This window comes from Mobula birostris, chromosome 8 (genome assembly GCF_030028105.1).
Source record: "Mobula birostris isolate sMobBir1 chromosome 8, sMobBir1.hap1, whole genome shotgun sequence".
NCBI classification, from domain to species: Eukaryota; Metazoa; Chordata; class Chondrichthyes; order Myliobatiformes; family Myliobatidae; genus Mobula; species Mobula birostris.
The window spans coordinates 137880207-137933274 of NC_092377.1; the positions used below are offsets into that span (position 1 = coordinate 137880207).

General features: G+C 42.7%; 1 protein-coding gene across 3 annotated transcripts; it reads left to right on the forward strand.

Moving 5' to 3' along the window:
• The first annotated feature begins 17417 nt into the window (after positions 1-17417).
• On the forward strand, positions 17418-47074 carry polm (polymerase (DNA directed), mu). 3 transcript variants are annotated; one of them, XM_072266398.1, is made up of 12 exons: positions 17418-17634; positions 18090-18326; positions 27773-27953; positions 33821-33916; positions 34338-34508; positions 34726-34797; positions 36081-36201; positions 38257-38389; positions 39684-39786; positions 40907-41236; positions 43993-44076; positions 46508-47074. In XM_072266398.1, the coding sequence occupies exons 2-12, from the start codon at positions 18118-18120 to the stop codon at positions 46592-46594; spliced, it is 1587 nt and encodes a 528-aa protein (XP_072122499.1). In that variant the 5' UTR covers positions 17418-17634; positions 18090-18117; the 3' UTR covers positions 46595-47074. The 3 variants fall into 3 exon arrangements, with proteins under 3 accessions (XP_072122499.1, XP_072122501.1, XP_072122500.1); XM_072266400.1 differs by lacking the exon at positions 34338-34508; XM_072266399.1 differs by lacking the exon at positions 33821-33916.
• Positions 47075-53068: the final 5994 nt, after the last annotated feature.

Here is a 53068-nt window from a genome sequence, read left to right on the forward strand (position 1 = left end):
GGACTGTCAAGGGATCTTTGAGGCTTTTGAACTGCCATCATGTTGCAATATTAGTTCTTTCTCGAATCATCCAACTCAGTCTGCATGTGATTCAGGCCACTCATTATTCAGTAAGACTCAGGACCCTTGTACACACTCTGCTCTTCCTCATCACTCACATGGCATCATGTGTCCCAGATGACTTTTAGAGCATGCCTACACTGAGCCATTTGCTTCCACTTCGTCTGTGGGTCTTCTAAAAGCACAGTCTGAGGCAATAGTGAACTCACGGTTACAGTCAAGTCAAGTCAAGTTTATTGTCATTTAACTATATACATCTGTTTACCATCAATGGTTTCTGCGGACCAGGGCATAAAGCACAATATTACACATAACACACATGTAACACACAATAACTTAGGAAAGCTAGGATAACATCTACAGCTGAATGAGGCATAAATAAGCTAAGTAAAGTGCATAAATTAAATATTGCAAGGTACAGAACAGATTAACTTCTGATACAATGAGGCAGGGAGTTCAGACGCCTAATGGCCTGAAGGAAGAAACTGTTTCCCATGCTGACCGTTCTTGATTTTATGCATCAGAGTTTCCCAGCTGATGGTGGAAAGTCAAAGAGGATGGTGGTGGAGGGGGGGGGGGGGCGGCGGATGGAGCCTTGATAATACTAAGGGCCCTGCGTATGGAGAGCTCCTGATAAATACCCCCGCTGCATGGTAAGGAGACCCCAGTGATGCTGTCAGCCGTGCTCACAGCCCTTTGTAGGGACTTCTAGTCTCATGCTCGGCTGTTCCTACACCAGATGGAAATCCAACTTGATGAGGATCAAGGGGGGTGCTGTAGTAGTCTGGTGGACTGACCCCCTACCTTGCTGAGGCCAGGCAACAACTCTCAGACACCTCCTCTTACTTACCCCCGGAACAGGATCCCACTAGGGAGCACCAGGCCCTTTTCACCCACACCTTATTAACTCTGGGGATCTCCCATCCACTGCCACCAATCTCAGCGTTCCCTTACCTCGCACCTCCTGTTTCTACCGCCTACCCAAGATCCACGAATACAAAATACTCTGCAGATGCTGGGGTCAAAGCAACACTCACAACACGCTGGAGGAACTCAGCAGGTCAGACAGTTGTCAACTCATCATTTCCATGGATGACTGACGAAGGGTTCTGGCCCAAAATGTCAGCTCATCGTTTCCACTGATGCACCTGGAACCTACCAGCCTTCTCCTTCCCACCCTCCCCCCACCTTCTTTATAGGGCCTCTGCCCCTTCCCTCTTCAGTCCTGACGAAGGGTTCCAGCCCAAAACATCAACTCATCGTTTCCACAGACGCTGCCCGACCTGCTGAGTTCCTCCAGCATGTTGTGAGTGTTGCCAAGATCCACAAAACTGCCTGTCTAAGTAGACTCATTACTTCAGCTTGTTCCTGCCCCACTGAACTTATATCTGCATACCTCGACTCTGTTTTATCCCCGCAGATCAGTTCCTTCCTACCTACACCCGAGACACTTCACACACTCTGGATCTTTTCAATGATTTCAAGTTCCCTGGCCCCCTTCATCTTATTTTTACTATGGATGTCCAGTCCCTATACACCTCCATCCCCACCAGGAAGGCCTCAAAGCTCTCCATTTCTTTCTAGATAACATACCCAACTCACAAACATAGAATCATAGAAAACCCTCAGCACAATACAGGCCCTTCAGACCACAATGCTGTGCCGAACATGTACTTACTTTAGAAATTACCTCGGGTTACCCATAGTCCTCTATTTTACTAAGCTCCATGTATCTACCCAGGAGTCTCTTAAAAGGCCCTATTGTATCTGCCTCCACCACTGCTGCTGGCAGCCCATTCCATGCACTCACCACTCTCTGCGTAAAAAACTTACCCCTGACATCTCCTCTGTACCTACTTCTAAGCACCTTAAAACTGTGCCATCTCATGTTAGCCACTTCAGCACTGGGAAAAAGCCTCTGACTATCCACACGATCAATGCCTCTCATCATCTTATACACCTCTATCAGGTCACCTCTTATCCTCCATCACTCCAAGGAGAAAAGGCCAACTTCACTCAACCTATTCTCATAAGGCATGCTCCTCAATCCAGGCAACATCCTTGTAAATCTCCTCTGCACCCTTTCCACAGTTTCCACATCCTTCCTGTAGTGAGGTGACCAGAACTGAGCACAGTACTCCAAGTGGGGTCTGACCAGGGTCCTATATAGCTGTAACATTACCTCTCGGCTCTTGAACTCAATCCCATGATTGATGAAAGCCAATGCACCATATGCTTTCTTAACCACAGAGTCAACCTGCGCAGCAGCTTTGAGCGTCCTATGGACTTGGACCCAAGATCTTTCTGATCCTCCACACTGCCAAGAGTCTTACCATCCATACTATATTCTGCCATCATATTTGACCTACCAAAATTAACCACCTCACACTTATCTGGGTTGAACTCTATCTGTCACTTCACAGCCCAGTTTTGCATCTTATTGATGTCCCATGCAGAATATGACCCATCTACAACCACTCTTTGCCTTCTGTGGGCAAGCCAATTCTGGATCTACAAAGCAAGGTCCCCTTGGATCCCATGCCTCCTATGCCTCCTTACTTTCTCAATAAGCCTTGCATGGGGTACCTTGTCAAATGCCTTGCTGAAATCCATATACGCTACATCTACTACTCTACCGTCATCAATGTGTTTAGTCACATCCTCAAAAAATCCAACCAGGCTTGTAAGGCATGACCTAACTTTGACAAAGCCACGCTGACTATTCCTAATCATACTATGCCTCTCCAAATCTTCATAAATCCTACCTCTCAGGATCTTCTCCATCAACTTACCAACCACTAAAGTAAGACTCACTGGTCTATAATTTCCTGGGCTATCTCTACTCCCTTCTTGAATAAGGGAACAACATCTGTAACCCTCCAATCCTCTGGAACCTCTCCCGTTCCCATTGATAATGCAAAGATCTTTGCCAGAGGCTCAGCAATCTCCTCCCTTGCCTCCCACAGTAGCCCAGGGTACATCTCATCCGGTCCCGGCGATTTATCCAACTTGATGCTTTCCAAAAGCTCCGGCACATCCTTTTTCTTAATATCTACATGCTCAAGCTTTTCAGTCGCTGCAAGTCATCACTACAATCACCAAGGTCCTTTTCCGTAGTGAATACTGAAGCAAAGTATTCATTAAGTACCTCCACTACCTCCTCCTGTTCCATACACACTTTTCCACTGTCACATTTGATTGGTCCTATTCTCTCATGTCTTATCCTCTTGCTCTTCACATACTTATAGAATGCCTTGGGGTTTTCCTTAATCCTGCTCACCAAGGCCTTCTCACAGCCCCTTCTGGCTCTCCTAATTTCATTCTTAAACTCCTTCCTGCTGGCCTTATAATTTTCTAGATCTCAATCATTACCTAGTTTTTTGAACCTTTCATAAGCATTTCTTTTCTTGACTAGATTTTTTACAGCTTTCATACACCATGGTTCCTGTACCCTACCAACCTTCCCCTGTCTCAATGGAATGTACCTATGCAGAATGCCACGCAAATATCCCCTGAACATTTGCCACATTTCTGCCGTACATTTCCCTGAGAACATCTGCTCCCAATTTAAGCTTCCAGGTTCCTGCCTGATAGGGTCATATTTCCCCTTACTCCAATTAAACGTTTTCCTGACTTGTTTGTTCCTATCCCTCTCCAATGCTATGGTAAAGGAGATAGAATTGTGATCGCTATTTCCAAAATGCTCTCCCACTGAGAGACCTGACACCTGACCAGGTTCATTTCCCAATACCAGATCAAGTACAGCCTCTCTTCTTGTAGGCTTATCTACATATTGTGTCAGAAAACCTCCCTGAACACACTTAACAAACTCCACCCATCTAAACCCCTCACTCTAGCGAGATGCCAATAAATATTGGGGAAATTAAAATCTCCCATCACGACAACCCTATTATTATTGCACTGTCCCAGAATCTGCCTCCCTATCTGCTCCTCGATATCCCTGTTACTATTGGGTTATCTATAAAAAAATCTAGTAGAGTTATTCACCCCTTCCTCTTTCTAACTTCCAACCTCAGAGACTCAAGAGGCAATCCCTCCATGACTTCCTCCTTTTCTGCAGCCATGACACTATCTCTGATCAACAGTGCCACACCCCCACTTCTTTTGCCTCCCTCCCTGTCTTGACCCCTTTCTGAAACATCTAAAGCCTGGCACTCTAAGTAGCCATTCCTGCCCCTGAGCCATCCAAGTCTCTGTAATGGCCACAATGTCATAACTCCAAGTATTGATCCATGCTGTAAGCTCATCCGCTTTGTTCATGATACTCCCTGCATTAAAATAGACACATCTCAAACCATTAGTAGTCTCTATCACCTGCCTATCCTCCCTCTCACACTGCCTACAAGCTTTCTCTATTTGTGAGCCAACCGCCCCATCATCCTTCTCTTCAGTTCAGTTCCCACCTCCCAGCAATTCTAGTTTAAATTCTCCCCAATAGCCTTAGCAAACCTCCCTGCCAGAATATTGTCCCCCTCGGATTCAAGTGCAACACACCCTTATTGTACAGGTCACACCTACACCAAAAGAGGTCCCAATGATCCAGAATTCTGAATCCCTGCCCCCTGCTCCAATCCCTCAGTCACACATTTATCCTCCACCTCACTCTATTCCTATACTCACTGTCGCAGTAGTCCCAAGGTTACTACCCTTGTGGTGCTGCTTATCAGCTTCTTTCCTAACTCCCTGTAGTCTGTTTTCAAGACCTCCTGCCTTTTCCTGCCTATGTCATTGGTACCAATATGTACCACGATCTCTGGCTGTTCAACTTCCCACTTCAGGATATCGCGGACACGATCAGAAACATCCTGGACCCTGGCACCTGGGAGGCAAACCACCATCTGTGCTTCTTTCCTGCATCCACAGAATCGCCTGTCTGACCCCCTAACTATAGAGGGTCCTCTGTCACTGCTGCCATCTTCTTCCTTTCCCTACTCTTCTGAGCCACAGGGCCAGACTCTGTGCCAGAGACACGGCCACTGTCGTTTCCTTCCACCACTACTCTCCTCCATCTGGCGGAACCGGTCCTCAATCTCAATAATTTCTCTTTCGGCTCCTCCCATTTCCTCCAAACCAAAGGTGTAGCCATGGGTACTCACATGGGTCTCAGCTATGCCTGCCTTTTTGCCAGCTATGTCGAACAGTCTATGTTCCAAGCCTACACCGGTATATCTCCCCAACATTTCCTATGCTACATTGATGACTGAATTGGTGCTGCTTCCTGCACACACATGGAACTCGTCGACTTTATCCATTTTGCCTTTAACTTCCACCCTGCCCTCAAGTTTACCTGGTTCATTTCCGACAGCTCCCTCCTTTTCTCGGTCTCTCTGCTCTGTTTCTGGAGACAGCTTATCAACTGATATCTTTTATAAACCCACCAATTCTCACGGCTACCTGGACTAAATCTCTTCCCACCCTGTCACTTGTAAAAATGCCATTCTCTTCTCTCAGTTCCTCTGTCTTCATCACATCTGCTCTCAGAGTGAGGATTTTCATTCCAGAACTAATAAGATGTCCTCCTTCTTCAAAGAAAGAGGCTCCCTTCCTCCACCATCAACGCTGCCCTCATGTGCAACTCTTCCATTTTGCGCACACCAGCCCTCACAATATCCTCCCACTGTCACACCAGGGATAGGGTTCCTCTTGTCCTCACCTACCACACCACTAGCCTCTGCGTCCAGCACATAATTCTCGATACATTCCGCCATCTCCATAGGATCCCACCACCAAGCACTTCCCTTCCCCCCACTTTCTGTTTTCTACAGAGATCACTCCCTACGCAACTCCCTTGTCCATTCTCCCTCCTGGTACTTATCCTTGCAAGTGGAACAAGTGCCACACCTGTCCCTACACCTCCTCCCTCACTTCTATTCCCTCCAATCTTCCATCCGTGGACTCACTTTACACCGCACGCTGTCGGAGCAGTGCTGCCAGGATAATCAAGGACACGACCCACCCAGCCAACACACTTTTCGTCCCTCTTCCCTCCAGGAGAAGGTTCAGGAGCTTGAAGACTCAGATGGCCAGATTTGGGAACAGCTTCTTTCCAACTGTGATAAGACTGCTGAACAGATCCTGACCCGGATCTGGGCCATATCCTCCAAATATCCGGACCTGCCTCTCGGTTTTTTTTGCACTACTTTACTTCCCATTTTTCTATTTTCTATTTATGACTTATAATTTAAATGTTTAATATTTACTAATTTTAACTATTTTTAATATTTATTATTTGTAATCCAGGGAGTGTGAAGCACAGAATCAAATATCGCTGTGATGATTGTACATTCTAGTACCAATTGTTTAGCGACAATAAAGTATAAAGTATAAAGTATTCAAGGCCCTAACAGTTCTTCCAGATGAGGTGACACTTCACCTGTTTCCAGTGCTCTCAACGTGGCTCCTGTATATCAGTGAAATGCGATGTGGACTGGGAAACCACTTTGCTGAACTTCTACGCTCAGTCACCAGAAAAATGGGATCTCCCAGTGGCCACCTATTTTAATTCTATTCTGGCACGTCAGTCCATGGCCTCCTCTACTGCCATGATGTGGCCACACTCAGACTGGAAGAGCAAAACCTTATATTCTGTCTGGGTAGCCTCCAACCTGATGGCATGAACATCGATTTCTGAAACTTCCAGTAATTGCCTCCCCCATCCCATCCTTCACTATTCCCATTTCCATTTCTCTCTCACCTTATCTCCTTCCCTGCCCATCACCTCCCTCTGGTGCTCCTCCCCCTTCTCTTTCCTCTCCTATCAGATTCCTCCTTCTCCAAAGAACTTCCCAGCTCTTTATTTCATCCTGCCCCCTCTCCCAGCTTCATGTAGCACCTACTACCTTGTATTTCTTCTTCCAATCCCCCCACCTTCTTGCTCTAACTTCCCATCTTTTTTTTCCAGTCCTGATGAAGTGTCTCAGCCCGAAACGTTGACCGTTTACTCTTTTCCATAGATGCTGCCTGGCCTGCTGAGTTCCTCCAGCCTTTGGTGTGTGTTGCTTGGAGATGCAATTTGTCAGGATGCTCTCAATGGTGCTCCTAGAAAATTCAGTTAAGATGGGGAGAGGGGAAGACTTGCTTGCCTCAATCTCCTTAGGAAGTGGAGGTGCTGTTGTACCTTCTTGTTCAGGGAGGTGATATTAAGGGACTAGATGACATCATCCGTGATGTGAACACCCAGGAATTTGGTGCACGAAAGTCTCTCTGTGGAGAAGCCATGTATATGCAAAGAGGGATGGTTCTTCTGTATCTTCCCGAAGCTCACAATGGTTTCTTTGGTCTTCTCCAAGTTCAGGGTCAGGTTGTTCTTCTCACACCAATCCACCAGCCGCTCCTATTCCTCTCTGCACTTGGACTCGTCATTGTTGTTGATGAGGCCAACCACTGCTGTGTCATCTGCAAACTTGATGACACTGTTTGAGCTGAATCCTGTGACACAGTCATGTGTCGGCAGTGTGAGCACACAGCCCTGCAGAGCGCCAGTGCTTAGCATAATGAGTCTAGAGACATTGCTGCCCACACGGTCTGACTGCGGCCTTCTGTTAAAAAGTCCAGGATCTGATTCCAGAGACAAGTTACAGACTTTTCCTCTAAAATCTTTACTATCAAATTTGTGTACTTTCCCATTATTCTGACAATGTTACATCATGATTCAGATCACACTCTGGACTTGTTCTGTTTGTAACAATGCCCTTCAGTCTGAGACATTTCAACCATGTGTAATTCTCTGGCCAGCCTGTTACTTTGCTTCACAGGTCATTTTTCAACCTGGCAGAGGCACTGCAAAGCCAAGTAATGGTACGGTAGCATTCATTCTCTCAGCCTCCATGAACATTTAGGTGACAGAGCAAATTGTGCTTCTAAGCTGCCCTTCAAGCTTCCCTAACCAGTGGAAGGTTTGGGAGGCACAGTCTGAGTGGTTCTGGGAGCTCTTCACTAATCAGTTGTATGATCTTTCAAGCAGCTTTCAGCCAATCCAACAGTTCACTTCTCCTATAACTTGGAGACACAGGGTGGCAACACTCCTGCAATCCTGAATCAGAACCAGAATCGGGTTGACTGTCACTGGCATATGTTGTGAAATGTGCTGTTTTGTGAAAGCAGTACAGTGCAAGACTTAAACATTACCATAAGTTACAAAAATAAATAAGTAGATAGTGCAAAAGAGTAATCGTGAAGTAGTGTTCATGGGTTCAGGGACCGTTCAGAAATCTGATGGCAGAGGGGAAGAAGCTGTTACTGAAACGTTAAGTGTGGGTCTTCAGGATCGTGCATCTCCCTTGTGATAGTACTAATGAGATGAGGGCAGGTCACGGGTGGTGAATGTTACATTTTGTGACTCCAAGACATAAAACCAATTGAAAGAAAAACAAGAGAGGCTGAGAGATGTGCATAAACTTCATTTTTACTTTTAGCAAGGAACACACTAATGACGTGGTGGTGTGATGACGTATGCCATTCATGTACTTTTACATATGACCTTCAAAGCACATGTTAACAACAAAGAATGCTGACTCAAACAATATATTTACAATATTACTCAAATATAACTAAAATATTAAATACACAACAGTGAGGGTCCTTAATGCTGGGTGTTGCCTTTTGTTGGCGCGTGGCCAAGTGGTTACGGTATTCGTCTAGTGATTTGAAGGTCGCTAGTTCGAGCCTTGGCTGAGGCAGCATGTGTGTCCTTGAGCAAAGCACTTAACCACACATTGCTCGACGACGACACCGGTGCCAAGCTGTATGGGTCATAATGCCCTTCCCTTGGACAACATCGGTGGCCTGGAGAGGGGAGACTTGCAGCATGGGCAACTGCCGGTCTTCCATACAACCTTGCCCAGGCCTGCGGCCTGGAAACTTTCCAAGGCGCAAATCCATGGTCTCACGAGATTAACAGATGCCTATTAAAAAAAATGCCTTTTGAAGACGAGGAAGGATTGTGCCCGTGATAGAGCTGACTGAGTCTTCCACCCTCTTTCAATCCTGCAAACTGCAGCCTCCATACCAGGCTGTGATATAGCCAGAATGCCCTGCACCGTGCATCTGTCGAAATTTGTAAGAGTCTTTGCTGGCATAGAAAATCTCCTCTAACTTCTCAAACTGCTTCTTTGTTATTGTGTCAACGTGTTAGGTCCAGGATAGGCTTTCTGAGATATTATGCCTCAATGGAAAGTGGTTGAGTCCACTTGTTTGGGACTCCACCTATCACTCTAAAGATTCACTTCCACCACCAGCCGCAGAACACTGCCTGCAGTGTGTTCCTTCTAGGAAATGCTCTGCAGTCACTTACACAAGCAACATAGGAACACCATGCTCTCCAAGTTGCACACTACCCTCACTCACCGATGTATGACTATTTGTCTTTGTTGCTGGTTCCCAATACTGAAATTCCTTTGCCTACAGCACTGTGTGAATACCTCCATCAGGTTTACAGCAGTTCTAGAATGAGGCAACCCAATGTATTCAAGGCCAGTGGGACAGGTAGTGTCAAGGAAGCAGGGAGTCTACAGAAGGACTTTAATAGATTAGGAGAATGGGCAAAGAAGAGGCAGATGGAATACAGTGTATGGTCAGGCATTTTGGTCGAAGGACTAAAGGCATAGACTACTTTCTAAACAAGCAGCAATTCAGAAATTAGAAGTGCAAAAGGACTTGGGAGTCCTAGTAAAGGTTTCCCTAAAGATTAACTTACAGGTTGAGTCAGTGTGAGGAAGGCAAATGAAACAATAACATTCAGTTTGAGAGGACTAGAATATAAAAGCAACGATGTAATTCTCAGGCTTGCTTTCTAAATCATCAGTCAGACCATGTTTGGAGTATTGTGAGCAGATTGGGACCCCTTCTCTCAGGAAGAATGTGCCGGCTTTGGAGAGGGTCCAGAGGATGTCATGAGAATGATTCCGGGATTAGCGTGTGAAGAGTGTTTGATAGCTCTAGGTCTATACTCTCTGGAGTTTAGAAGAATGAGAGGCGATCTCATTGAAACCTATTGAATACTGAAAGGTCGAGACAGAATGGACATGCAGATGATGTTTTCAATAGTGGGAGAGTCTAGAACCAGAGAACACAGCCTCATAATACAAGGGCAGAACACAGATAAGGAAGAATTTCTCTAGCGAGAGGGTGGTGAATCTGTGAATTTCATTGTTACAGATAGCTATGAAATCTAAGACATTGGGTATATTTAAAATGATAGGTGTTTGATTAGTAAAGGTATCAAAGGTTACAGGAGGAGGCAGGAGAAAGAGATTGAGGGGGTAATAAATCAGCCACAATGGAATGGCGGAGCAGATTGATGGAATGAATGCCCCAATCCTGCTCTTATGTCTTATGGTCGATGGTAATCAGGGAATAGAAATAAATGCTGGCCCTTACTAAAATGCCAATACCCCAGAAAATTAATAAACAAAATATACACCGTTTGAGTAACTACTGGATCTTCACATCAGCCAAGACACACAGTCCTTCACTTGATTGTTGGTGCCTGATTTTAATACTCACTGTGGATCTTCAACTTGATAGGTCACTGGATCCATCCCAAAAACTCCACTCCTAACAAGAGCATCTTGGACCTCCGGATGGCCAACAGCAGGAGTGATTGATAAGTTTGTGGCCTTGGGTAGAAGGAGATGAGTTATACAGCTCTCATTACATGCACGTGCAGTTCAACTCTTTGAGTGAAAATGCAGAAAGTTTGAAGTTAATAACTCATCTCCTTCTACCTTAGGCCATGAACTTATCAATCACCCCTGCTGTGGACCACTTTCTGGAGGTCCAAGACACCAACTTCTACAAAGAAGGGATCCGTATGCTCCATGGCCACTGGACTAAGTGTGTAAATGTAGGAAAAATAAATGTGCTAGGTTTTCTGGAACTGACTCCTTCTACCGTTGGCCATGAACTTATCAATCACCCCTCGTACTGAGCAAAACCATTTCACATTCTTTAGCGCCTTTTCCATACCAGGGACAATTCTGCACCCTGCCTCACACATCGAATCAAGGACGCAGGAGAGATTTTTAAAAATTCTCAGACAGTGAATTATATTCAACAGAAAAGATGGTCCTTTCAACCAGTCTCTTTTACCTCACAATGTCCCAATGAGATCAGGTATTGGGACAGGCAAGAGAGGAGATTGCTGGTCCTTTACAAAGATCTTTGCATCCTCTCTAGCAACAGACAAGAACTGGAGACAATATTGTTCTTTTGCTGATGAAGGGCAATTGGGATAATTTTAGAAGTTATATGTGGGTGAAACTCATGTCACTGTTGAAGCTTCATTTGTTGAAGCTATTAGAGAGGATTCTCAGTTCTAGGAATTCCTCGCATTTGAAAAAATCATGAGCTTATTAGAAATAGTCAGCTTGGTTTTATGTGGGGCCAGTCACGATTTAGAAATGTGATTGAGTGTTTTGAGAAGGTGTTGAAGACGGTTGATGAGGATAAGGCAGTGGATATTGTCTATATCGACTTTTGTAACACATTTGACAATGTCCCCCACAGTGGGATGATCAACAACAAAGATTCCCAACATGGGATCCACCTATCGCCTGTCATTTCTCTCTACCCTCCCCCCACCTTTCAAATCTGCTGCTCAGCATTTTTTCTCCAGTCCTGCCGAAGGGTTTCGGCCCGAAACGTCGACTGTACTTTTTTTCCATAGGTGCTGCCTGGCCTGCTGAGTTCCTCCAGCATTTTGTGTGTGTTATTCTACCTGGAGATCTGTGACCAGTGGTGTTTCACAGAGAGCGGTGCCAGGAACTCTGTTGACAATATGATCAGTTGTGTGGCTCTACAAAAAGCAGGGTTAAACATAGAACATAGAATAGTACAGCACAGTACAGGCCCTTCGGCCCACAATGTTGTGCCGACCCTCAAACCCTGCCTCCCATATAAGCCCCCACCTTAAATTCCTCCATATACCTGTCTAGTAGTCTCTTAAACTTCACTAGTGTATCAGCCTCCACCACTGACTCAGGCAGTGCAATTCACGCACCAACCACTCTCTGAGTAAAAAACCTTCCTCTAATATCCCCCTTGAAATTCCCACCCCTTACCTTAAAGCCATGTCCTCTTGTATTGAGCAGAGGTGCCCTGGGGAAGAGGCGCTGGCTATCCACTCTATCTATTCCTCTTATTATCTTGTACACTTCTATCATGTCTCCTCTCATCCTCCCTCTCTCCAAAGAGTAAAGCCTTAGCTCCCTTAATCTCTGATCATAATGCATACTCTCTAAACCAGGCAGCATCCTGGTAAATCTCCTCTGTACCCTTTCCAATGCTTCCACATCCTTCCTATGGTGAGGTGACCAGAACTGGACACAGTACTCCAAGTGTGGCCTAACCAGAGTTTTATAGAGCTGCATCATTACATCACGACTCTTAAACTCTATCCCTCGACTTATGAAAGCTAACACCCCATAAGCTTTCTTAACTACCCTAGCCACCTGTGAGGCAACTTTCAGGGATCAGTGGACATGTACCCCGAGATCCCTCTGCTCCTCCACACTACCAAGTATCCTGCCATTTACTTTGTACTCTGCCTTGGAGTTTGTCCTTCCAAAGTGTACCACCTCACACTTCTCCGGGTTGAACTCCATCTGCCGCTTCTCAGCCCACTCCTGCATCCTATCAATGTCTCTCTGCAATCTCTGACAATCCTCTACACTATCTACACCACCACCAACTTTTGTGTCGTCTGCAAACTTGCCAACCCACCCTTCTACCCCCACATCCAGGTCGTTAATAAAAATCACGAAAAGTAGAGGTCCCAGAACAGATCCTTGTGGGACACCACTAGTCACAATCCTCCAATCTGAATGTATTCCCTCCACCACCACCCTCTGCCATCTGCAGGCAAGCCAATTCTGAATCCACCTGGCCAAACTTCCCTGGATCCCATGCCTTCTAACTTTCTGAATAAGCCTACTGTATGGAACCTTGTCAAATGCCTTACTAAAATCCATATAGATCACATCCACTGCACTACCCTCATCTATATGCCTGGTCACCTCCGCAAAGAACTCTATCAGGCTTGTTAGACACGATCTGCCCTTCACAAAGCCATGCTGACTGTCCCTGATCAGATCATGATTCTCTAAATGCCTATAGATCCTATCTCTAAGAATTTTTTCCAACAGCTTTCCCACCACAGACGTAAGGCTCACTGGTCTATAATTACCCGGCCTATCCCTACTACCTTTTTTGAACAAGGGGACAACATTCGCCTCCCTCCAATCCTCCAGTACCATTCCGGTGGACAACGAGGACATAAAGATCCTAGCCAGAGGCTCAGCAATCTCTTCTCTCACCTCGTGGAGCAGCCTGGGGAATATTCCATCAGGCCCCAGGGACTTATCTGTCCTAATGTATTTTAACAAATCCAACACCTCCTCTCCCTTAATATCAACATGCTCCAGAACATCAACCTCACTCATATTGTCCTCACCATCATCAAGTTCCCTCTCATTGGTGAATACCGAAGAGAAGTATTCATTGAGGACCTCGCTCACTTCCACAGCCTCCAGGCACATCTTCCCACCTTTATCTCTAATCCATCCCACCTTCACTCCTGTCATCCTTTTTTCTTCACATAATTGAAGAATGCCTTGGGGTTTTCCTTTACCCTACTCGCCAAGGCCTTCTCATGCCCCCTTCTTGCTCTTCTCAGCCCCTTCTTAAGCTCCTTCCTTGCTACCCTATATTCCTCAATAGACCCATCTGATCCTTGCTTCCTAAACCTCATGTATGCTGCCTTCTTCCACCTGACTAGATTTTCCACCTCACTTGTCATCCATGGTTCCTTCACCCTACCATTCTTTATCTTCCTCACCAGGACAAATTTATCCCTAACATCCCGCAAGAGATCTCTAAACATCAACCACATGTCCATAGTACATTTCCCTGCAAAAACATCATCCCAATTCACACCCGCAAGTTCTAGCCTTATAGCCTCATAATTTGCATTTCCCCAATTAAAAATTTTCCTGTCCTCTCTGATTCTGTCCTTTTCCATGATAATGCTAAAGGCCAGGGATCGGTGGTCACTGTCCCCCAGATGCTCACCCACTGACAGATCTGTGACCTGACCCGGTTCATTACCTAGTACTACGTAATGTTGTTTGAGATAAATATAAATGCTCGCTTGACATGTAGATGAGTGGATTAGTAAGTTTGCAGCCGACACAAAAAAACATAGAATTGCGGAGAGTGAACAAGGTGTTCAAAATATAGAGCAGAATATAGAAATGGGATGGGAAATGACAGAATCAGCTTAATCCAAGGATTTGATCATGTTGTGCTTTTGGAGATTTAATGGGGAAAATTATACCATTAATAGCACAACCTTTAAGAGCACCGATGTACTGAAGGATCATGGGGTCCAAGTGCATAACTCCCAGAAAGTAACAACACAAGTAGAAAGGATGGTTAAAAGGAAAACATACAACTTGCTTGCTTTCAGCAGTCAGAGCACGGAGGATATGAATAAAGAAATGAAGTTGCAGCTGTATACAACTGGTTCGGGTGCACGTGGAGTATTGGACACATTATAAGAAGGACGTGGAGGCTTTGGGGAGAGAGCAGAAGACACTTAACAGGGTACTGCGTGGATTGGAGGTTATTTGCTAGAAGAAAAGGTTGGACAAACTTGTGTTGTTTTCTCTGGAGTATCACAGGCTGAGGGGAGACCTAACTAGAGGTTTACAAAAATATGAAGGGCAAACAGTTAAAATCTGTTTCCCAGCAGAGAAATGTCGAATACTTAAGGACCTAGGGAGAGTTTAATGGAGATGTGCGTGTAAGTTATTTTACACAGACAGGTGCCTGCAGGACGTTGCCGGTGGGAGTTGGCAGAAGCTCAAGTCGAGTTGAATTGATTGTCATGTGGGACATGTGTGGTAAGGTGAAGTACAATGCCAAACTTGCTTGCAGGGCATCACAAACATGTAGGTACAGACAACAGACTGAACATTAACCATGCATAAAATTATACCATTCAGTGGAAAATGAAGACTGTGCAAAATTGCAATGAAAAACTAAGACACAATTGAAGTTGACGGCATGTTGACATGATAGAGACGGTTAAGGGGCATTTAGAAGGAGGGGTTATGGATCATGCAAAGGCAGATAGGTTCAGGTTAACTTGGGATCATGTGCTGAAGGGCTTGTTTCTGTGCTTACTGCTGCTTGATGTCCTGTCAGAGAGAATCTCTCTTGGGTCCTGCTGGCTGGTTTTGTGAAAATGTTCCACTAAAGCCATTATTTTAAGTCCTTATAGGAAATGGCCTGTGGCAGTAATAAATTCACTGGCTTTTCACCACTTCTTCTGTTCCCATTCCTTTTTTCTCTGTCCTCTAGGACCTTGGTGGTATCATTTGTTGAAATAAACAGTTCCCAGTGCAGAGAAAACACTGCCCCCTCTCAAACTTCAGCACGAGGAAATCTGTAGATGCTGGAATTTCAAGCAACACACATAAAAGTTGCTGGTGAACGCAGCAGGCCAGGCAGCATCTATAGGAAGAGGTACAGTCGACATTTCGAGCTGAGACCCTTCGTTAGGACTAACTGAAAGAAGAGATAGTAAGACATTTGAAAGTGGGAGGGGGAGGGGGAGATCCAAAATGATGGGAGAAGACAGGAGGGGGAGGGATGGAGCCAAGAGCTGGACAGGTGATCGGCAAAAGGGATATGAGAGGATCATGGGACAGGAGGCCCAGGGAGAAAGAAAGGGGAGAGGGGAAGCCCAGAGGATGGGCAAGGAGTATAGTGAGAGGGACAGCGGGAGAAAAAGGAGAGAGAGAAAAAAAATTAATAATAATATGTAAATAAATAACGCATGGGGTATGCATCTCTCCCATTTCACGCACATCTGCTCTCACCCCATCCTCCCGCCACCCCACTAGGAATAGGGTTCTCCTTGTCCTCACCTACCACCCCACCAGCCTCCGGGTCCAACATATAATTCTCCATAACTTCCGCCACCTCCAACAGGATCCCCCCACTAAGCACATCTTTCCCTCCCCCCCCACCTCTGCTTTCCGCAGGGATTGCTCCTTACGCGACTCCCTTGTCCATTCGTTTCCCCCCCCCCATCCCTTCCCACCGATCTCCCTCCTGGCACTTATCCTTGTAAGCGGAACAAGTGCTACACGTGCCCTTACACTTCCTCCCTCACCACCATTCGGGGCCCCAGATAGTCCTCCCAGGTGAGGCCACACTTCACCTGTGAGTCGGCTGGGGTGATATACTGCGTCCGGTGCTCCGGATGCGGCCTTCTATATATTGGTGAGACCCGACGCAGACTGGGAGATCGTTTCGCTGAACACCTACGCTCTGTCCACCAGAGAAAACAGGATCTCCCAGTGGCCACACATTTTAATTCCACGTCCCATTCCCATTTTGATATGTCTATCCACTGCCTCCTCTACTATAAAGATGAAGCCACACTCAGGTTGGAGGAACAACACCTTATATTCCGTCTGGGTAGCCTCCAACCTGATAGCATGAACATTGACTTCTCTAACTTCCGTTAGTGCCCCACCTCCCCTTCGTACCCCATCCGTTATTTATTTATTATTTTCTCTCTCTCCTTTTTCTCCCTCTGTCCCCCTCACTATACCCCTTGCCCATCCTCTGGGTTTTTCCCCCCTCCCCCTTTTCTTTTTCCCCCCGGACCTCCTGTCCCATGATCCTCTCATATCCCCTTTGCCTATCACCTGTCCAGCTCTTGGCTCCATCCCTCCCCCTCCTGTCTTCTATCATTTTGGATCTCCCCCTCCCACTTTCAAATCTCTTACTAGCTCTTCTTTCAGTTGGTCCTGATGAAGGGTCTTGGCCCGAAACGTCGACTGTACCTCTTCCTAGATGCTGCCTGGCCTGCTGCGTTCACCAGCAACTTTGATGTGTGTCCCTTCTCAAACTTGTTCACTTGCATCAGAATCCACCAGCTGTCACACTACCAAGTGAAGCCCCCCAATTCTCTTACCCCTCACACTTGGTCACTCATTTCTTGCTACCTCGGCAGTAATATCTCACACTCAACGCTGATATGGCATCCACCGGTTCAACAGAACAAGCTGGCAAGTATAACTTTATGGCAATTCATGACGGTGCAAAGTCTGTTCCAGTGATCACTGGAGCCGTGCCAATTAACACGGTCTTTCATTTATAACATTGCAGAAGTCAGACCCTCTCTCGTTCGGCCAGCGTCCCGAGAGCGCGCGCGCAAGGAAGTGCCTCGACTTCCGTTTGGGCGGAGGCGCGTGCGCGCCCGCGCGGTCCGGGATTCTCGGCTGCGGAGCGCGCGCGCGCAAGGAAGTGACTCGACTTCCGTTTGGGCGGAGGCGCGTGCGCGCCCGCGCGGTCCGGGATTCTCGGCTGCGGAGCGCGCGCGCGCACGGCCTGTGTCGGCCGGGTCGCCGGTCTCGCGTTAAAGCCCCCGCCGCCCGCCGCGGACGAGCTGCTGGTCGCTATGGGGCTCAGGCTGCTGGGGATGACGCTCGGATCCATGCGGACGGCCTCGTCCTCCTCATAACCGAACTGTTTAACTCTGTACGTTAAACCACCGCTGGGTTTGATCTTATCGTCGTTAAGTTTCGCCCTTACTCGTTGTCAGATCTGTCTCGCTGTTAATTATGTTCACTTTCGTCTTAAATTTCACTTGGAATATTGATTTAGTGTTGACACGGGTGTTTTTGTAGGAGTTGGTATGTTGAATGTCAAGTTGTATTCCCCACATGCGAAGTTGCCTTTCATGTTACTTATTTGCATAATACTTAATGTTGTTCTGAGTCCTGGTGAAGGATTTGTGCCTGAAATGAAGATTATTGATTTCCCTCCATAAGATGCTGCCTGACCTGCTGATTTCATTCGCCTTCTCTGTGTGTGTTGCTCCGATTTATGGCACCTTCAGTCTTGTGTCTCATGCTGTAGCTTGTGAAGTTTCTTTGCTGAAATTGACCCAAGCCCTTCTTTCAGTAGTAATACTCTACCTTTGCCTTTCTCAGGTCAGTGAGCTCCTGTGTCAGCTGCACCATGGCCTTGTTGCCTCGAAAGAGGAGGTGCAAAGGTATACCAACTTCTATTGCATCTCAAGACCATTTGGGTGGAAGCAACCCAAATGATAGGGTCAGGTTCAGTGAAGTTGGCATATTTTTGGTGGAGAGAAGAATGGGAGCAAGCAGGAGAAGATTCCTCACAGAACTCGCTCGGAAAAAGGGGTTTCGAGTGGAAGAGCAGATGAGGTGAGTGAGCTAGGGTCGTGTGTGATGCCAAAGTATGACAAATTCAACTCCTTTTTAAATGTGTCCAACAGCGAACTTAACACAACATAGCAGTTATAGTAAGACACCAGCTATTTTGTGAACTGGTTATCCAGAAGGAACAAGAATTGGGTAGTTTTTTTTTTGCAGGAGACAGAAAAGTATATGCTCTAGCATTCTGAAGTTGTAACCAAAACAAAATATTCCTGTTGCTGGAAATCTGAAATAAGAACTGAAAATTCTGGAAATGGTTGAAATGTTCCGATGCTGCCTACCCTTGCTACTTCCAATGTTTCCTTTAGTTATTTGAAGTATTTTTTTAAAAAATTCTAGATTATGTTATTAAGAGTTATTAGACTTTTATTAGAGTCATAGAGTGATACAGCATGGAAACAAGTCCTTCAGCCCATCTGGTCCATGGTTACTATAGCATCCTTCCTGCTAGTTAGTCCCATTGTCCACATTCAGCCCCTAACCTCCCAAGTCCCTCCTGTCCATGTACCTATGTAAATGCCTCTTAGATATTGCTGTTGTATCTGCCTCAACCACTTCCCCTGGCAGTTCATTTCAGGTATTCACTACCCTCTGTGTAAAATTATCTCTCAGGTCTCTTTTAAATCCCTGCCCTCTAATATTATCTGTACCCTCCAGTTTTGGAAACTCCCCCTTCCCCCCCCAACTCTGGGGGGAGGGGAGGACTATGATCATACACCTGATCAGTAACTCATACTTTATAAAATTCTTTAAGCTCACCCCTATTTTCCTGTGCTTCAGACAATAAAGAAACAAACAACATGGCCGACCTCTCCCTATAACTTCGACAGCATCTTTGTAAATCTCTTCTGCATCCTCCAGCTTGACAATGTCTTTCCTATAACAGAATGACTAAAACTGTGCATAATACTCCAAGTGCTGTTTCACCAATACGTTATACAGATGCAACATAATGTCCCTGTTCGATGCCCTAACTAATGAAGGTTGGCCCCTTCACTACCCTGTCTGTTTGTGTGGCCGCATTCTGTGAGCTGCACACTTGTATTCCCAGGTCCCTCTGTTCCACAACAATCTATTCACTGCTCACTTTGATGTGTTTTGGACAGTCAAACCACTGTTATGTTTTCTAACTTCAAAACATTAAACTAATTCAAAGGAAGACACAGGAGTCTGAAATGTGATCTTACTTTGTGTTTACTTTAAGAGAGGTGTGTCAGTACACATGGTAGTGTGATGACGTATGCAATTCACCTATTTTTACATAAAACCTGTAATGAGTTATTTAAATGACGAATGCTTAATCAAACAATATATATACATGTTTACTCAAATATTACTAAAATATTAATACACAGCACTACACCCTGCTTTGCTACAAACTCCAACTCAATAGAGGATGCATCTTAACTATACATGGAGTAGAATATATAATACAACTACTACATACAGACATCCACAGCATAGTAAATTTTAACTTGTCCCATTCGGGCCTGAAGATTTAATCGCTGTGGAGGCTTTCTTATTATTGTTTGATAATCTTTCCTGACAAGGGGGATCACTCTGCTTGGCAGGTGAGATTTATGACTGTGAAATAATCTCAGCTTCTGGGACCTTCTCTGTGGTGGTTTAGGAGTTAACTCTGGGATTACAGGAAGTGGTCATCTTTTTTCTCTAGCAATTGACTCTGCTCTCCAGATTGATGTGTTGCCTCTAGAAATTACTATCCTGGAAGTCCTGCTTCTCAACTTTCTACCTTGCTCTCTAAATTCTCTATTCCAGGACCTCATTGCTTTTCCTTCCTATGTCATTGGTACCAATATGTACCAAGACATCTGGCTGCTCTCCCTCCCTCTCTAAAATGCTGTGGATGCGATCCAAGATGCCCCTGACCCTGGCACCTGGAAGGCAACAAACCAGTCGGATGTCTCGTACACATCCACAGAATCTCCTGTCTGTTCCTCTGACTATCGAGTACCCTATAACTACTGCTATCAGGAACCTGTTATAGTATTTGACAAATCCTAAAAAAGACCGCAACTGTGACATGTCCTTTGCCCTTGGGGCATCCATCAATGCTTGAATTTTCTCGGCACACTTGTGTAATCCTTGTGCATCAATCGTGTGACCACAGTAAGTTGGTTTAAACCATTGCACTTGTCGCGTCGTGCTCCGAGCCCATAATCTTCTAATCTTTTAGCACTGTCTTGAGGTTTTGGAGATGTTCCCTGACGTGCTGACTGGTAACAATGATGTCATCCAGGTTACACTGAGTCCCCGGGCAACCTTGCAGCACCTAGTCCATAGCTTTCTGCCAGAGTACAGGTGCAGGTGTAATTCCAAAAATGAGCCTATTATAACGATAAAGCCCTGTTTATGTAAACATTATGTAAATGTTTATGGTGCGAAACACCTTGGACTCTTCTTCCACCTCCATCCGTAAGCAAGCCTCAGTTAAGTCCATTTTGCTGAAATGTTTCCCTCCAGAAAGGTTTGCAAAGATATCTTCTGTCCTGGGCAGAGGGTATTGAGCTACTTTCAATACTGGATTGATGGTGACCATAAAATCACCACAGATCCTGACTGATCCATTCTTCTTGGCTACTGGGACCACTGGCATTGCCCATGGGCTCCACTCAACTTTAGAAAGAATTCCATCAGCCTCCATGCGACCTAGCTCACTGGCTACTTTATCACGGATGGTATAAGGAATCAGATGGGCTTTATAATTCTTGGGTGCAGCATTTTCATTTAACACTATTTTACCCTTGAAATCGAGGTAAGAAGACTGCAACTAGCGGGGCACTGTCTTCGCCACCCCGAGCTACCTGCCAGCTTAGTCATCATATGGAAGCCCAAGCATGGGAGGATGAACCTTGGGCGCCCTCCCAAGACTATGGTCAACACGCTCCTAGAAAACAGCGACGCAGCTAATGTAGATGAACTGAACACACTGATGAGGGAGAGGGAGAAGTGGAGAGCCCGTCATCGTGCCCGACGCCGGCCCCCTAGGCCTGAGTCGACGTAGTAGTAGTATTCTTGATTTGTTTGTGTTTTCTAAGGCCAGCTTTTGACACTACTGTGGCATCATCCAGTATCTTTCTTAATTCGCTTTCATATGGCTTCAGTGCAGGGGATGTGGCGTGCAAATGGTGGATGGATCTCCAATCAAGTTGTAGTTGTTTCAGTCCACCACAGCCCCAAAATGCTGGTCCTCTTGTTTTTAATCACAAACAAGCTCAATGTAGCTTGTTCGTTCTTGTATTTCACTGTTTCGGATGCCTTTCCTATAGGAGTTGTATTTTCTCCAATGTAACTTCTTAGTTAAATATCTGTAGGCTTCAGCTTAGTATTTTTGAAATGCCATTCAGCTCATTATGTGGAATGACTGAAACAGCAGAACCAGTGGCTAATTCAATTTAAATTGTTGTTCACTTCTGGCATAAGCCATATTATTTGTCTGTTGTTAGTTTTCACACTAAATCTTAAGGCTACACCATCCTATGTCATTCACATCTTATCAGATTTTTCATCAACAACATGCAGGTTAGTGCCCTTTTTGAAACTGCAACTTGACATTTTAGCTTTTTTCTCTTCCCTGAGCAGTTCATTTATTTTTGTCTGCCCCACATGCTATTTGTATATGTCCTACCTTGTTGCATTTTCTGCAAGTTTCACCTTTAAACCTATATTTATTTAGGAGCCCCTGTCAGAATGGCAACACAATTTGTTCGGCCAGGCCAATTTCTGTTTAGATGTTGCAATTTTGTTCACACTCAGTTTCATTCCTGACTGCAACTCAATCGCATCTCTGTCTGCAGTTTCCATTGAAACAAGGATTTCAACTGCTCTTTTAAATGTAAGTTGTGTTTCAGTTAAGAGCCATTTTTAAATGCTTTCTCGTAAGATTTCACAAATTAAATAATCTCTCAATGCATCATTAAGACCATTACCGAACTGGCAATGCTCAGACAACTTCAATTCAGCCACATACACTGAAATGGACTCCCATTCTTTTTGATTCCACTTCTGAAACCTAAAGCGTTCTGCAGTCAACAATGGCTTTGGTTCTAAATGTTCCTGCATTACTTTGACAATATCATCAAAGCTCATTTCTGCTGGTTCGGTTGGAGCAGTTAAACTTTAAAACAAATTGTATGTCTTTAAACCTAATGCACTTATCAAAATTGGTAGATGTTTCTCATTGGTTACTTCATTTGCTTTAAAATATTATTCAATTTGCTCAGTATTCATGAGCCAGTTATCTCTTGTGGAATCAAACACTTCAATTTTTCTGATGTAGCCAGCCATTTCAGCTCTTTTTTTTCTTAATAATTGTTATCAAGCAGTGTTTGCTCTTTATGAACTTGTGAATTCTTCCATTTTTTTGTTAACTTGACCCTCTCTGCAAGTGTTGGGTTGCAATTTTTACTCACTATTTTTCGCTGCTTTTGAAAATTTGAATGTCTCGCTGTGCTTCAACAGGTCGATAGCCATCTCAGGTTAGTTTTAAAAACACCTTGTTGCCAATGTTATATTTGTAACTTCAAGACATTACACTAATTCGAAGGAAGGCATGGGAGTTCAAAATGTGAATCTTACTTCATCTTTACTTTAAGCGAGGCATGCCAGTACATGTGGTGGTGTGATGACGTATGGAATTCACGTATTTTTACATATAACCTGTAATGAGTTATTTAAATGGACAAGAATGCTTTGTCAAACTAATATATACACACAAACTTACTCAAATATTACTTGAATGAGAAATACACAAGATTCTCCTGGCACTTATCTAAGTTGAAATCCATGTGCCATTCTCAGTCCATTTCCCTAACTGATTAAGATCTCTTTGCAATTTATTGTAATACTTCACTATCAACAAGGCAACCTAATTTAGTATCAGCAAACTTGTTAATCATGCCATGTAAGACTGTAAGACATAGGAACAGAATTAGGCCATTCGACCCATCAAGTCTGCTCTGCCGCTCCATTGTGGCTGATTGGTCATCTCTCTCTCAACCCCACTGCTGTCTTCTCCCCATAACCTTTGGCACCTTTACTAATCAAGAACCTATCAACCTCAGTTTTAAATGCACCTGGTGACTTGGCCTCCAGCAATGAATTCCACAGATTCACCACCCTCTGGCTAAAGAAATTCCTCCTTATCCATGTTCTAAAGGATGTTCTTGTATTCTGAGTTTGTACCCTCTGTATATTCATATCCAAAACATTCAAATAAATAATGAATAACAGAGGTCTCCACACTGATCCCTGTGGTACTCACTAATCACAAGCCTCCTTCTGGAGAATCAGCTGTCACACTCTACTTCCTAGCATGGAACAAATTTTGAATTCACCCTGAATCCCATGTGGCCTAATCTTCTAGATTAGCAGCTGTGCAGGACTTTGTTAAAGGTCTTTACTATAGCCCATATGGCCTACATCCACTGCTCTACCTCCATCTCTCCCTTCAGTTTCCTCTTCAAAAAAAATCCCAAAAGATTAATCAGACATGACCTTTCACACTCAAAACCATGCTTGGCTAATCCTGTTCAGGCCTTGACTATCCAGTCTTGTCCCTCAAAATTCTCCCAGAGACTTCCCTACATCTGTAGTTTCCTAGCCTGTCCTTATTACCTTTCTTGAACAATGGAACAATGTTAGCTAACCTCTTGTCTTCTGCAACTTCTCCTGGCTAACAACGAAGCAAATAGCTCTACAAGGGCAACTCTGATTTCTTCCACGGCCTCCTATATAGCCTGGGGACCACTTGATCAGGTGTATTTGCCCACATTAATACTTTACAAGACTGCAGTAACCTCCTTCATAGTGTACATATGATCCAGCATTTCATTACTTACTACCCTTATTTCTTTGACATCTCTGATATTCTCTCTGAGGAGAATTGGACATTAGAAATCTTAGCCATCGTCTCTGGCTTCACACAGGAGGTCCTGGTGTTCTATAAGAGGATTTAGTCTCTTCCTAGACACCCTTTTACTGTTAAATTGACTGAAGAACCTCTTGGGATTATCTTTAACCCTGCCTGCCAATGTCATATTATTCCCTCTTTTTGTCTTACTGATTTCCCTCTTAAGCCTGCTCTTGAACTTTTTGTATTAATCGAGGAATTTATTCATTGTCACTTCCTTCATTTTTTTTTTTTCTTTACCAGAGCCTCAATATTTCTCATCATCCAAGATTCCCTGAATTTGGTATGCCTACCCTCTTCCCTAACAGGAACGTGCTGCCCCTGATCTCTTGACATGGCCCTTTTAGATGCCTTCCAGTTGCCAACTGTTCCTTTGTCACCAGTTTGACCCCCAGCTAGACCCTGACTAAAGTTGGTCCTGCTCCAGGACAGGACTTTAACCTGTGGCCTGTTCCGTTTTTTCCCATAATTATTTTAAAGCTAATAAAATTGTGGCCACTGGACACAAAGTGCTCTCCAAATGGCACAAATGTAAGTGGCCTTGAGAATGTAGTGGTGAGCACCGCTTCCAAACTACTGCAATTCTGCTGATAGGTGTGGCTGTGGCATTCTTGTTTTTAGAGACAGCAATGATACATTTCCAAGGCAGTAATTGCCTGGAGGGAAACTTGGAGTGCAGAGTGAGGCAAAACAGAAGCAGAATAACAGTCTGAAGGTTTCCTGCTGGTTTATACTAGACAGCAGCCCAGTTGATCTGGTGAGTGTAGAATTGGAAATAGTTTCAGAAGCAAGATAATGGCAAACCAAGGTTGAATTTTGAAAGCAATGCACAAAGGGAACGGAGAACCAGTCAAATTTGTCAAGGGTCTAGCATAGTAGAGTGTGAGTTAGCAGAGGATAGATTTTAGGGAGCTTAGATTGTACCAAAGGAAGATGCTGTGTTAATCTCAATCTGAACTTTACTTTCTTTTGTTGAAATTTGTAAACAAGGCAGTTTACTTACCCAGGCTTTGAAATCAATTTGGAAGGTTCACTGAAATGCATCAGGAAATAAGAAAGTAGTTGAGAAATTGGAAGCCAGATGCATGCTCCACTAGATTGCACACTTTGACATGACATGATGCAAAGGACATAAAATCTTATGATTTTTATTGAGTATATGTAAATCTGAAAAATGATTCTTCAATATATTCACAGTTAAAATAGCTTTTGTTTGTTTTATACTTCAGTGGAGGAATTTTCAATTGATTAGAGCAAGAGCTGGACAGCCGTAGTATTGTAATTATAGACTTCAGGATTTCAATATTGGTGTAATAGATATGAGGACGAATTTCAATATAATGCTAGCATTAAGTAATACTGAAAGACCTGCAGAGTTACTTTTTCCTTTTGTTTTTTAAAGTTGTTTCTAATTTATTAACACGCTGAATAGCTGCTGCTTGAATACTGGGCAGCCCAACCAATCAGAACAAGTGATGTTCGCAAGTGTTGAGTTTCTTGTTCGTGACTAGTGGACATTTTACAACCATGTTTTAAGCATTTCTCATTTCTGTCTGACATCCAGCAATCTTGCTGGAGATGTGTACAGCCAGCCATTGCCTGCGGATAGGACTGGGCTCCGATGCTGCTTACCATCTCTCATCTGGTTAGCCTACCAGAAATATCACAGTGGTGTGTCAATGTATGTGGCAGGGAGTCAAAATTAAATATTCATTTTAACTGGAAAATAAAGAAGTGTTTTTTGTATTCTATCTTGTGCAATATGTTGGAATTACCACGGGCCTGCTGCAATAGGAGAATTGAAATAGAGCAAACATTTACAAAATCATAAAACTATAATCTTCACCACAGAAGCATAACAGTTAATGCAACGCTATTACAGTTCAGTGTACTCAGGGGCTTGGAGCTCAATTCCAGTGTCATCTATAACGTCCTCCCCCATGGAATGTGTGGGTTTTCCCCGGGTGCTTCAACTTGCTCCCACAGTCCAAAGACATACAGGGTAGGTTAATTGGTTGTTGTAAATTGTCTCATGATTAGGTTAGGGTTAATCGGGTTTGTTGGGGGTTGCTGGGACTTGCAGCTCAAAGGGCCAGAAGGGCGTACTCTGCACTGTGTCAATAAATAAATAAATTCTCCAAAACTACTTTTCATATGCTTCTGCTGTTGGTCTTCAGATGTAATTGTTAAATCATTGGAATGAAATTAAAGCTCAGTTTGCAATGGGAATTAAATCCGGAATTGCAAGTCAAAGTTTGAAGTCATTGGAAATAAATGGGCAGTGGTCACTACATGTTTAAAGATGTCCCAGAATACTTTCCCCGGTAGCTTTTCCATGTCTATCGTCCTGCTAGTGGTGGAAACTGTCAGTGTTTTGCTGGGAGAACTTCTGGCGATAAAGTAAGGTCCTCTTTTACCGTTGCTACTTTAATACCACCATTAAATATTGAAATTCCAGTTAACCTGGTTTAGGAAGTAGAAATTACCCAGTACTCTGGGTACTGGTAGAACTCTAGAACTCTGCTGTGAATAGTAAATGTTGGGATTAAGTGCTTTGATTGTGATTTTCCCCTAACCCCATTGACTGCTACTTCTCTCAAATATTAGAATTAAAATTCTGATCCTTCTATCTAAATCACTTCAAGCTGTATCTTTTCCTACTTCTAACCCTTTTCTGGCTGACGTTCTCCAGTTCTTCATCTGTTTGGTTTTGACTTGTCTTGACTAAGAAGCACATTCTGAAATACCCTCCCTTTCAGTGGAATTTGCCTCTTCATCACCTTAAACTCTGTTTATTCTATAGTTCTGGGGTAGTTTTTTTTTATCCTCCATTCTCCTTTTGTTGGAGCATCCATTTTTACTTTAATCATCTTACTGTACTATATGGCAAATTATTACTTTGTGATTTAAGTTCTGTTTTATCTGATCCTTCTGTTTGTTACTCTGAATGATGTTACCCTTTAGAATAAAGTCTAGTTTAATACTTCAGCCTTAAAATTTTGAAAGAAAACTATCATTGACAAGTATTAGCATTATTGATTTCCATACATATAAGTTTACAGAAATACAAACTGTACCAAATAACCCTTTACATGCCCATTTCCTTCTCTAGAGCCATTGCGTATCAATTTATCTGCTTTTATGTCCTTGATTACTTCACTCTTTGTAAGTCTGGCTGCAAAGCAATGGATATTCAAACCAACAAGAAGTAGAAAAAGAAAAAAAACGTGCTAATGTATTTATTGAAATATAGAGTTTGATATGGGGGGGAGAGAGGAGGAAGTCAAAGAATAAAGTGTGGAAATAATTGAAAACACTCCTAATTTAAATAACGCAGCTGCAATTATTCATGCTGGGATTCAAGTTTTCCAGATTGTTTTGAGGGAATATACTTAATATTTCAGATGTATGATGGTCTTACAGGAAGTCAATTTGTGCCAAGTTCTGAATTATACATAGGATGGTTTTGAGTTTTATGAAGTTTAATGTTTGTTTCTTTCAGTGAGTCGGTTACTCATGTTGTGTCAGAGAACAACACTGGCAACGAGGTGTTGGAATTGCTGGAGAAACAGAATGGAATTAGCAGAACTGGATTCAATGCAGCCTTGGTAGAGATTACATGGTTTACTGAGAGTATGGGGGCGGGTAGACCCCTGGAAGTGGAAAGTCGCCATCAACTGCAGGTATTTTAATGGAAAGCTTTTCAGAAAACACTTGATAAATGCCAGCAGTTTTGTAGTTAATAAAGAATGTATGTAAGAATTGCACCGCTTATTGTGGTATTTTGTTAAATAAAACTGAGAGGTTTGATTCCTGATTGTTTATATGTTAGCTGTCATCACTTAGTTCATCCCTAACAGCCGGACAATGTGGGGCTCTGTAGTGCTGATTCTCTGAGGAAGCAAATATGGTTAGAAGACCATCAACTGTAGGAATGACCCAGAAGTCTGTCTACTAGTCTTCCTTCTATAAGAGCTGTACATTGTTGAATGGCAAACTCCAGCGTTCAGGAATGGGTGCTGTTGGACACACTCAGGTGAGGTGCAACCTACACATAGGATCTGTGGGGAAAGGTTTCCAGCCTTCTGCTCATCATTTTATAATGGGATGCTGAAATGTTTCTGCACACCTGACAAAATCGAACCTGACCCCTGGTCCCGATTCCTTCGCTATGATTCCTGCAAAAAAGCGTTCATGATAAATAGTAGGAAGGAGGTTGGCTTTGATTGTTTTCTCCCTTGGTGTTACAGATTATTGTCACTCCTCGGTCAGAACTAAATATCTTCAGGAGTTATGTTCCTCTATCTATTCAGAATAAATGAAGTTGTAGAAGCTCAAATAATGACTGATAAGCATCTGAGGCACTCCCAGGAAATGTTTACCTCAGTATGTCTCCATCAATGGATCATGTTAGAGATTTCTGGATCTAATTTTACCTTCCTGTTTTTATTCACACCCTGGAAGTGGACATTGGTGGTAATAACCACATTTGTTTGTTTGTTTATTTAGTGGTGCAGCTTGGAGTAGGCCATTCAGGCCCTTTGAGCCACTCCACTCCAGCAATCCTACAACCCCGATTAACCCTAACCTAATCATGAGACAATTTACAATGACCAATTAACTTACCCGGTACGTCTTTGGTCTGTGGGAGGAAACTGGAGCACGCGGGGAAAACACATGCGTTACACTGAGAGGACATAATGAGACTCCTTAGAGAATGATGCCAGAATTGAACTCCGAACACTGGAGCTGTAATAGTATCATGCTAACCACAATGGCACCCAAAATAACAATATTTAACAACAATGTTAAAAACAATGTTGAATTCCTCTTTGTAATGTGTTTAAGATGCTGATTTGCTGCATTGAATGCCTGCAGTCCTGTGGCAAAAGTATTTGTCATACTGATTTATTTTTGCTTTACATGGAGTGTTCAGGATTTTGACACGGAGCCTTTGGGAAGAGGACAGCTCGGTAACATCTTCATAACGGGACATACTTGAAGATCTACAGTTCCTTCTGTGCCAGTCTATATGACAGGAAGGCCATGGACAGCACAGCCTCCTAGAACTTCCTATCCTCTATTATGGAGTTTTTAGATGACTGCAGATGGGAAAATCTTGACCAGGCCATGTATCTGTTAGAGCTGATAGACTCTATCCATTCCCTTGAGACAAATAAAACTCCCAAAAGTGACAACTTACTGGCCAAGGTATATTTGGCTCTGTGGGACTGACTGACCCCAGACTCGCTAAAAATGAACCATGCAATGGATCTATCTGGCAGCAAGTCAGAATCCATGAGAAAGGGCATTATGACATTCATCTATAAACAGAAGGGGGAGAAGACAGACATCTAGAATTGGAGACCCTGTTGAATGTGCCTTACAAGATCCTTTCCAAGGTCATTGCCAATCAGATTGTTTGTTCTGAATCAGGTGATCTACCCAGACAAAGCCTGTGCTGTATTGGCTGGAAATTTTCTGACATCCTTGTATTGCTAAACAATGCGATAGCCAATATGTAGGACAGGGAAGTAGACATTTGCTGGTGAGCTTGGACTAGGGGAAGACTGACAGAATGTTGCACACATATGTGATGGATATGCTTTTCAAATGGACTTTGTGAAAGGAATTAGGGATCCAACTGCTCTAGGTACTGTAGATGTTGGTAGTGTAGAATGATGGGAAATATATAGGCATCCCTTAGTCTCATGAGACCATGGATTTGCTTCTTGGAAGGTTTCCAGGGCAAGGTTGTATGGAAGACTGGCAGTTGCCCATGCTGCAAGTCTCCCCTCTCCACGCCACCGATGTTGTCCAAGGGAAGGGCACTAGGGCTGATACAGCTTGGCACCAATGTCAATGCAGAGCAATGTGTGGTTAAGTGCCTTACTCAAGGACACAACGCGCTGCCTTAGCTGAGGCTCGAACTAGCAACCTTCAGCTCACTAGACTGATGCTTTAACCACTTGGCCACGTGCCAACACTGAAAAACATAGCTTCTCATCAAAGCTGGAGACCAGCAGGCTTGTCCACTCTTCTGTCTTGTTTGTTATATTGATCCTTTTGCAGGAGGAGCAGGGGCACTCGGATTAAACCATCCAAAACATGGATGACATCACAGTCTTCTGTCCAGACTTGTGGTTGTTCTGCAACTTGATCAGTATCTACAACCAGTTTTAACTGGCTTCTTGCCAGGGTCAACATAGCAAGAATGAGGACGTGTTCTGTGGTAATTGGCCCAACCTCTGTTTACTTCATCATCTAGTGTGACTATCTGAAGGTGCTCGAAATTTGGTTTGGAGAACTGGATGTGTAACAAGAATTAGCTGGATTGCCAAGGTAAAATAAAACTTGTCCCCCTCAATGGGTGAGATCCTGGTAATCAGCTGCACGGTGCTCTCAGTGTTGCTGTAGATGGCGCATATGTGGCCCATCCTCACCACCTCTGCTGTGACAGTCTTCTGTTTCATGTGGAGATCCAGGTTAGTGTGTCCATGATGCACAAGTCTTGAGAAAAAGTGGATAAAAACATCTGGAATAGCCCCTATCTATCCTGACGTGTGGCTGCATCAGGCTGTGCGTGGTGATGTTTGGGTATTTCTGTTTCTCTTTGTCCCTGGTGTTATGAAGGGTGGACCTGGCCTTGTTGTTGCAGCCGTGGAGTAGTGGTTACTGCATCGCTTTACAGCACCAGCGACTGGGGTTCGATTCCTGCCAATGTCTGCCAGGAGTTTATACGTTCTCCCTGTGACTAGGTGCTCCAGTTTCCTCTCAAGTTCCAAAGATACATGGGTTATTAGATTAATTGGTCAAATCTGTGTAACTGTATGGTGCAGGCTTGCTGGACCAGCAGGGCCTGTTAAGGGTGGCATCTCTTTTAAAAAAAACGTATTTTATTCAGTTCTATCTGGCTGCACGTTTTGTCTTTCATAGAAATGTTTCTGCAGAAAAATACTTCTGACTACAAGTCCATCAGACCTGGTCAGTGGGGGATGTATTACAGGCACAGCAGGAGAAAGACACTGTAGATCCTGTTTTCCAAGCAGACTGTTAACTTATTTGACGGAACTTGCCAACAAGACCCCTGCTGGTTGGCAGTGAGAGCTACCTCGTCCCTCCCCCAAGTAATGAAAGTAAGCATGGCATATGCCTTCAGTATCACCCTATCAACTGTGCATGCACTCTTAGGAGTGGCTGCACACCAGGACCCCAAGACTCGGGGTTCATTCGCATTGTCTGTACTCTCCCATTACGTTGGCTCTCCCAATGTGCAGCACCTCACACTTGCCTGGATTAAACTCTATCTTCTGCTCTCTGCCCATATCTGCAACTGATCCATATTCTGTTAAATCTATTGGCAATCTTCTATGCAATCCACAACATATATTTTTGTGTTATCTACAAACTTATTCACCCACCCTAGCACATTTTCATCCAAATTATTTGTATGTTAAACAACAGAGGTCACAGTACAGACCCCTGTGAAGTACCACGAGACACAGACCTCCATCCAGCGTAAGGCCCATACATCACTGCACTCCGTATTCTATGGGTAAGTCAACTTTGGATCCGTCAACTTTGGATCCAATCAGCCAGTTCACCATGGTCCCATGCATCCTTATTTTTTGGATGAGCCTACCATGTGGGACCTTGTTGAATGCCTTTCTAAACTACATGTATACAACATCCTCAGCTCAATTTTTGTCAATCACCTTTGTCACCCTCTCAAAACTCATTCAAGTTAGTCAGACATGAACAATTCCACACAAAGCCATGATTGTCCTAGTTAGACCATGTTTCTTCCAAAGGCTCAGAAGTCCTGTCCTAAGTATCTTTTCCATGAATTTTCTTACTACTGATATGAGACTCGCCAGTCCATAATTTCCAGGATTATCCTCATTTCTCTTCTTGAACAAAGAAGCAACATTAGCTACTCACTAGTTCTCTGACACCACAACTGTGACTAGTGAAGATACAGTGATCTTGGCCAAGGCCTCAACAATCTCATTTCTCACTTCTCACCTGGGATATTTGCTGTCAGGTTCTGGGGACTTTTCCACTTTAATGTTCTTCAAGAGACCTGACACTAACTCCTAATGTTGAATACCCTATTCCATTCTGATCTCACTATCCTTTACATCATTTTTCTCTATAAATACCAATGCAAAGTACTCATTTAAGACCTCACGCACATCCTCTGCTCCAAGCACAAGTTCCCTCCTTTATCCATTTATGATGGTGCTTGCGAGGCATGGTGACATTTTGTGGACAGCAAACAAAACTACTAACTATTCTATTAATTATACTTTCTCTGGACTACAATTGCTGCAATCAACAGCCTGTAATTTCCCTTTGGGAGTTGTGCTTTTTGAACCGTCTGTACAACCTGGCATTTTTGTGGCATCCAGAACGCAGGTACAACTATGGAGCTGTTGCTTGAGCGGACTTGGGGGCTAGATTGAAACCTCAAGCTGAATCAAAGCGACGAGACAAGAAACAAACTGCTTATGTGATTTAAGCACAGAGTCTGATTTTTTAAAAAAATCAAGGCATTGAGGCCAAAGGTCGAACTGGTGTTCAGCTCACTACTCCGAGAGGTTTTACTGGCTCCATGGCTGTGGCCTGCCGCCATCGAGCTGCTGGACCAGCTGCAGTGCTGGCTATGGACTTAATTTCAGAGATTGCAGTTCATGCTCTGTGTTATTTGTTTACATATTGTTTGCATGATTTGTTCTTTTTTTCACAAACTGGGTGTTTGATGGTTTTTGTCGTGTGGGGTTTTTTTAAATGACTTCTATTGTGTTTTGTTTTGTGGCTGCCTGCAAGAAGATGAATCTCAAGATTCTATATGGTATACCAACTTTGATAACAAATTTACTTTGAACTTTGAACAGTCCTACTTTCTCCCTAGTTATCCTCTTGCTCTTGATGTGTGTGTGTGTGTGTAGAACTGGTAATTCTCTTTAATCCTACTTGTCAAGGACTTTTCATGACACCTTCTAGCCCTTCCAAGTCCCTTCTTGAGTTCACCTCCTGGCTCCTTTTTAGTGCTCAAGCACACTATTCAGCAAAGTCTGGAGAATACCAAGCTCCATTTTCAATTTTGGACTGAAATGTCATTGTATAACAAAACCAAAATCAATGCCTAAGAATAGAATGGAACTTTACTGTCATTGCTCAAGACAACAAGATTGAAGAACTGGGGAACTGTAAGCCACTGTGAAAGATTGGACATTAATATCATCGCTAATCATTCTAACCCTTTCCACCCAGAGCCATCTATTTGGACAGTGGTCCCAGAGTTTAGTATCTTCTGTTTTTAATTTAAGATGAATATCCTGCTTAGTCGTCAACCATTGCCTGGTTTATAATGCACCTAATTTGCCTAAGAAAAAGATTAACAAAGTTACTTGGAAAAGTTCAGACTACTGTTTGCAAGCTTGTCAAGTTTTGCTTTTGATTAGTGATTATTCTGGTTTCTGTTTTGAAAGTTTTTTCTTCTGTAGGAGAGTTTGTTGATTGTTTGCTAATTATATTTAATCCTTAGGTGACAAAAGATTCAGTTGCAGTCACTGAAGTGTCTATTTCATCATATGCCTGTCAAAGAAGGACAACACTAAAGAATAAAAACAGACTGTTTACGGTAATGAACAATTCTGCCCACTGTCACCACAAATCTCAAAAGTGAAACACATGGGTTGTAATGAAAAATAGGGAATTATTTGTGAGCTGATCATTCCTCAAATAGAGGTGCGGCTCATGTTCGGTGTTTGACACTTTAAGAAAATGTATGTGTAAAGTGCATGGACCTGTTCAGAACAAAGTCACAGCCTGACAGTGACAACTCAGCTCTTTACTCTAATTACACTTGCAATCTGCGTTCATGTGATGATTGACAGTGGAAAAGAGAGAATTCTTGATTCAAACTATATGTAATGAAAAACATGAGATCTGAGTGTATTTAAGTAAAGTTCCGTTAAACCAGAAATGGCTATATGGGAAAGCATATACCGGAACAGACTTGTTTAAATAGTTTTAAAGGCAAATTTTGTCTTTATTCTTAGGAAGCATTGAAGGTATTGGCTGAAAGTGCAGAATTAAATGAGAGTGAAGCACGAAACTTGGCATTCTCAAGAGCGTCTTCAATTCTAAAGTCTTTGCCATACACTGTAACCACAATGGAGGATCTCCAAGGTATTCCCAATCTTGGGGTCCATTCCAGGAAGGTGATTAAGGTAATGGCATGACGCTATTCCTGTGGTCAGATTGTTCCTTGGCTATCCAGTAGAATAACTGCTTATTATGTTGTGCTGTATTTGTATCACTACTATTTAATAATGTTGTTGGACAAAAACATAATACTTTCCCGGGGGTAAAAACAGGATTAGAAAATGTCAGAATTGGTATTTATTGTAAGAAATGAAAGACAAGTCTCCCTATTCTTTGCTGCAGGAAATCCTTGAAGATGGAACTTGTAGTGAAGTTGAGAATTTACTCCGGAATGAGAGATATCAAACTCTAAAGGTAAGCCTCAGAGTAATAAATGTTCTGTCATAAATATGTAGACAGTTTGAATGATGGGGCTCAATAATGTGTGAGGAACACTTCGGAAAAAATTAGTAAATTAATAACAACATGGTGCCACGACCATTCCTAGGATATTTGTTTGTATGTTTAGACAGAAGGGAAAAGATTTGAATTTAAAATAATTAACATCAATCGGTTTTTGAAAAACCAAGGTAAGACTCAACGTTCTCAAAGGTTCCAGCCAAGACAGTAATTCAGCTTCTCACTTGGAAGATGATCAGGAGGTTACAATAATAAATTTTAAATGATATCTGGTTTTAAAATGTTACAATTATAAATTAGTATTTGTACTGTACAGGAAAATTTTAAACTAACTTTGATATATGTAGCTTCCGTAAGTTCATGCAGGCACTTCCCATTGTCACTGCAACACTGAATGTGGAACAGTACATCACATGAACAGGCACTTCTGCCTGCAACGTTGTGCCAAACTAATTTGATTACTTACCACATTAGTAATCAAATATCCTACTAAATTAATCTCTTCTGCCTACACAATGTCCACATCCTTCCATTTCCTGCACATTCATTTGCCTATCAACAAGCCTCTTGAAACCTTCTAAAGTACTTGGCTCCATCACCACCCCTGGCAGTGCATTCCAGGCACCCAACACTGTGCATAAAACCAAAACTTGCCCACACATCTTCTTTGAATGTGCCACTTCTCTCCTTAAATGTATCCTCTCTGATTAGACTTTTCAACCCTGGTTTAAAAAAATGATACCAGTTGTCTCCTAGATCTCCCCTCTGCCTCTGCCATTTCAGAGAAAACAACCCAGATCTGCCCAATACTATATCCAAGTGGTACACTCGTGAATTAGTGAAGGATTGTTGCAATGTTGGAGGAGGTGCCTAATGAGATGTTAATCCAATGTCCAGCTACTCTTAAGTAATGGATGGAATTGATCAATTGGCTGTATTTTAAAGAAGAGTAGTAAAGATAGTCATAATGTCTTGGCCAATATTTATTGTTCAATCAAGATATTCAATAAATGAACATAATCCACATTGTGGATGTTTGCTGTGCAGAAATTGTCTGCCAGATTTCATGAATTACTACAGTGACAAAACCTAAAATGCACTTATTTGGCTGTAAAGTAGTAAGATAAATGAAGTTAATTACTTAAGTGCAAATAACAATCTATTGGACAGGAGCTTCTGTAAACACCAAGGCAGTAACGGGTTGCCATGATGTGTAATACTTGTTTCTGGTCCTCTAGCGATTCACCAGTATTTTTGGCGTTGGCGTGAAGACAGCTGATAAGTGGTACAGAGAAGGTCTACGAACACTAGATGAATTGAGAGCATCAGATGTAAAACTTACAAGGGAACAGGAAGCAGGCAAGAAAAAATATGGATAAAATACTTTAGATCATGTACATAAGAGCAGAATTTGGTCACTTGACATATCAACAGCTCTGCCTTTCAATCATGGCTGATTTTTTTTTTTTTCTTTTTTCAACCCATTCTCCTCCCTTCTCCCCATAACCCCATAATCTATGACACACTTACTAATCCAGACCTACCAACCTTCACTTTAAATGTGCCAATAACCTGGCCTCCACAACCCTCTGGCAATGAATTCCACACATTCACCACACTCTGGCTAAAGAAATTCCTCCTCATCTCTGTTCCAAAGGGGCGTCCTTTTACTTTGAGGCTGTACTCTCTGGTTCTGGAAACATCCTTTCCATGTTCACTCCCTCTAGCTCTTTCAAAATTTGGTAGATGCCCCCTCATTCTTCTAAACTTCAGCGAGTACGGGTCCAGAACCATCACTCTTCATGCATTAACCCTTTCATTCCAGAGATCACTTTTGTAAACCTCCTGAATTCTCTGCAACACCAGTGCATCCTTTCTTAGATAGGGTGCTCAAAACTACTTAACAATACTTCAAGTGAGGTTTGACCAATACCTTGTAAAGCCTCCTCCTGGCTTTTATATTCTACTGCTCTAGAAATGAACACTAACATCATATTTGCCTTCCTTGCTACTGACTTAACCTGCAAAGGAACCTTTGGGCTATTCTGCACTTGGTCTCCCAAGTCGCTATTTACGTTTTTAAATGTTGTTGCATAAACGCATAACTTTTGTAACAATATTTTATTGTTGCTGAAAGAGTATTGAAAGAAATGGGAGCCAGTTTATAGTTTTATAAGTAAATCTCTGTGGTTATGGTTTGCACTTTATTGTAAGGGCTGTTTGATCAAAAGAATATTCCCAGAGAAAGTTTTTGACGGTACTGATATATCTCACAGTTGGTAAGTCATTGAAATTCCTGGAGAGGTAAAGTTGATAACATATATGGAAAAGAAATTGAGAAGAAGGTTGGGATAGGACTTTGGATATCATCATTACAGCTCGGCTGAATTTCCTCTAAGATAAGAAGGATGTGATTAGACTGGAAAGAGTGCTTAAAAAGATTAACAAGGATATTACCAGGACTCGAGGGACTGAATGCAGAAAGAGGTGAGACAGACTGGGCCTTTACTTCTTGGTATGCAGGAGACTGAGGGGAGTTTCACAGAGGTTTATAAAACTATTCTGGAGTCTTATACCAACAGGGCAGAGGCCATCCTTAAACTTGGTGGTACCTATTCCCAAATTTCTGTATCTGCTGTCCAATGGAAGGATGGAGAAGAAAGAATATCCTGGCTGGGGTCATCAATTATGTTGGCTGCTCTTCTGAGGCAGCGGAAAGTGTAGACAGAGTCAGTGGAGGGGAGACTGGTTTGCGCAAAGGTCTGGACTATGTTTCACAACACTCTGCACTCATGGGCAGAGAAATTGCCATACCAAACTGTGATATGTCCAGGTAGGATGCATCCTCTGGAGCACCTGTATAAAAAAAAAATAATAAAAATTGGTGCAGGTCATCGGGGGCATGCTGAATTTTCTTGTCCTTCTAGGGAAGAAGAGGTGCTGATGTGCTTTTTTGGCCTTAACATATACATAGCTTGACCAGGACCAGCTGATAGCAATATTTGCACTATGTCCCAAGTTTTAGGACCTAACTGGAGTCACAGATGCCAGTGAGTAAAGCCAAAGCTGAAAGAAGACAGGCATCTCAGAACATTGTAAGGCTGCATTAGATTAAAACTGAGTATTTGGGCAGATTATGTGTAATGTGCAAGTATTAAAGGGGGGGGGAGGGACTTAATAACTTGTGTTTTTGTCCTTTAACCTGAAGTGTTGTTCTGCTAAAATAATGTACGTCATGCATTGGTGCTGAAACTTGTGCTAAACGTAACATGAACAGAAACTGGACAGACAGCCTTGGAGCAAAGTGTCCTTCAGGCAATGAGATAATAGAGGAGCTGTTTTAACTAGATGGTATTTCAAAACATTCCAAATAGCTGCCTTGTTTTAAACTGGAAAATCTCTTTTCTTTTATAGGCCTCTTATATCACAATGATCTTAATGTACCAGTTACAAGGACAGAGGCAGATCTGATCAAACAAATCGTGGAAAGGGCTGTGCACAAATTTCTACCTACTGCAGTTGTAACGTTAGCTGGTGGTTTTCGAAGGTTAGAACATTGTGGCTTCCTTTGACTTGCCCTTTCAGTAAAGAGCAGTAAGAATGAGGAAAATCAATTGCCCTTGTTTGGTTAACATTGGTTTATTTGACGCAAAATATATTATTGTTACCTGTTATCTCTGTTAGGAGCAAAATGGTGGAAACTGCACAAATCCTTGGATTGTGTGCTGGGCGCCAAATTTTAGATAATGCTGGTTGATACCTTCTTATCTTTCAGACTGGGACTTTTAATAGGAAGAGATGTAGTACAGCAGTTTACTTTGTAAAGAAATAGTTGTGTTGTGCACATTGCACAAGTTGCATGCACAATACAATGAAACTGAAGGTCATAAAATAGTATTTAAAGATAAATTCACAAGCTCTTGTCCATCCAGTAGAAGTCTCAACCTAAATGAGAAGCAGTACTAAACCTGAATACTAAACTTTCAGTTAGATCCAGGTGATGGACTGGGGAAAATGGGGAAAAAAAATGAATCAGAAATGCTTTGAGCTACTGCTTTAGATTTTGTTAACTGTCCATTTTGTGGCCAGCCCTAATTTTAGCCACGGTGTTATCCAGTTTATCTGTGTGTTATAGCTACATTCAGTACAGCTTTTTGATAGTTTTCTCCCATCATCGCATTTCCTTTTTACCATTTGCTAGAGTGCTATTATTTGCAACCTTGGCACTCTTGTAAATAACCACTACTTTAAGTACATTAATTTACAGTAAAGAGGATTTCAGCCAAAGAATGCATCACAATGTCAATGCCTGCAGACGTACTTTGCAGAAGACAAATAATATCTAGATTCAGAAACACTAATAAATGTTGTGTCCTCCTTGCTCTAGTCTATGTGTTTGCTTCTTACTGATCCCCAAAAATAAATACATGTATTTGTTTAGTGTTTTATAAAATCATTGCAATTTCCTCTTTGATAATTGCATATTGTGGCAACGTCCTCGGCCCCAGGAAGGTAGAAAGGTTGAATAAGTGTAGCAAATGTATCGGATCTAATACGTTTCAGATTAATCTGTGTTGGTACAATTAGGAAACTGGAGTAAATACAGCTGTGAGGAAAATTAAATCTGAATTATCACAAGGAGTGTTCATCGCTGGCAGAATTTCAATTAGCAACATTTGGGCTGGGCTCACTTCATTGATCCCATTCTAAAGAAATATTTGAAATAACCCCTTTTTTTAAAAACTGATATTTTAAAAATTCCTTCATAGAAAGAAATGGTATATTGTTCTTGAAATGCCTTTCACTTTTCTAAGTGGTTTGTGTTCAATTGCATTCATCAGGGAGAAAGAGATAGGCCATGATGTTGACCTTCTCATAACCCATCCAGAAGAAGGCAAAGAAGAGGGTCTTCTTTGCCAAGTGGTGAATTGGATGACCACCGAGGTATGACAGTTATATTTTACTAATATTGGTAATGTCCAAAAAAAAAACAAAGAACACAGGGTAAGATGTTAATATCCCTTGTGCCAATGGGTTGTGAGCACTTGCTCGAGATTGCCTTGATGTTGGGGGTGGCACAAGGTTGACAAGCAGGGATTTTCAAGTAGACACCCTCCTTCCTGGATGTTTCAAGAGATAACTTTGACTTAAACCACCTTGCCTTAGAACCGTATCAAACCATTGTGATGTGCATTAGCTGGATTTATGAGGGTGAGATTCAAAACTCTGTGACAAACGATAGTCCCAAAGCTCAAAGAAAGCATGCTGAGAAGTAAGATGAAAGTCTTAAGGCTGAGGGAGGTCAAAGCTAAAAGAGAGAGGCAGTTATAAAATTCTGTCACAGATTATTAATCCTCTCATTCTCCTTGAAGTCCCTATGGGAGCATGTTTTAGTTGGGAAGGTTAATTTGTGGAAAGTTAGACCTCAGATTAGTCCTTGAGTACTTCTCATTTTTGTTTTATTTCCTTGATGCTTTCTGCCTTGGTGTGACTAGATAATATCACTGAACCTTCATCATTTAGAGTAGTAACTAGGTGGGAATGTAATTTTATTCCTATCCACCTCCTAATTTTTGATCAGCTTTATCTTTCTTTATTCTGCATGTTTAGAAGTTATTCATCAAATCGTAGCTAAAAAAAAACGATTACATTTTTGTGCTGTGTATTCCAGCCGACAGATCGGCATACTATTTTCAGGGTAGCAAGGAACAGATTTGTAAATTGAAGACATGTATCCAGAAAGTTGTGGGTGCTTCAGTGAACGTTTGTAAAGGGTAGGTTTGTAAATCAGAAAATACCTGTATATCTTGTCACCATATTGTTGACGCCTTGATTTTTAATATTTCTTGTGTGCTTGTCTATAATTTAGCATTAAGATTTGTTTTGGAAGATTTGTAGCAATACCTTGTAAGGCAAAGTTTATTATGAAAGTGTTCTTTAAGCATTACTGACAGTTTAGGAAGTGTTTTTGTTTTGTGACAGCAATGTTTTTAATGACTAAGCCAAATGTTCTCCATGGTAAAGATCTAACAAAACCTTACATTCTGTTTTGCAATTATTTCAGGGTCTTATATTGTATGGTGACATCACAGGCAGCAGTCACAAAGAGAGAAGCAAGGAGCCTGAGATCTTTGATCACTTTGAAAAATGTCTTTCTATCTTCGGGCTGAAGAAAGAGTTGGTAAATAATTTAGAATCTAAGAACCTGAGGAACTCTGACTCTTTGGCTGGAGACGAGACACAGGGAATTGGTCTTGCTGACCATAAAGAGGCTGCTCAACAGGTGATGGTGGCTGCAGCGTGCAATAAAGACCGGAAGGCTGTGAGAGTGGACTTGGTTGTTGTTCCCTACAGTCAGTATGCTTATGCCTTGTTGGGATGGACAGGTTCAAGGGTAAGTATAAGATGGAACAGTTTAATTTGGACAATATAAACAAAAATTCTTTTAGATTGATCAATACCTAAAAGAACATTTTGGAACAATTACCACTGTCAGAATTGACAGACTTTTAAATTAAAACCTTAACTTTGTCAGAATATTGATGAAGGCTGTTCAGGCACTGGTAGAAAGAGGAAGGGAGTTAACATTTCAGGATGAAGACCCTTCATCAATATTGTGACAAATATTAGCGTTTGAAAAGGAATCAGAAGGTTTTAACTTAAAAGTCTTGTCAATTCATTTTTCTCATTTTCTATGTCATTTATTTTTAAAAATTTCTTCTACTGTTAGATTTCTAGTCTGTTTAGTTGAAGATGCTTAGTGACCGACTGTGTAATAGTGTTTGTACAGTGACATTGGACCTATCTAAGTGTCACCTGCTCTCCTCAGTATTGCTTGTAGTGCTTCTAGTTCTCCAGTTTGAGAGCTCCCACCCTCAGCTGTAAGGTGCTGTTAGAGCTGTTTCTCTTGTACAATGGAACTTCCAATACATAAACCCTACTCACTTGGTCATTTTCATCAAGCCGGCTCTTTGTTATACACTATGTGCCTTTTCCCAGGCGCGCATTATGATGCACTTCAAGGCAGCGCCTATGTTATGGATGTTCTGGATCTTCTGTTAGCAGAGAGGCCATGGATTGCCTGTGAGGTGCTGGCTGAGAAGAGCCGCCTGTGCAGGATCCTCTGACTTTGACACTGGTTTTCTGTCGATACTGATGTCTTTATAGAAGTCAGCAGATTAGACAGCGATCAGCATAGCAGTCATCTCTACTTGCCACAGTGTGGGCGATGGTGTAATCTGACAAGTACTGGTATGAGAACGGGTACTAGTCCTTGAACCTGGTACATTGCCATGTGGTTACATGATTGACTCTGATAGACCAAAGTGTTGGATATGACACACAATGTCAGACGAAGCTATAGGAGGGCACATTCCAACTGGAAAGAATCATTGACGTACTGTATGTCGTGAAATTTGTTATTTTACGGCAAGGCTTAAGGAACTACGATAAAGTTACAATAATAAATGATGCAGAAATGGAATAGCAAAGTAGAGCTCATGGGTTGATGGACCATTCAGACATCTGACAGCGTAGGGGGAAGGAGCTGTTCCTGAAACATTGAGTGTGGGTCTCAGGCTCCTGTACCACTTCCCTGATGGTAGTAAAGAGAGGAAGACATGTCCATGGTGGTAAGGGTCTTCTGTGTTGGAAACTGCTTCTTGAGGCACCAGCTTTTGAAGGTGGAAGACTGAGTACGGTGCACCGATGTACAAGCCATGAGAAATCTTGGCCAACCTGGTGACCCGGTATGGAGAGCTAGATTGACAAAATATCCTTCCCTTTTGATTATGATCAAAGAGTTCCCATGATAGTGCATTTTTCCTTCTCGTCACCTTTGTACACCTAATACAGAAATGTTCTTCTGGCTCCTTTGTCCTGCTTCAATCATTGTTACTGTTTGCTTTTGTTCTTCCTGTCCGTATTGAAAGTGTCTGTTGACTCCACTGTGGTTTGCCAATGAACTGGAGACGGGAACTAATGGGTGAGACGTCTGGTGGGATTCACAGTATATAGTCTGCACAGCTGTTTTCTTTAAAAGGAAGTGTGATGAACCTTGCGGCTCCTGATCAAAACTACAGCGTCTTCTCCCTATAAAACAGGGCCATTTCCTTCACAACAGCCGAGGGAGGTTTGTTCTTCATTCGCAAATTAATCGCAATGTTGTCTCCAGGTGTGGTTCATGGATGGGGGTGGGGAGGGAGGTGTGAGGAATTAATTGATCATCCCCATTCTGGTGAGAAAAGTGTATCATTGTAGACTACAATCAAATATTGGTGGACTGTTAAATAATAGTACTACTATTGCTTAACATTTATGATCACCTTCACAAGACTGGCTATGTATGAATTGGAAATCAGAGTTAGAAACAGTACGTTCTCCTCCAGTACTGAGGGGTTTAACTTTTCCCATGTTAAATGGGAATACTAAGATTGAACTTCTGTTGATCAAAACAGTTCAGACAACAGATCAATGACCTCAAAGTTTCAAAGAAAATATTTTATTTGGATCTATGTTTAACTTTAAAGCTGGGTAAAAAAAAAAACATGTTTGACTTAAAAAGAAAAGAAAAATGCTGAAACACTCAGCAAGTCAGGCAGCATCTGTGGGTGGTGATAGTAACAGGTCAGAAATCCTCATCAGAATTGAAGTTCTTCCAGCATTTGCAGTATGCTCAGATTTCCAGCATCTGCAGCTTCTGAATTTTCTCCATGTAATAATACATGGAATTGTTAGAATTTGTAGCTCAGCAGCACTGTAGCTCTTAACCCAGAGTAACTGAACCCTCCCGGAGCAGGAAGGTCCCAACTTACAACAAGTTAACCAATTTTAGCTGGAATAATAGGAAATTACCTTTCATGCCAGCACCCTGGAGTGAGGGACAGCACCACATCCAGGAGTTTCCAATTGAACATAAAATGCTCCTCTCCTGTAAGGGGTAAGTCCATGTTAGTGAGCAGGCTTTATTTTGGAGCGGGAAGTTATTTGGGTAAAGCCAGGATTCTACACAAGCAGAAGTTGAAGGAAGATGGGTAACTGGTTAGACTGCATAGTCTGGAAATGCAGTGAAACTGATTTACTCTGTTCCACTGAATTGCACGGAGAAATCGGCCCATTTTGGATGCAAGTGGCTTGTTCTTTGTCTTGCAGCTCTTTGAACGAGACCTACGCAGATACGCCAAGCGTTTGAAGAACATGAGTCTGAGCAGCCATTCTTTGTTTGACATTGAGCAGGTAGGAAGTAATCGAAACTTCCCTCTCAGTCTGCTGAACAGTATTAAAGGAAGGGAATCCACCTGGCAGTCTGAAGTGCTGACTGTAACTGTGTCGCACAGTCGGCAGGATGAATTGTATGGCCTGGTGCTGTGTGGTCTGATTCTAAGCACCATTGAGATTGTGCTGATATCCTCACTGTACGGTGGCACCACTTCCCCATTTCTAATGTTAACATTATTCTTGGGCAGCACAGGTGGTGCGGCAGTTAATGCTGCTGCCTCCTGGCTCCAATGTGATCTGGAGTGAGTGTGTGAGAGTGTGTGTGTGTGTGGTCACCGCTGCCGTGTTCTCCTTATGGCCCCATGGTTTTCCATGGATATTTATTTAGATTTCCTAATGTAGGACAAGGTTACTTGTTGCTGTGGATTATTGCTAGTGAAAATAAATGGTAAAGGAATCAAAGGGAGAGAGCATTATAGGAAAATGAGTGGTATTGATGACTCAGTGAGCTGAATGGTAGCTACTGTGTCAAGTTAAAACAATAGCACAGCATTTCCACATGATTAATTAAACCACAAAATTATCCAAATGAAACAAGACTTTGAGTTCCTTCACGTGAGCATTGTACAATGCAGTAGTATGTCAGCACATTTTTAAATTAATTTTTCAGGGTTGGGCATTGCTGGAAAGGACAGTATTTAAAATCATACCATTAGCTGAGTTCAGCCATGCCCACTGTGTTGCCTAGAAAACGAGTCCCATGTGCCCTCAGCTGGCCGATAACTTGTTCACCTCCCCTTTCCATGTACCAGTCCAGTGGACTTTAAATGTTGCTAAGGTGCCCACTGGCAGCTCATTCCAAAAACAACCCACCATTTTCACTGACAACTCATTCCAAATACACACCACTGTCACCTCCAAACACTCATTCCAAATACACGCCACCATCACCCCATTCCAAATACACGCCACCATCACCCCATTCCGAATACACGCCACGGACAGCTCATTCCGAATACACGCCACGGACAGCTCATTCCGAATACACGCCACCGTCACCCCATTCCATATACACGCCACGGACAGCTCATTCCGAATACACGCCACCGTCACCCCATTCCGAATACACGCCACCGTCACCCCATTCCGAATACACGCCACCGTCACCCCATTCCAAATACATGCCACTATTCCCTTTGTCCTTTTTAAATCTCTTGCTGCTGGTCTTGTTTATAACCCCCTTCCTGAAAAATGACTTTCTGCTTTAATCCTGTCTGTGGTCCTCATGATCTTATATACCTCTGTCAGGCCAGCCTTTAATCTCCGATGTTCCAGGGAATAAAGTCCTTGTCTACACAATCTCTCCTTGTAACTCACTTGTATACCATGAGACACAGGCCTCCAGTCCGAGAAGCAACTCTTAAACATCGCCTCTGCTAGCTCCCACTGAGCTAATTATGAATCCAGTCCAATAATTCCCCCAAAACCCATGCAATCTCCCCTTTCAGCCTAGCCTCCATGAGGGAACATGCCAAAAGCCTTACTGAAGTCAATATAGACAGCGTCCACTACCCTACCCTGATCTACCCTCTTTGTTTTCCCCCTGAATGAACTCCTTTAGATTTATTGGGTATGACTTCCCATTCACAAAGCAATGCTGACTGTCCTGAATCCAATCCTGTCTCGCTAAATGCTGGTAGATCCTTACCCTCAGAATTCCCTCCAGTAATTTATCCACCGCTGATTTCAGACCCACTGGCCTGTAATTTCCTGGCTTGTTTTTGCTTCCCTTTTTTAAACAGGAGTTTGTTGTCTACCCCTAATTCAGAAGGTGGTGATGAGCCGTCCTTCTGGTGAAAAATGCCTTCTCAGTTCTCGGGCCGGGAGTTGCCAGGATTTAGCTCAGGTGAAAGTGAAGGAGCAGAAATCTGTGTCTAAGTGGCAACATTGTACAACTTGGAGTGGAGGTTGCAGATGATGGTGTTACCCTATGTCTGTTGTCCTCATCCTCATCCATCGTGGTGATAAGGGCCGTGGAGTTAGGGGATCCTTGTCTGGGTGAGTGACTGCAGTGTGTTCTGTTAAAGGTACATGATACAGCCACTGTGTGAGGGTTCAAAATAAATTTATTATCAAAGTGCGTATATGTCACCATATACTACCCTGAGATTCATTCACTGCCTGGGGGTGAGGAGGGTGGATGAGTTGCCATCTAAGAGTGATTAATTATCCTGGATTATTTGTCATCTTGAATATCATTCAAGCTGCACTCATCCCAGCAAGTGAAGAGTATGACATCACAATACTGACCTTGGCCTTGCAGATGGTGCAGAGGATTTAGGATTTAAGGAGGCGATATCATGTTTTTAGAATAAGCTATCATAAAAGTGAAGGAATGTATTTCCTACTAATTATCCATAATGCTTGTTAATTTTCTACCACATTTCAGAATGCATTTTTGCCAGCTGCTACAGAAGAAGAAATCTTCGTCCATCTAGGATTGGAGTATATACCACCTCATGAGAGGAATGCTTGATCAGCTGAGCTCAGGCCATTGGAATACACAAATACTGTGGAGAATGGTTCCGGAAAAAAATATTGGTAGCACTTTTGTCAATTTACACTGGGTAAAAGGTGGGCACTCACCCAGGACTACTGCTGTACAGTAAGCTGTTGAATTTGTAATTCATGATGGTACAGATTGTTCAGCAGCTTGGATGTGGTTTCTGTCTGATGCATATCTGGATGTGTATCAGTGGTTGAGTGGGATCACTGTCACTCCATAGTTTCTGGATTCAACTCCAACTCAAGAAAAAGATGCATAATGTCAGCTGACGTTGAGGGATCACTGCACTGTAAAAGGTGCTACTAATTTGAGATCATGTGTCCTCTAAGATGCATGTGAAATACCCCATGCTGCTATCATAATAAAAGCATGAACAATCTTCCCAGGATCATGGTCATCTGAACTTTAATAACTAAATGGAATAAAATAAAAGCAATAAGTTTGGAATAAGTTGTTGTTTTTGTGGAACTTTTTGCACTGCATTTTCCACATTGAAATGGTGACCACACTTCAAACAAGTTTCGTTTGCTGTAGAGTGGTTTGGCACAGATTGAGATTATGAAGATAGTATGAAACAAGAAGATGACAAAAATCGCATTTTCCAGAATCTCTTCATATTTTCTTTTTCTGTCAAACTACCCAGGCTGGTTGATTCTTAAAATATTCTGTGGTTTTGAAATGATGATGAAGAACTACAGATCTTGGAGCAAAAAGACAAACTGCTGGAGCATTTGTTGAAGCATGGGGATGGTTGCTGGTTGACTGTCTGCCTCCATAGAGTCTGCTTGACCCATTCAGTTCCTCCTGCAGTTCTTTTCACTCTTGTGTTTGTGAACTAAATTGTTCTATCATTCCTGTCCACTAGAGGGCATCTGTAGACTGAGCATAGAGCACGCTAGCGGCTGGATGGAGTTGTCCTTAATCAGTACAATAATTTCTATTGGTCTTCATTTCACAAAGTAGAATAAGCAGAAATTCTGGAAATTGATAAAAGTGGGTAATAAAATGGATACAGTAACACAAGACTGCAGTTCTGGAACGCCAATTCAGCAGATGCTGGAAATCTTGAGCAACACACACAAAATGCTGAAGGAATTCAGCAAGCCAAGCAGCATCAATGGAAGTTAATAAGCAGTCAAGATTTCAAGCCAAAATCCTTCATCAGGATTGGAAAGGAAGGGGACAGAGTTCTGAATAATGTGGAGGTGGGGAAAGGAGTAGAAGTTGGTAGGTGATGAGCAAGACTGGGTGGGTGGAGAGGAGATGAAGTTGGGAGGTGATTGGTGGAAGAGGTAAGGGACTGAAAAAGAAGGAAACTAATGGGAAAAAACAGTGGACCATGGAAGAAAGGGAAGGAGGAGGGGAACCAGATGGAGGTGATGGACATCTGAGAAGACAGGAGGTGAGAAGGTAACCAGGATGAGTAATGGAAAAATAGAGGAGAGGGGGAGAAATTACTACAAGTTAGAGAAATCAATTTCCATCCCATTATATATTTTTTTTCAGATGAATAAAGAGTAAAAGAGGCAAGAGTGGATATTGAACTACTGGAAAAAAATGATGCTGGGTGGTAGTAATAGGGGACAAACAGTGGATGAACTTGAACAGAATATGAGGTGCGGTTCCTCCAACCCAAGTTTGGCCGTAGTGGAGGTCCTGGACAGGCATAGGCCTGCCCAAGCTTATTGAAATAGAGGCACCTATCAGAGAGGGTGCAACACTTGACCTCTTCCTGGGGAATGAGGTAGGGCAAGTGGTGGAAGTGTCTGTTAATAAGAACCTTGGGTCCAGTGACCATATCCTATTAGTTTTAAAATAGTTATGGAATAGGATATGACCAGTTCACAGTTTCAGGACCTGAACTGCAGCAGAACAAATTTTGGAGACATTGGCGGTCGATTGGCTGAGATCATTTGCAGGGAAAGGAGTGTCAGCAAAGTGCAATGCCAAGCATTCAGGGCCTGCATGTTCCTGTTAGGGTGAAACAGAAGGCTGGCAGGTTTTAGGACACTTGGTTGATGAGAGAGATTGAGGCTCTGGTGAAGAAAAAGAGAGAGTCATACACTGTGCATAACCCACTTGCAACCTGTGAATCTCTTGTTGACTGCAAGAAGTATTGTGACACACTTAAGAGAGAAGTTGAGAGAGCTAAAAGAGGATGTGAGAAGGATTTGGCAGGCAAGGTGAGGTAAAATCCCAAGATATTCTAGAGAAACATGAAGAGTAAAAGAGTGGCTATGCTGAGAATAGAAATGGTGAGAATTTTAATTAATTAAGGGAATGAGTGGTGTTGTCTTGGAACCTATATGGAGTAGCAGGGAGGTACTGGAGGCCTTCAGGTGAATCAATCCCTAGGGTCTGACCTAGTGCATCCCCTGTGGGAAGCTAGAGGAAAAAAAATATGAAGCACCTTGCAGAGATTCTTGTGGTTTGAACGTGGAGAAGACCAAGGAAGTTATTGTGGATTTCAGGAAGGTGCAGATGAACCATCCCCCTCTGTGAATACATGGCTCCTCCGCAGACAGTTAAGTGCACCAAATCCCTGGGAGTTCACATCACTGATGACCTCACCTTATCCCTTAATATCATCTCCCCGAACAAGAAGGCACAGCAGCACCTCCACTTCCTCAGATGATTGAGGCAAGCGAGGCTCTCCCTTCCCCATCTTAACTGTGTTTTACAGGAGCACCCCTGAGAGTGTCCTGACAAGCTGCATCTCCATCTGATATGGGAGCAGTCAAGCATTGGACGGAAATTCCTACAAAGGACTGTGGGAATGGCTAAGAGGACCATAGAGGTCACCTTACCATCTATTGGGGACATTTATCAGGAGTGCTGTGAAAGCAGGGCCCTTAGCATTATCAAGGATCCCTCCCATCCACCCACCATCCTCCTCCACTTTCTCCCATCAGGGAGGAGACTTCGATCCATAAAAACAAGAACGGTCAGGATGGGAAATTGTTTTTCCCCTCAGGCCATTAGGCTTCTGAACTCCCTGCCGCATTGCAATCAAAGTGTCACTGGTTAATCTGTTCTGTACATTACCATATTTAATTTATGCACTTTATTTATGTGTAATCCATCTAGATTTTATCCTTACTTTCATAAGTTATTGTGTGTTATGTATACTACAGTACTTTACACCCTGGTTTGGAGAAACATTGTCTCATTTGAGGGAATACGTATATATAGTTAAATGACAATAAGCTTGACTTGACTTATCTCTGACTGACTACATGTGAGGTTCTCGATGACTGGAGAGTGACTAATATGGTGCACTGTTTACCTTTGTTTGTAATTTAAATAGGTGACTTGGATGTGAAAGTCCAGTACAAATCATCTTCAGTAATTTAGCGGATGTTACTAATACAGGTGGTGGTGTAGAGTAGAAGATTATGAAATTTTACAGGGGGATCTGATCAACAGGGAATGTGGGCTGAGGATTGGGAAACACCTTTCAGTCCAGGTAAATGTGGAGATCAAATCAGGGTAGGACCACTGTTAATGGTCATGCTCTGAGGAGTATTGTGGAACAGGGGGACTGAGGAATGCAAGGGCATAGTTCTCTGAAAGTAGCATCACAGGTAGATAGGTTGATGAAGGGTTTTGGCACACTGGCCCATCAGTTAATGGGCACCGGGAAGTTGATTTGAAGGCACCGGTGAGGCTGCACTGAAGTGTTGTGGACAGTCTTGGTCACCTTGTTATAGGGTAGATGAGAAAAGAGTGCAGAGAAGATTTACCAGGATGTTGCCTAGACTCAAGGGCCTAAATTACAAGGAGAGGTCACATAGACTAGGACTTTATTTCCAGCTACATAGGAGATTGAGGGGTGACCTGACAGAACTATACAAAATCATGAGGGGTATAGATGGGGTGTAACCTTTTTTCTTGGGAAGGGGCAACTAAAAATAGAGGTCATGGGTTTATTTCCTTTAATATCCCAGTGAGCAGTCCAACAGATCCTATCAACTTATCTGCCTTAAGCCCCCTGAGTTTCTCCAATAGTAAATCTCCTGCATTTGGGATTTTTGTGATTCTACCATGTTATTTGAAATTAGCCTGAATTAAGAATATTGGCAGTGTCTTTCACAGGGAAATCTGATGCAAAAAAATGTATTCAAAGGTTCATTTTATTATCAAAGATGTATGTAGAATACAACTCTGAAACTTGTCTTCTCCAGATAGCCATAGAATACAGAAAACTGTAGAAGTATTTAAAAGAATGACATCAATTCCCCCCCGCATGAAAAGAAAAAGAAACAAAAACTTGCAAACTCCAAACACCACCTGCCCCCCCGAACAAAAACTAACAGATCACCCAAAGCCCCCAGCCCGCCAGTTGGCAACAAGAAAGAATGGGCGAGAACATTAAAAAGAACACAGAGCTGAAAGAGGCCAATGTGAACTACAGTCTATTTTGTTGTTTGCTGTGATTATTTTACCAGTCTTGTTTTTTAGTGGCCCCACCTTTACTTCAGCTACCCCCTTCATCCTTCAGCATTCTTCGAAACCTTTATTGTCTGTTTTTATACCACGTGCAAGTTTTCCCACTATTCATTTTTCTTCCTTTTTAATGTGCCCTTTAGTTGTCTCCTGTCACAATCCCCTGGCCTGCCAACAACTCTAGCCATTTTGCATGTACAATTTTTCACCATTACATATACAATTTTTCACATTTACATTATCCTTTATCTCCTTTAATAAGCACGGATTTTGCTTTTCTCACGGATTCCCACTTTTTGATTGGGATAAACTTTTGCTGTGCATTATAGACTAACTGTTTCAATACTTAATTATTTAGAGATGCAGTGCAGAAAAGGCCTTTATTCCCACTCTTAACTCCTGCCAGTCAGCCAATCTTCTATCCAGGCTGGTATCCTTCCTGTAATACCATGGGCTCTTATCTTGTTTAGTAGCTTCATACTATGCAGCACCTTGTCAGAGGTCTTATGAAAATCCAAGTAAATGACATTCGCTGACTCTCCTTTGTCTACCTTGCCTGTTATTTCCTCAAAGAATTCCAACACATTTGTCAAGCAAGATTTCACCTTAAGGAAACCAAACTGACTTTTATTTTATCATGTGTCTCCAAGTATCCCAGAACCTCATTCTTAGTAATGAACTCCAACATCTTCCCAACCACTGAAATCAGGCTAACCTCCCAATAATTTCCTTTCTTTTGCCTCCCTTCTTAAACAGTGGAGTGACATTTGCAATGTTCCAGTCCTCCAGAACGATTCCAGAATTTAGTGATTCTTGAAACATCATTAGTAATGCCTCTACAATCTCTTCAGCTATCTCCTTCAGAACCCTGGGGTGTAGTCTATCTGGTCCAGGTGACTTATCTACCTTCAGACATTTTAGCTCCCCAGGCACCATCTCCTTAGTAATAGCAACTACTCTCACTTTTGCCCCCTGACACTCTGATTATTGGCATACTGCTAGTGCCTTCTACGGTGAAGACTGCTGCAAAATACTTATTAGGTTTGTCCACTATTTCTTTGTCTTCCATTACTACATCTCCAGCATCATTTTCCAGGGGTCCAATATCCATTCTCACCTCTCTTTTACTCGTCGTCTATCTGGAAAAAAATTGGTAGCTTCTTTTATGTTATTAGCTAGCTTACCTTCATATTTAATCTTTTCTCTCCTTATTACCTTCTGGTGGTTTTTAGAAGCTTCTCAATCTTCTAACTTCCCACTAATTTTTGTGAATTTAAATGACCTCTCTTGTGCTTTTACGCTAACTTTTACTTCCCTTGTCAGCCTCAGTTGCCTCATCCTCCCTTTAGAATGCTTCTTCATCTTTGGTTTAGGTCTATCCCATGCCTTCTGAGTTGCCCCCAGAAACTCCAGCCATAGCTGTTCTGTTATCATCCCTGTTAGTGTCCCCTTAAAAAACAACTTTGGCCAGCTCCTCTGTCATAAGACCATAAGACAGGAGCAGAATTAGGCCATATGGCCCGTCTAGTCTGCTCCACCATTCAATCATGGCTGATCCTTTTTTTTCTCCTTCTCAACCCCAGTTCCCAGCCTTCTCCCCGTAACCTTTGATGCCATGTCCAATCAAAAACCTATCAATCTCTGCCTTAAATACACCCAATGACCTGGCCTCCACAGCTGCATGTAGCAACAAATTCCACAAATTCACCACCCTTTGGCTAAAAAAATTTCTCCACATCTCTGTTTGGAAAGAGCGCCCCACTGTACTGAGGCTGTACCCTCTTGTCCTAGACTCTCCCACCATGGGAAACATCGTTTCCACATCTCCTCTGTCCAGGCCTTTCAACATTCAAAAGGTTTCAATTAGATTCCCCCCTCATTCTTCTGAATTCCAGCAAGTACAGACCCAGAGCCATCAAACATTCCTCATATGATAACCCTTTCCTTCCTGGAATCACCCTTGTGAACTGCCTCTGGACCCTCTCCAATGTCAGTACA

What these genes read in the sequence shown, in the direction of transcription:
- polm (XM_072266398.1), top strand. Translation starts at nt 18,118, where the DNA reads ATGGCCTTGTTGCCTCGAAAGAGGAGGTGCAAAGGTATACCAACTTCT. An exon ending in ATAAAAACAGACTGTTTACG is followed by an intron (nt 33,917 to 34,337) that starts GTAATGAACAAT and finishes CTTTATTCTTAG; the next exon opens with GAAGCATTGAAGGTATTGGC. An exon ending in AGAGATATCAAACTCTAAAG is followed by an intron (nt 34,798 to 36,080) that starts GTAAGCCTCAGA and finishes CTGGTCCTCTAG; the next exon opens with CGATTCACCAGTATTTTTGG.